The sequence below is a fragment of the Acartia tonsa genome, chromosome 2, assembly GCF_053477335.1.
Source record: "Acartia tonsa isolate MP-2025a chromosome 2, ASM5347733v1, whole genome shotgun sequence".
Classification (NCBI taxonomy): Eukaryota; Metazoa; Arthropoda; class Copepoda; order Calanoida; family Acartiidae; genus Acartia; species Acartia tonsa.
Genome location: NC_137261.1, coordinates 48,499,114 through 48,560,061, shown reverse-complemented (window position 1 = coordinate 48,560,061; position 60,948 = coordinate 48,499,114). Strand labels below are relative to the sequence as shown.

Below are 60,948 nucleotides of genomic sequence, written 5' to 3'. Positions count from 1 at the left end.
GATATCATTGATGCAAAAATTTATAACCTTCATATAAAACAGAAATATTTTTTCTCAATACTTTGGATTTTAATACTTGACTACTGAACTTATTGATCTTTCTTGTTTTACATTGGTCCTAGGATGGTTTAGACTATTTTCCTTTTAATTTTAAGCCTTTGGATTGTTTTAGTCTATTTTTAAGCCCCTGTTTATGCATTCCCTTTGAATACAGAGCCCTTAGATGATGATATTTGAGTCGATATAGTTTCCAATGTATATGTATATTCTTATAATGATATAGGATTTTTATCATTTATAATTGTCAAAGTTGGTTTGTGTTTTTAACTCCTTGAAATCCATGAATACTCTTTCCTCTTCCTAAAATGTACTTCGTAAGTTAAGTTATATTTAGCAATTAAAGTAAAAGAATAGAGGGGGCAGGGGTTAAATAACAGTATTTTCAAGGGGTGGGGACCCGGTGCCGACTTTTTCTTGGGCCTTTGAATATCAGTAAATAGCGTCGGAAATATTTACACTTCCAAGTCGCTAGAAATGAGCAGAAAGCAATTTGCTAGCAGACGAAAAATGTCCCCGCTATTGGAACCAGGTTGTTGTTTGGGCTATACATCTATACATTTATTGTTTAGCCACTAAAAGAGGTGGTACTTTTCATAACAGATAATGCATGCAGGTTTAAAAAACACGGTCAAATAACCACTGAAATACTGCGCCTAAAAGTTTACTAGATATTTGGTTTTAAAATCTTGTTTTGTACATTTAATAGATAAACCTTTTATAAATATTTGTAAACCTAGAAATATAAACAAAACATGTACTGTAGAAAATCGGATCCTGAATTTGTCTGTCAATGTACATTATGGTGTAAAGCTTATCCAAAGTGTATCTCAAATATTACCCATATGCTTATAGCGTATTTTGTTTTGCACCAACGACACAGCTTTAAATTTATTAGGAAAGGGCTAAGGAATGAAAAGACAATTCTATAAAAGAAATCAGGGAGGTAGGGGATTATTACACTAGGCCCCAATGTTTTATAATAAGGCTCTCTGATTCGTTGGCTTTGGGTACTTCATCAATTGGACTGTCCGAACGTTTTAACCACTTATTGTAATATACAGAAAAGGTTATTTGTGTATCATCATTGGGGATGTATATAATTTTAGTGGTCATTGTCTTATCCCGTTAGATCCCTAAATAGAATTAGCAAAAAAATCAAAATAATTATAAAATGTCTTTATACCCTTTTATTACAAATAATAAAATAATATGGGATAATTGCTTTATATAAACTTGTAGATTGGTTTCCGAACATTTATGTTGACTTCAAAGGGTTGGGGAAATCCCATATTTTCTAGGGACCATATATACCACCTCCCTTAATAATGATAATGAAATAAAAACGTACAGCTAATACTCCATAATTCATTTTTTAGGTGAGAAAGCCCAAATAATATGAAATGTAGTAAATTTCAACGAACAATTGTATGATTTATGTTTATTTTGTTTTGATTGATGGTGATACCTTATTCCTGATAAGTTCTCAATTACCTGATATTTACATCTACAATATACCGAACAATAGGTATCTATTATTCAAAGTAGAACAATGTCTGTCCGTCTGAAGCTTAAGATCTCAGTAACCGCTGAACCGATTGGGCTCTACTTTTCAGGGATTATACCTACTGGTCCTGTGATGGTTTTAAGCTATTTTCTTGGGGGGTGGGACTCCCCCAACTCCCAAGAAACAAAAAATCCCCCCCATTTTTTTTTTTGCAGGAGATTTCCTTGGTCCTTTTACGAATTTCACCTTAATTTTTTTTTGAACACCTCTTGAGGCACAGCCCCTAGAGGCTAGGGGCGAAGCCGCTAGCGATTCTACAAAGTAATACGATTTTGAAGACCTGTAGTGTGCAGGGTTAAAGCATCTGAAATGGATCGAAATACATGTTTTTAAGATTGAGAGTAATGGGTACTTCACTTTCAAAATAAGATGTTATACCAAATGTTTTTCCAGATAACAAAAACCTTTCAATGATTCAATTAGATCCCATTAATTCAATGAAGGAAAATTTGTATGAAATAAAAATAAATTGTTATTAGAACAAAGTGGTTCGAGGAAATAAACCTTTTAGTCTTATCCGTTTAATTAGTAAAAGAATTTAAAGCCATATGTTTTTTTTAATCTTGTTTTAATGAGAAGCAGCTTATAGTGTCTCCAAAAAAGTAGACAAATGTTGCAACTCTTGGCCGAACTATCCTGATTGACGAATATTAGAAGGGAATATGGCGCCAATCGACAAAGTTCGGCCAAACGCTGGACATTTGTCCACATATTTTAGAGACACTGTAAACTTCAATAAATTAAATCTTCTTTTAACTTCTAGAAAAACAAATCAAATTAAAGCGAATATAAATATATCTATAATAGTTATTTCTCGCCTTCGGCACCTCGGGGCTAAACAAAAACTAGTTTTAATCTTATAATTGTACATTTTTATATTCGTAGAAAGCTGGATATGATACGATGCTAGACATAGTTTTTTCGTATGGATGAGAACCGGTTCCTATCCACCGGATTCGAATGAATACGAGAAAAAATTTATATCTCATAAAAAAAATTATTGCGCCTGTTTCTAGAGCAAAACATTCCACCTTCTATGTAAATACATTCATCTTTCATCTTTTGTATGACGCGTTGTGTGACACGTTTTTTTCTAACAATTTGAAGGCGTTTTTAGTTCAGTGTGGTTTGTCATTTATTTATTTACTAGCGGCTGCGCCATTAGCATCTAAGGTATCTGTATTCATAGAGGTAGGAAGAAGTCAGAAAAATAGCCTAAAACCATTACAAGGCTTGAATTAAGGAATAAAATAAAATAAACGTATGTTAGCATCCCTAAAATAAACTCAATCGGTTTAAGAGTTATTTAAATCTTAAGCTGCAGACAGAAAAATACTTATCCTGATACTAAAGTAACAGGATGTTTGTCTGTGTGTCTGTACCGAAGGATCTCGCTAACCGCTGAACCGATCGGGTTCTCCTTAACAGGGTAGATTCCCATAGGTCCTGGGAAGGTTTATAACTATTTTGGGGGAGGGTACCACCACCCTCCCAAGAGAAATCACATTAAGATTGAAAAAAATTGAAATATTCTCGCCGCATAGTGTCGATAGCATAGTGGTGCTGCGTAGAGACATGAATTTTCAGCTGAATGACCATAGACAAATTATTTCTCAAATTAAATATTTAAAATAAAAAAAATTAAATGCTACTAGGGCCTCGAGGGGCGTAGCCGCTAGTTACTTTATAAAATGCGACCAGCTTCTTAACACCTAGACCAAAAACCTTACTAGTTTATGTTATAGGATAATCAAAATTTATTTTAAGCTATTATCCATTTTATATTTTAAAATTTTTAGTAAATGGTTTTTTTTTATCTATCCATTGAATAAAATTATGTATAAGGGTTTTTCCATAAATTAGAAAAACTTTTTATTTTAGTTAAATTATAAAAAAATAAGATTATACCAATCTTAATATAAGAAGCGCAGCAAAAGCAAGCTACGAAATTTTAATTAACAAGTATTGCAATATCCATAAAAGCGATGCTCTACAGAAGAATGAACAATCGAACCAAAATTCTTGTAGAGTGTCAGAACTTAATAAGCCTGACATTAATTTGTAAGTCTAAATAAAATTGTACATTAATTTGCTGCAAAATTGCGTAAATACAGGATACAACGTAAAAGGACATACTTTAATTTTTAGAATTTGATTTTAAGATTTGCCTTGCTTATTATATTGTACCTTGTTATCCAGGAATCATTATTCCAAAAATCAGATTAATAGGATAATAAGATAATGCTAACATGTATAAATTAAAGAAATGAGCTATCCGTTCCGGACGGAGCGACCAACCCTAATTATAGAAGAGCTTCGCTTTTAAAAAATCTTTGCATTTAAGAAATCTTATTAGACCTATCATTGCAAATCCAAGAAATTTTATCAGGGAAAGGTGTAGTAAAGGATTGTTGAGTAAACCCTTATTATAAAGTAACAGGATGTCTGTTTGTATGTTTGTCTGTGTGTTTGTACCGAAGTATCTCAATAACCGCTGAATCGATCGGTTTCTCCTTGACAGGGTAGCTTCTCATAGGTCACGGGAAGGTTTATAACTTTTTGGGGGTAGGGTACCACCACCCTCCCCAGAGAAATCGACAAAATTTAAAGAAATAAAAAACGCCGCCCTGCGGACATTTTTGCAATTAGCTTAAAACATAACTAACACCGTCTATTGGCGAAAAAAACATTTTTGGTAAATAGCTGATTTTAAAATAGTTTGAAAAAAACGATTTACGTGTCCCTAGAGGCCAATAGGGGCGTAGCCGCTGGTATTATAGAAAGGACAAGATATATGATTTTTTTACCTGGCAAGCCTTAACAAAATCTAACTATATTGGTATTTTAATATGGATCTAAATTAGATTAAAGTTTGTAATTTTATCATATCATTTAGTTTTATTCGTATGATTAATAATTAATTTATTAGTGAATTTATGCAAATCATTAAAAAAATACAATATTTTCGAGGAATTGTTGTATCCTTTAAGTCCCTGTGTTTGCAATATAGTTGTTTGAATGGATTTAAGATATAGGTAGATATTTTGACAGGGGAAAATTTTGTTGTGAATTTAGCTTGCTAATATTGACCTCATTTATTAGTCAGTACGTTTATCATGTAGGAGGGGAGAGAATGGGATGAGGTTTTGGATGGGTGAATCGTTGTTTAGCAAGCTGTTAGTATTACTCAATCAGAGAACATGAAAAACTGGTGCAACATCCAATAATAACATATCAATTGTTATTTAGTTTCATTGTTTAATCAATAAACTTGTAGAGTGTGGATCTTTCATTATCCGTAAGAAAACATATATTGTACTACAAGTTTAGTATTACAATTATTTTTAATTTATTAAAAATCTTTTATTTTTATAAAAAAAAATATTTATTATAAAAATAAGGTATTTTATTTATTTATTCCCGCAAAGTATGAAGAAAGCTAACTTTAGTGTGCATACATTTTATCAACATTTACATCACAAAAAAAAACATAAAAATAAGCAATGTATATTACTTGGATAATGCACCAGATTTTCATGTGCTATGATAAAGTGATACTCGTAGCTGGCTAAAATAATAATACCCCCATTCCACCTCCTTCTGGATGAACGAACTGAACAATAAATGAGTTCCAGATTAGCAAGCTAAACTTACGACAAACGTATATCCTATATCCATTTTATTAATGTAATGCAAAAAAGTTGCGGTAAGCTTTTTAAACCTGGTGATTTTTTCTTGACATACAATATCCATGTTCTCTGTCGACTGTATAGGCTGTAACGAAAGGGGACATTAGTCACAAAATATTTATGGTAATTAAATGGATTAAAACCTGCCCAAGACCTTAATGGAGAAATCTATCGGTTTAATGGTAGGCAAGATCTTAAGAGAGATACAAAAAAACACTACTTTTTAAATAGAATATTTCATTCATTAAAATAACATTTTTGTAATTGATATATTCCCTGCTGATTTACAACATATATTTTGTGTTAATGATTGCACACCAATTGTAACTAGGGCTTTATAGATAAAACTTTTTATTTTCTGGAGGTTAGTTTTCAAGCCAGGGGGAAACATATAATATTATCATACTTCAATTTATAGCTTACTTTTTCGTGTAACAAGTTATTCATTATAGTTAAATATTTATACTAATATCTATTTTATTTTTCCGCTGGAATAGAACCGGTTCTAAGCCACACTGATAAAATCACGTACCGTAATCAGACAAAACTCGACGAATCATATAATAAAAATTAATATAATCCATCAGGACTGACAAAATTGGTTAATCTTTTAGACTTTCATTTTAATAACTACGGAAAGCTGATTATAATACGATGCATTGAATAACTATAATAGTGATTATGCTTCATATAAGTCTTCTCAGGTTCTGAAAGTTGTGAACCGATCAGTCTAACTGTATAATATTGTATTGACATAAGATTCTTTTGATTAAAATTTTAACGACATAAGATGACCTATAAATAGACATTAATAACTAACAATGATCTGCAGCGAACATAAATGCGCGAAAAGATTTATTTTACGACAATTTTCTTCAGTCAATCTTTCCCTATCTGTACGTGTTTCATTAGATCTTGGCTATAACATATTATCTCATGCAGCTCATAACGATGTCCGGGAACAAAATGTATTTCTAGCCATTTGGCAGCTAGCAGCCTTTAAAGTTCATAGATTTTAAGAGATAATCGTTCCCAAGAACTTTTTACTGTGAACTGCACTAGATTCATATTTTCAGTATTAGATATTCCTTCCTGTTTCAAAATATTTTGTATTATTCATGTTTGAACAAAAGTTTATTCAAAATATGATCAGAGATTTTGAGAGAGTCAATAAGGAATTTTAGTCCAAGTTTTAAAATTTCAAACACGTTTAAAGTTCTAAATATTTATCTGTATATATAATCTAAATAATGATCATATCAAGATGATTGTCTGTCAGTCTGTACCGCAAGATCTCGCTAACCACTGAACCGATGTGGTTCTCCTTCACAGGGTAGCTTCTCATAGGTCCTGGGAATAATCTATAATGCAATTAAAGTTTTGTTTTAAATGCAAATTAGTATTAAGTACAACAAAAAGAATAAAAAAGTTGAGAAAAATTAAACATCATAACACAAAAGGTTTAACAAATATATAAAAAGTAAAAACGATAGATGAAAGTTAAAAGAATAAAAAAAGAAAAAAAATAACATGACCTTAATATAATATATTACATACATGTTTTTATTTGCTTTTCTTAACCAAATTACATGAATATATAAAACCCAGTCATCGATAGCCGCAACTTGAGGATTTATGAAGAAAGAAGTCCTATAAATATTAAATTGTAAAATGCGGAATATTGGAATGCGGTAAGCAGATGGGGAAATTGTAGTTGCGGTTTTTTGTTGAATTTTTGATGATAATTGTACAAAAAAATACGAAAAATACATGGATAGCCCTATCCACGGACCTATTTTATCCCTGTTCCTTTCCTCTTTCTCTTATCCTAGGAAAATAGCTTAAAACCACCATTAAGCCATTAGGCATATTCACAAAAAAAGTAGAGGCCAATCGGTTTAGCGGTTACCGAGATCTTAAGATTCAGACAGACAGGCATCATTCTATTTTGTATTATCAAACATAAAGTCGGTTATCAAGCCGAGCAGTGTATTAAAAACATAAACACATACAAGAAAAATGCATAAATTATGCAATATTTATTCATTTACTCTTTCTTCCTTATTCTATACGAGATCCTTCGGTACATACAGACGTAGACTTTATAAGATGGAAAGAATTTTAATGTTAGAGGTACAGTTGAAATCTGCATCAAATTTTAAGGATTTTGTATAAAATTTGTTTTTTGTATGATTCTTTATTTAAAAGCGCAAATACAATTTCAGTAAATTAATTTTGACACCTGTGATTGGTGGATTAAAAACTACCTGCGCTCTGATTGATTGAATGATGTACGACACTTAAGCTCTCCTATCACAGAAGTCAGAGTTAATTACCTAAAACTGTATTTGCGCTATTAAATAAAGAATTTCTTTCCATCTTATATAGTCTAAGACAGACAGACAGACAGACAGATATCGTTCTACTTTGTATTATATATTGACAAGATTTATTAAGAAGTCTCTTAGATGTCTCAAGTTGGTTTCTTATGGATACAATATCACAATTATAAACCATGAAATACCAAAATATTTCAAATGAAATATTAAACATGTTTTATCAATTTTTTTGTATTCTAACTTTTTTACAGCTTTTTAACTCAACCGCCCCTCCCCCCTGGACGTCCTTTTGTAGTTTATATTGAGATGAAGTACTAAAAGTAATTATTTATTTAGGTGGATGGGAAATGTTAAATGTTAATTCCTATTAATATTATTAAATTTTATCTCTTTCCAAACTTTTTCTTCATTGTCTTATCCATCCCTACATTGCTAAAATTATTTTTTAAAAGAGATTTTCTGAAAGTAAGAAGAGTTTTCTAAATGTTGTGTTCATATAAAAAAAGATCGGTTTCCAGAAGTAGAATGGCAGACTACGAGGCATTCACTGTGGCCAAAGAAAATATAGAGGATGAAAGGTCACTCATTTCTAAAGGTAAACAATACATAAATACAGGGCTCGGCAGCTGTGTATAATCCTTGATGAATTCGACATAATACACCTTTAAAATTTAATAATTCTCCCACCCTTTTTTCTAAGATTTTTTTGAACTTTTGGGAAAACATGATGTCCTGTACATTAGTATTTCCTTTGGGCTTGAAGCATCCATTCTTAATTTATTCTTCCTAAACATGGATTACTCTATTTTAACCTAGGTTACAGCTGCACTAAAATTAAGTCATTTATATAATCATATATTGATTTATTACTTAACTAGAGGCTGCGCCTCTAAAATCTAGGGTTCTCTATTAGCAGGGTAGGGACGGACAGAAAGAAGGTTTAAAATTCAGCAAAAAATCAGCATATTTGAATGAACAAACCGTAAAAGTTTTTTACTTTTCATAGCTAAACTTATTATGGACTACGATTCTTAGTACTTATCCATGATAGTTTAAAATGAGAAATAACCCTCTACATATAATATAGTACTACTTATTAGACTATAAAAGTTTTTTAATCAATATAATAGATTTGAAATCTGCATAAAATTTTAAGGATTTTTTATAAAATTAGTTTTTTATATAATTCTTTATTTAAAGGCGCAAATACAAATTAAGTTAAATAATTTTGAGATCTGTGATTGGTGGATTGAAAACTATCTGCGCTCTGATTGGAGAAGCTTAAGTGACGTACATCATTCAACCAATTAGAGCGTAGGTAGTTTCCAATCCAGCTATCCTATTGGTCAAAATTTATTAACTTAAATCGTATTTGCGCCTTTAAATAAAGAATTATATAAAAAACGAATTTTATAAAAAAATCCTTAAAATTTTATGCAGATTTCAAATCTATTATATTGATTAAAAATCTTTAAAACTTTTATAGTCTACTACTTATACCTCACTTAACTTTTTATTGAAATAAGAGCCCTTTACACCAAATGATATTTAAATTCCAATAAAAACAAGGATGACAACATCTATAAAAGCAAAACTAAACAAATCAGACAAATAAACGAAAAGGGAACAAGGATGACAACATCCATAAAAGCGAAGCACTGAAACGATAAGACAAGAACATTAACAGTTAACACTTGTATACAAAATAATCAAAATATATAGAGTCGAAGCAAAATTGTAAGTAAATTTGTTGAAAAACTGATCGATACAGAATAATGTTTATGGACATACTTACATTTTTAGGACTTGATAATAGAGTTCCTTCGCTTATGATATTGTATTTTGTTGTCCCATGAATCAGTATACCTGCAAAGATTAGATCAATCAAATAATTAGATCAAATAAAAATTTGTTGTTAAAAAAGTAAAAAAAATCAACATGTTTAAAATGGACGTACGGACATTCTAGTAATGATTATAGAGTTGCTACGCTTTCAAAGTTGTACCTAACCATTACAGGCACGATACAAACTATCCGTTATGGGCGTAAGGACGGACGGACCGAACTTTATTATAGAAAAGCAATCTTTTTTAACATATTAACGTACACATTCTGAACAATAGATTTACGTGATAAGCATTTTAAAAAATCAAATCGAAATAGTTTTCTATTATCTTATTTAGACAACTAAATTTTATTTTTAGGTGTAATCGGAACTGCCACTGCCATTGAGAAGCAGCCTATTCTGGACAGGTATGCAAACAGGGGTAAACATAATATTTTACCTATTCAGGGTTAGTCTGGTAGTTTAAGTTAAGTCAGGAAGTTTAATATGAATATTATACGCCAGTAATGGTTGGAAACTATGATATCATTTAAATTTCCAACTTATTTTTATTTCTAGTTATACCTCAAGGCCAAGCCGTGGATAGGTACACTTTTATTAAGTGATACCAAATGTTTTTTTTTAAATGCAATTTAATTTTAGGTGTATTTTAGTCCACCAATTGGATAGGTACACTTTTAATATGTGGTACTCCATGACTTTATGTAAATTACAATCTTATTTTAAGATATATATCCCAGCCCGCCTAGTGGATAGGTACACCTTTAATATGTGATACTCCATGATTTTATGTAAATTACAATCTTATTTTTAGGTATATCATAGCCCATCTAGTGGATAGGTACACTTTTAACATGTGGTACACCATGATTTTATGAAAATTACAATCTTATTTTAAGATATATATCCCAGCCCGCCCAGTGGATAGGTACACCTTTAATATGTGGTACACATTTTATGTAAATTTCAATCTTATTTTTAGGTATATTCCAGCCCACCCAGTAGATAGGTACACCTTTAAGAAATGGGACACCAACGACTGGGCGAGACACAATGAAAATAAATATTTCCAGGTATAACATTCATTTATTTGACGAAGCCAAATCTGCACCACTTTGTACCACTTTTGATTTATGTGACGCCATAAAAATGAGGGAAATGAGATGAGAAGTGGGAAAGAAAACCCCTGAAAAAGATGTGGAGAATTCCTAATTTCTATGACGTCACAGGAATCAAAAGTGGTGCAGATTGGGCTTCGTCATTTATTTTTTAGATTAACAAGGATCACAACATCCATAAAAGCGAAGCTCTAAATTAAACTGCTGAACAAACCAACATGAACGCTTGTAGAGTGTCCAAACTTAATAAAAAGAATATTAATAAAGGTATACACAGTATCCTTATGATAATGTAAAAGGATCTGTGAGATTCTGTCCTTCTGTACTGAAGGATCTCGTCATGGTTTTCTTTTACATTTTACTTACTCTTAAGAAATTAATTGTAGTTCATTAATCAAATGATTTAGGGTTTGAATCCCTTTAAAATACTAGTTTTGTTTGCACGGGCCTGCGGCTCCTCTGTTTTTAATCTTATAGATTTTCATTTAAAATGCGTGGAAAGCGGTTAATAATACGATGCGATAAATAACTATTATCGATTAGCATTGCTACAAATAGTATCATTTATTATTAAATACCTAACATTCATTTTTCTCATTGTTTTTTCCTCATTTTTTTCTATAGCAGTAGCAATGGATATAGAACATATGTGGATATTAAGACAGGGGAAAACTTGACTTCAATTTAGTTTGCTAACATGGAATTCATTTATTTGTCTTATCTTTCATCCAATAAGAGGAAAGGGGATGGGATAAATTATTGAATTGGAGTCATCGTTATTTTACTTTGTTACTTTGTTAGAAAACATGAAAATCTGGTGTAACATCCTTGTAATAATATATCCATTAAAGTGTAACAAAGATATAGGAAAGAATCTACTAAGACAATGAATATTGCGAATTAAATAATTTCAACAAAACAAGTAAAATTATACCCATAAGCAGCACAGTAATAATAAGATTTAACGCTTGGCATAAAAAAGAACAGTAAACCGTTATACAGTAGTTAATTACTTAGTATATTAACGTCTGGTCCATCAACAAAGGATAACTAAGGGAAGAAATTTGAAAGACAACCAATCCTTTAATTGAACGACCCTTGCCTGGAGGTCTTACTACATGTGGATAGTATTGAGTTGCGTCTGTTTATGGTCCAATGCATTCCCCTACTCTTACTAAATCAATGACACGTTACCGACATAGCAGCAGTATGTACAACGTCTCTAGCATGTTGCTATGTGACCCAGACTTAACCCTTACAGATCGCGCCCCTATTCCCACCTTAATAGATCGGGGGGGGGGGGGGGGGTCATATTGACCCCCCCCTCTATCTCGGCTTCTGTTACAGATAAAGACGTAAAATTTTTTTCTGGTGGTTCATGTGTATTTTTAGAGAAAATTACTTTTTTTAGTCATAGCGGTCAGGCCGCTTTTTAGCGGCCAGCCGCTAAATTTTAAAACAGCTGTAGAGCGGCCAATTTTGCAGCTAGGATGACCAAATTTTAGGACGAACTTTTATTTTTCATAACAAAAAAATTACTTTTTCTGATCATCGCCAAAAAACGGCAAATAACGGAAACCGCCATTTTCGGCGGTTACGGCGGTAAAAAGGCGGTTGGCGGCGCCAATTAATATTTTTATCTGTTTATTATTGCTTAAGGATTTACCAAAAAAAATTATAGTTCTCTAGCTGTAATAGAAGCCACGATATTCATGATATATGTCTGTAGTAAAAGCCGGACAAAAATCGGTCATAAAGTCGGTCAGGGTGCGGTCAAACGGTCATAACACCACTTTTCTCATAAGGTCATTGATATCTCAGTATTCACAAAAAAAATTTTAGGGTTCTACCTTATATACAAAGTCATAATGAAGAAATTAAGATTTATTTAGAATTTTTTTTTTATTTTGGTGCTACCCAACCGACTTTGACCGGACACCACGACCGACACAGACCAGATATCCTAATAAAATCAACTCTTGCCGATGTATAATTACTAAACTTAAAAAGTCATGAAGTCACAACTCTCTATCTTACCTACAAAAAAAATGACATTAAAAAATAGAGGGTGGGGGGTCAATATGACCCCCCCCCCCCCCCGATCTGTAAGGGTTAAACCTGACACAACTCCAACAGAAAGTGTAGTTGGACATCCCCAATTTATAAAGTAGCTGTGCTTGAAGAGAGAAAATTTGAACCAGAAGAAACTAAATTTTCTCTATATTTTCATTAAATACTTTAGTTACAAAACTCATTATTATATTATAGTTATTATTTATTTATAGACTAATTGTTTTTTCAAATAAATGATTTTATTATTATGATATATTATATTTTAAACTAAAAGATAAAGATATTTTTTACAAAACCATATTTATTCTATTTATCCTTATACTAAAGTAACAGAATGTCTGTCTGTCTGTTTGTCTGTGTGTTTGTATGTTAGTACCGAAGGATCTCGCTAACCGCTGAACCGTTCTGATTTTCCTTTACAGGGTAGCTTCTCATAGGTCCCGGGAAGGTTTATAACTATTTTGGGGGAGGGTACCACCAACCACCCTTCCAAGAGAAATCACAAAAAATTAAATATTTTTTTACCTAAATTGACTAAAACGCAACATTGCAAGGTATCGAAAGACTTAAAAGCAACATAGTTAGGTATCGTAATATTTTTTTAAAAACCTTTAAAGTGCCACTAGAGGCCTCTAGGGGCGTAGCCGCTAGTAATACAATATAGAACCATCCCTAGCGATCTTTGCTTGGCTTAGCCGATAGTTTTCAGGGAATATATCTTACATTATATTCATTAATCAATTAATGTTTGATTGCTAATGTAACAAAAGTCTAACAAGATGCTGTTCATAATGCTTCTCATCATATTTTAAATCGTAATTAAAGCGCATCCAGTCGTTTGAATGGTGACGAGTTCGAATCTTCAAAAAATTCATATCATAACCAAAGAAATAAGGGTTGTACCTCTTGCTGTTAAGTCAGATGCGTGATGTTGATTATAGAGTAAAGGGAGAATGCCTTGGCTAAAAAGAATGTATCCCATTGTAAATTAAGTTAGGACTAAAAGTTTTAAAATCAAATGGTAGGTTGTCTACATCAGTTGGAACGATAGTGCCGTTGGACTAGCTATACTTTATGATAATGGATTTATTATTACATGGATTATTCATGCACTAGGTTATCATGTACTCTCACAAACTGAAACTTGCAGCAGGCTAAAATAACGATTCCACGATTCCACTCCCTTTACTCCACCCCTTCCCCCCCCCTCCTACTGCAAAACCGAACTGACCAATACGTGATGTTTATGATAGCAACCTAAATTGACAACAATTTACCCCTTGTCATAATATCCACGTATATTCCATATCCATTATTATGATTTAGAGTGAAAGAGACCGGGATGCTGCCACAACAACTAGAGAAGAGGCTAAACAGCTGATGCAAGCAACACAGACAAGAACAAATCAAACTCAGGCTGAGGTAGGTTGTAACCCCCCCCCCCCCCCTTAATTCAAAATATCTATATTTTTGCAAGGAGGGAGGGTACATTGGGCTGTTTATTACACTAGTCCTCAAAGTTTTTAAACTTTGGGAACTTTTAATGAATTTTGATTGATGCTTCATTAAGTTGAGTGTCCAAACGTTTCAACCACTAATTGTAATCTACAGAAGTGATAATTTTGTAATTATTATTATTGGGGATGCACATCAATTTATCGGCCATTGTCTTATCGCCTAAGATTCTTGATATTTTGCAAAATAAGACTCTTTTACTTACTATTATCTTTAACTAAGGATTGTGCATAAATGTATAAAAATTTTATAAAAAAATTAGTTTTAACAACGCTTTTACACAGAGTTATCTGATAAGCACTGAACCCCCCCACCCCCCCATCCTTATTTTAAAATAAATTGAAAATTGGGGGAGTAATTTTTCATTTTTTTTATTGATTTCGTTCTCTCAGGGGTTAGCCATAAGAAATAAACTATTCCAGGTCCACTTATGTACATTAATGGCCTGTGTTATAAATCTTTCAAATGACATTGAAATGCACTGCTGAACTATCCTAGCTTAGTTTATTAATGTTCAGGTTACAGAAAGACTTGGTGAAAGGTTGCAGAATGTTAATCTTTGGAAGTTTGAGCTTGAAAAGACCATCAGGTGAAAAAAATTTCAATTTAATATCTTTAATTTTATTAAATATTGATTGGTTGGTTCAAACTAGCAGTGTCCAAACTTGCCATATTTCAATCAATAATTTAAATCTACAGAAGGGATAATTGGTGTATCATCATTGTCTTATTACTAAAAGATTTGCATTATAAAGTGGGGAAAATAGATGCAAGTAGGAAAGAAAAGACTGAAACATATCCTATTATGTAAAGTAATAAGCTTTTTTCTGTCTGTAGCGAAGGATCTCGCCAACTAACGAACAGATATGGTTCTCCTTTACAGTGAAACTTCTTAAAGGTCCTAAGGTGGTTTTAGGCTGTTTTTTGCCCATCCATATCCCTTTGATTATTGAGGCCCTAGATGCTAGGGGCGCAGCCACTAGTAATATAATATAATGGTGATCTCGCTAATGGAAAATATCTACATCCAATGCGATCCTTTAACTTTAACTCTAATTAAAAATCTCTCCAAACGTGAAGCCTCATACTACGCTATTATTGTACGTAAACGTCCTTGTTCATAAATAATATTTTAGGGACTTGACAGCTGAGATAGAGTTGATGGTTGGAGAGAAGCGTAGAATTGAATATGCTATCCAGGCAACCGAGGGTCCCCTCCATATTGCCAGAGATTGCCTGGCAAACAGGTAAACTGAGTATGGCATTAAGGCAACGAAAAATGGATGTAGAATACACTTGGATATCATGACAGGGGGAAAATTGTCGTCAATTTAAGTTGCATGGACATGGACATAATTTATAGGTCAGTTCATTCACCAAATAGGATGGGAGGAGATAGAAAAAAGGGGGTGGCGAGGGGAGATAGTTAAATAAGTTTTAATTTATTAGAGTACATGATAATCTGATGTAAGTTCAAAATTGCTTGAGTATAAATGTAAACTATCTAAATTTGATATACACATGAAATCAAAAGACAAAATAAGAACACCAGAGACGTGCACAGGGTTCTACCAGGGTGGTTAACTTGACATGCCCCTTGGTGGATTTAGAGAGGTGTAGAGTGGTAGAGCCTTATCAAGGTGGTGTAAAGTGGTGGGGCGTGTGATGGATAACCATAGAGATACCAGAAATTGTCTTTAATACAGGTTTTTTCTTATCCACATGGCGAACTGTTGAGTTCAAGTATTTGTAATTGATATAGGAAGGACTTCTGGCATATTGAGGCCCAAAATATTGTAACAAAAAAAACATTATGCTTTAAAGTAGTTCATCAATAATTTAAAAATGTAGATCAAAAATTCAAAACAAACAAAAAATATATAAGTGTATATGCATAACTAAAACAGACTACCTGGTTCAAGTGGTAGGTCCCTATTCCGTGACCCGTCTGCTACCAAATTAGCTACCAAAGTGAAGATACAGTTAATTAACCCGTGCCCCCTCTATTCTTTTAACAAACAATACCTATTTCTCATATCCTAATATTTTTTAGGCAAAGAAGAATTGACTATGATCTTGTTCAAGATTTAGCTGAAAAGGAGCTACTCAAAGAGATTGAACTTATCTCTCAAATTCAGGTAGATATGGTTATTCATTGCATCGTATTATAGACAAATTTCCGTGGATATTAGAATTTAGAAATAATAAGATTAAAACTAGTTTTGATAGCGCTGAGGGGCTTGGACTAGTTTTATGATTTTCATTCTAATATTAGTGTGGAAATTGTCTGTAATACGATGCAATACATAGTTTTTAGTATGGCTGAAAACCGGATATTAATCGGTTTCGAAGCCATACTGGAAAATGGTTTACCGTCAAAAACAGTTTTGGTTGTAGCAAACCGTCATATAAAGCTTATTCTAATGGGATATTTAGTTTTGTTGCTTAGAAACTGTATTGATGGAGCTTGTATGTATAAATAAAGGTACTAAGAAAGAGAGGGAATGTCTGATTGAGCCAATAGGAGAATCGCATCGGAATTTACATTGGATCTCATTGGTTGAAATTATGTACACATTTTCCTACGAAGGCATGTTTTTTTTCATTTCATACATACATAAAAGTCAGCTGTTAACAGTATATTTTCTTAGTAGAAAGCTTTGCGGAATCAGAATTAATTGCCCAAAAATTTCGTTTCCAATTTGAAAGCTTGAAACAAAGTTGGATTCTTAAAAAAAAAGTTAGGCTGGCAACTCGCTGGTGAGGCAAAATTATTTTTGTGAAAAATCCTCCAAAATCGAATAAAAAAATTTACAAAAATGAAATAAAATCTTAAGAGGGTTATTAACATATGATTTTGTTTAATTTTTGTAGATTTTTAATGTGCTTTTGGATGATTTTTCACAAAAATAATTTTGCCTCACTATCGAATAGCGAGTCTATCATTTTTTAAGAATCCACATCAGCTTGAGTCGAAAGTAAACAATACTTTTGTCTGCTAGGAATGTTCTCTCTTAGATTTGACGAAAAAAGGGTTCAGAATATTCTTCTACTCTTCTATTTCTATTTATGTATATTATAAAATAGAATATACATAGCAACATGAACAAATAATCAAAATTAATCAATATATATATTTTCGAAGATTAAATTGAAATTTAAACCATTTTTTCTAACTTATAATTAAAATAATGATGCTCTTCAAAATTTCAAAATTTAAACGATTTTCTTTAAGGGATAAACGATGATTATTTTTTAAAAATTCCTAAAGAGAGTTTGGATCATGGAAAGAAAACGAAGTAGCGGGTTTAATCGTATTTTCACAGAAGCTTTTGATAGTTTATTTTAGGTCAGGTTAGGTTAGGTATATGTTAATGATTTCCCCGCATGGTTGGGAAATGGGCCCCGCGGGGTTAGAGCCCCTCACAGAGGCTAGAAATAGGAGAAAAACTACTGTAAAAATACGACGAAACCCGCTACTTCGTTTTTTTCCATGATCCGAGAGTTTGATCAATTTTGTACATTAAAAATAAGTTTAAGCGATTTTCTCTAAGTGATTAACTTAATTATAGCTATTATGATTTCAGTTTAAATTTAGAATTTAAATATCTTCTTTAAGGGATAATTATACTGATGATGCTTATCAAAAATATATTTTCACTAGAATTATTAAAAATAGTCGACAAGAGAGTTTAATTTTTCTCAAATCTCTAGGCAAAAGTTTATTCACATTGTTTTTCATGATATCTTATTCTCCTCTAATCTCCCTCATTTTTATGACGTCACGTTGCTGAATTTTGAGTGACTTCCTCCCCATACCGCCTCACGCAAATTTACAAAGTCAGGAACACTTTTTTTACTTTTAAGTGAGTGGTTGTACAAGCGTGAGAGGTAACAATAAAATACACCCCTCTTGTTAATTGTAATACAACACTCTTGAATTTGATTTAAGGGGCTGTCAAAATTTTCGGGTGAGCTATGCGCAACCCACTAGCACAACCCTTTGCATTCCCAATAATGATAAACAAAATTAACCCTTATGTATAAGGAGAAAGTCATAAAACTTTGAGTACCAATGTAATTTAAAGTCCAGTGTCTCTTCTCTCCTTGTCTGAACCATTATTATTTTAAGGTCTTTATCTCAAACTAGTAAACTTCTTTTCAAAGAACCCTAATATTCAAAAGCCTTTTACCATTATAAATAAGAAATTTAATAGCTATTTACTCATAAATTCAATGTCTTAATGTGCCTCTTTAGGAAAAGATAAATGTTAAAATTTGATTATATTCAAAATTAAAAAAAACATGTTAAAATCCAAACTATTAATAGATTTATTAGGAAAGTTAATAGATTTTATGTGAAATATTGTTATTTTCCATAAACTTTAATAAATTTTAAAAACTTAATCCAATGAAATTCAGTTTGCTCCCACGAGTCAATGATTGGACAATCCACATTTTCCTTATTTTTAGTTGCTCTATCTCTGAGGAGTATTTTGTGATCCTTTTTTTCTATATATTTGTATAAATCCGGGCTCGGCAACCGCGCATCAGCTGCATGAAAGCCATAGGGGAATCAACCTTTTACAATTTAAAAAATAAGCTTGAAGTATGAAATATGGCAATCAAAAGAACTTCAAAGCATTCAAACGGGTTGAAATCTGGGGCTTATTCGCGACTGCCGAGCCCTGGTATAAGTTGATATACTAAATATGAAAGTTTAATCCTTGTTGTATTTTTCAGGATACTCTGGCCAAGCTTCTCCAACAAGCAAAGGTAAATATGATTAATCTTTTCAGAAGCAAAACTACTCTATAATTCACTATGTCTGTCCGTCCGCTCGTCAGTCCATAACAACATGGGGGAAATGTGAATTTCTCTGCTGCTTTTTTGGTCCGATTTTCAAATTTTTTGTAGATAATGGTATCAAAATTGAAACTACTGTCGTTCTAGGGTATTTTTGGTTCTGAAGATGTAAGGTCAAGTAACTTTTTGTTTTAGTTTTAAAAATCTCTTTCATATAATGTGGATGGTTTAAAAATTGAATTTACTGATTTTCTGAGCTTTCAGCATGTAATTTACTTTGACGGGTTCAGTCAGTAATCATACAAAATATTCTTATCCATGATCTGTTGTACTACGCTTCTTATGAATAATAAATTTTAGGGAAAAAATCAATTTATTTGCCTTTGAGTAATCTCTGATATTGATAACGCTGAACCGTTATATTTAAACATTTAAAATAAAGATTCATATAGGTACATGAAAGGTTTATAACAATTTTGGGGAAGATATTTCTACCGTCCCAAATGAAATCGACACTAGAAAAAATTCAACCCCGGGCCAACCCCCCCATATTTTTATACTTTGTCTGCTTTAAATTGAAATTGAAAAATCCCATTTACTTAGAAATCTTTCTCAACCCAATTTAAAAAGAAAAAAGCATACTTTATCATTCCGAAATTTATTTCAAGTAAAAAATACTCATTATCAATCACATCTGGAAAAAAAATCCAACAAAATCAGTATATGATAAATGATAATACATTCTTCATAGGTAAAACATTTAAACTTAACTTTAATAACAAAAAATTATGATAAAAAGCATTAAATAAGTACTAACAAAATTGAAATTAAAGCTCACCCCCCCCCCCCCCCACACTAAGTAAACCAAATAGTCTGCAACATTTTTTAATCTTTTAAAATACTTAATGTTAGGATGTTTAATGTTTAGTGCAAGATAAAATATTAATGTAGAACAATATTTTATCAAAGAAATATGATGACGTATTTTTTACGTCATGTCATATGTAGCAAAAACATGCTGTGAAATAAATATCAGAAAATGTATGAATTGTTTTTGTGTGCCCCCCAAAAAAAACAAGTTATTTTTTAACATAATAAGTTTATTTTACAGTAATTAGTATATTTTACAATTTTAGTACAACACTCTAAGGAGTAAGGTTTTGTGTCCGATAATTTTTGATAGATTTATTTCCCCACAAAACTTATAATTTTCTAAAAGAAATGTTTTTCTTTATGATTAGGATCGGTAACATTTCTATAAACATTACCAGAAAGTCTATATGTTCATTTAAAACATGCTGATTTTTTTTGTTTTTTTTAAGCAACATTTTTTTTTATAAAAATTCTACTCATTTGATTTTTAGAATAATGATTCCTAGGTACAATATTATAAGCGAAGCATCTCTTTAATCAAATCCTAGAAATATAAGTTTTAACTTAAACAGAATCCTGTAATTATGCAATTTTGCAACAAATTTATATAAAATTTTATTTAGAATTATAAATTCTGACACTCTAGAGAAATGTTTGTTTGTCCTACCATCCGCTTTAAGAGCTTCGCTTTTATTGGTGTTGTCATTCTTGTTTTAAGGTTATTTGTCATTCATAACTTATTTTTGTTTGCTTTTTTTCGGACACAAATAACATTCATAAATATATTACATATTACTACTTTTTTTTATTCATCGTTTTTTATGATTTGTACTCTTTAATCAACATTCATAAATACTAATCAATAGCATCAGGGCTCGGCAGTCGCGCGTCAGCCACCTGTAATTATCAGAGAAATAACCTTTTTAAATATTAAAAACTTGCTGGAAGACTAAACCTTACCCAAATATGGCTATCCCTCTTTCCAAACAATTTTCAAATTTCAATGTATAAAAACAGGTTTAAATTTGATGCTTCGTCACGGCTGAGGCGCGGCTGCAGAGCCCTGAAGAATGTTTAATAGAAGCAAAGCATTTAAAATTTAACCTGCCTGAAATTTAAACTATTTTCTAAAACAATTCAAAAGTATTGGTTTTTTTTAGTGGAAAGGTGTATAGGTATAATTTCAAATGATTATTATCATATTAATGGATATATTATTACTTGGATATTATGTGGTAATACGGCAGCAGACGGACGGGTAGTTTACAGAGTTGCTACGCAGTGGCTTATCAAGTCAAGCCTTCTGCACTAATCCTATTATATCACCATTCACCTCATGACCGCAGATGACCCCGTCGCGCAGCGGTCAGATTGGACTGGCTAAATAGGGGAGGGGCACGGACACTTAGCAACCCCGCGCCCCTCAGGCAACTATACAACCGGGAGATGGTGCCTTCCCTTTTACTACAGCTTACCCCACAGATGTCTACCGCCACGGGCTACGCCCTTGTCTCCCACACCCCCTTCAAACCTAACCTATTGTTATAATCTATTTTGTATATATCTAATAACCACCCATTGTAAATGTATTCAGTTAAATATAATTTCTGTATGAGTAAATCCTGCTAGTTTGTTTTGGTAGAATACTTCAAGGCTAGGGGCTCGTTGGATTCGAACTCGCAACCGGTGAGCTGAAACGCTTCGGCTTACCACAATTACACCACATTTTTACTTCTCTACAATTTCCGCCATCCAACCCATTTACCCCATCTTCACCCCTACTGGATGAACGAACAGGCAAATAAGTGAGTTCCATGTTAGGAATTTTACCTTGTCATTATAAACATTCTATTCTATATCCATTATTATATTATACTTTTTGTTAAAACAAGGATGAGCTTGAAGCCTGCAGAGAAGCGAAGCATAGACTTGAAATGGATTGGAGTGACAAATACTCAGCACAACATCTTGGTAAGGTGGATAAGAGCTCAGCTCCTCTAGAATTCTCTCTTTACAACAGATCTAAATAATTTATCTTTTTATAAGATTAATGCTACTCTATGAGACTACTTGAATTGTTATTTATATCCTATCCTATTATATAAAGTAGTAAGCTTTTATCTATTTGTAGCGAAGGATCTCGCTAACCGCTGAACCGATATGGTTCTCCGTTAAAGCAAACCTTCTAATAGGTCCTGAAATGGTTTTAGGCTATTTTTCTACCCTTCTATATCCGACGAATATAAAGCCCCTACATGCTAGGGGCGCAGCCGCTAGTTTTATATATTTCATTTATGCAGGGAGGGAGTGGTCCTGACAGTAGACTGTAAATTATGCTAATACCTAAAGTTTTATAAACGTGTTCTCTCATTCGTTGGGTTGTTTGTTTGGTAACTTTGAATGGTTGGCATAAACTTGTGGTGTTCCAACTCTTTAACCATTATTTGATATTCAGAAAAGGTGTTTTGTTTAATATTAATTTCTCGTCCATTGTCTTATCACTTAAGATTCCTGCGAATATACTATTCTTATCTTTCATAAATCCCGTATATTACTTATAGTTAACACTCATGGATGAACATACCCTTGTTTAAACAATTATTTCATTATAAGACAATAGTTATTTATCTCATCGTATTATAGACAGCTTTCCGTGGATATTAAAATGAAAAATTATTAGATTATAGCTAGTTTTGTTAGTCCCGAGCGGCGAAAGTCCTGAGCTGATAAAACTGGTAATAGTTTTATGATTGACGATGCTATACATGACATTTCAGTACGGCTGAGAACCGATTCTAATCCAGCGGATATTAATCAGCTTCGAAGCCAGACTGGAAAAATAATAGTGAAACAGCCAAACTCTCTTTGTCATTATGGGAAATAAAATTGTATTTGTCTTTTAAAAAAATGTGAATAAAATTAATAAAAAATCTATGAAACATTAAACTGTGGGTGAAAATGAAGAAAATGAAATACTTATTAATTTTCTAACAAAAGTTCTTTTGTTCTAGAGGCTATTATATTAATTTACAATGATTTGTTGTTGTTTAAAAGAGCATAATGAAATTAATTGTTCATTTCTAAAGACGTGTTAATTAGGTTTTCTTCACGGGTCAGGGAAAGGACACACCAAGATTTTTTTTCATGCATCTTATTGTGATGGTATTGTCATTAAAAAGAACCTAATGACAGATAAAATTAATTTCTTGTATAGAAAATTGGTGGAATTTTTTAAATTCTTTATCTATTCTTTTTTATCTGATTTTTCTCTGTTTTGGAGAATTGATCACAGAGCAAGAGAAAAAATTTATTAGAATTTAGAGTTTATAATTTCGGATTACGATAATTTTGAACTTAATGGAAATTATTGATAGAAGGAAACTTGCAATAGTAGGAATTAGCCCACAAAATCATAATGTTACTTTCTCTCATTAATACATATAAATATACTATTGAAACCTTTTTAAAAAAAAAACTAGCCCCAACTTAATTTAACTTACCTAAGAATTATTATCAAAAATATGATATTATCAAAAAATTCTTTTTGGTCAAAACCGCCAATTTAATTGTGGATTATATATCAAATAAACTTTTCCCTTAAAGTACCGATTGAGTCACTCAGGGCCACCAAATACCGAATATAACTTAATTTAATCTAAACAAAGAAACAAAAGAAAAATTATCCAGGGATATAAAGTGAAAAGACAATGAACGATGAGATAATGTGCATTCCCAATGATGATATAAAAAAGTACTTTTTCTTTAGATTACAATTAGTGGTTGAAACGTTAGGACACCTAACTGAATGAACCAAGCCAATCAAAATTCAATAAAAGTCCCCCAATTTGTTAGGCCAACTAAAGAGAAAACGTTACTATAAAACTTTGGGGACTATAATAATAAATATCCCAATGTCTTTTCCCTGCCTGAAGATAATCCCTTCCCTTATTTTCAAATTCTTTCATCTTATTGGGTTCAGTGCTCAACAGATATTCTAACGGAAACCTCCATATTTTCTTTTAGATTCTCGTAGTGTGCAGCTGAAGAACACTCGCGGTAATATCCAGCGCAAGGCCGGTACTGCGCTGTATAACCTTCATGAAAGTGTCCCTGGAGACTGGCAGACATTCAGTGATAATAACATCCGTCTCGCAGAACAGGTAGAGATAGTTGAGAAGATAGATAAATAGATAGTCAAATCAAAACAATATTTGAATAGATAAATAGAAAGATGAGATGTATGCTTGATAGATATACATCCATGAAAGTGCTCATGTCGACCTGCTGACGTTTAGTGATAATAACATCTGTCTCGCAGTACAGATATATATAGATAAATAGATAGTCAGAACAAAATTATATAGATAGATAGACAGAAAAAAAGAATGAAGATTTATAACTAGATAGATCTATATATAGATAGAATGATAGTTTAATAAACGTTAGATAGCCAGAAATAAAGTTAGATAGAAAGATAGACAGATGAATAGTACGTCGATGGATAGATAAATTATGGTATTTTACCAGATTTAAAAAAAATATCTATTACGGCCTATTTTAATTAATTCCATTTATCAGGAGAGAGAAGCGAGCATCAGACTAAGAGGAATAATTGGGAGCACTCTCTCTAATACTAGCCAAGATATGAGGTTACATTTATATCTATAATTGAGAGTACTCTCTCTAATACTAGCCAAGATATGAGGTTACATTTATATCTACATATAATTGGGAGCACTCTCTCTAATACTAGCCAAGATATGAGGTTACATTTATATCTATAATTGGGAGCACTCTCTCTAATACTAGCCAAGATATGAGGTTACATTTATATCTATAATTGGGAGTACTCTCTCTAATACTAGCCAAGATATGAGGTTACATTTATATCTATAATTGGGAGCACTCTCTCTAATACTAGCCAAGATATGAGGTTACATTTATATCTATAATTGGGAGTACTCTCTCTAATACTAGCCAAGATATGAGGTTACATTTATACAGGGAGTAAGGGAGGGGACAATGGATCGAATATTCAATTTTTAGGAGTCTCAGACTTTGGGGACTGGCTTAAAGGGAATGTGCAAGAATTTAGCAGTTTCTGACTGAGTTTGGGGACTTGCCCATAGAATGCCGCTACTCGTTATGTATGTTTTGAATATTGCAGACGGGGAGAAGGGATAAGGGAAGTGGGGGGAAGGGAAATAAACACTCGTTGTGTTAGTTTGGAATGTAGCAGACGAGGAGAAGGGAGAAGGGTGGTGGGGGCAAGGGGCAAGGGAAATAAACAGAATAAAAAGGGGCAGTCATATTCTTGCTAGCAGCTGGCCGGGTCCAATAATCTTTTAATATAAAAATCACACCAAAAAACCTCAATATATTTCATCAAAAACAAGTTGTGATTTCACTTTACATGACGCTATGGAAATTTATTATTTAATTAACAATCCCTTTATAATTTCCTACAAATTTATTGGATTAAACTGGATTTCATCCCTTTCTTTAATAACTCTTATATTGAATTAATTGCCCATTGTCCCCTCCCTTACTCCCTGACATTTATATCTATAATTGGGAGCACTCTCTCTAATACTAGCCAAGATATGAGGTTACATTTATATCTATAATTGGGAGCACTCTCTCTAATACTAGCCAAGATATGAGGTTACATTTATATCTATAATTGGGAGCACTCTCTCTAATACTAGCCAAGATATGAGGTTACATTTATATCTATAATTGGGAGCACTCTCTCTAATACTAGCCAAGATATGAGGTTACATTTATATCTATAATTGGGAGCACTCTCTCTAATACTAGCCAAGATATGAGGTTACATTTATATCTATAATTGGGAGCACTCTCTCTAATACTAACCAAGATATGAGGTTATATTTATATATATAATTGGGAGCACTCTCTCTAATACTAACCAAGATATGAGGTTATATTTATATCTATAATTGGGAGCACTCTCTCTAATACTAGCCAAGATATGAGGTTACATTTATATCTATAATTGGGAGCACTCTCTTCTCTCTAATACTAGCCAAGATATGAGGTTACATTTATATCTATAATTGGGAGCACTCTCTCTAATACTAGCCAAGATATGAGGTTACATTTATATCTAATATCTATAATACAAAGTAGATCAAGGTCTGTCCGTCTCTCTGCCTGGATGAAGCTTAAGAGCTGTTAACTGCTAGACTCTGCTTTTTATCGCTATACCCACTAGTCAAACTAAGGTTTTAGGCTATATTTTCAAAGATGATACATCCCCCCACCCTCATAAAAAAATGAGAATGCTTGATGGGCTGTTTAAAAATGTTTAAAAGTGTGGAGGTTTAACCACCTCCCCCCTCCATAACAGTATAAAAAGTATTGATCATTCTTTGCAAGTTTGAATATATATACATAAACATCTTTTAATTTTTTGTGGTTTATTTATTAACAGTAGGGGGAGAAAGTCACTCAAAAATCAGCCACATGACGTCATAAAAATGAGGAATTATCCATCTCTTTTTAAGGGTTATCTTTCCCACATCTCTACTCATCTCCCTCATTTGTATGACTTCACCTGGCTGATTTTTGAGTGACTTTCTCCCCCTACGTAATTTGAAAATTTTCCAATGATTATTTTAGGGAGCAGGCTGATCGTGTGTCTCAGGCCACGTCTGACAGAGTAGCAGAAACCGAGGAGGCTTGCAAGTAATATAAATAGATAGATAGATAGATACTCAGAACAATAGTTAGATAGAAAAATACACAGATCGTGTGTCTCATGCCACGTCTGACATAGTAGCAAAAACTAAGGAGGCTTGCAAGTAATATAAATAAATGGATAGATACTCAGAACAATAGTTAGATAGAAAGATACACAGATCGTGTGTCCCAGGCCACGTTTGACAGGGTAGCAGAAACTGAGGAAGCTTGCAAGTAATATAAATAGATAGATAGATACTCAGAACAATAGTAAGATAGAAAGATACATAGATCGTGTGTCTCAGGCAACTTCTGACAGAGTAGCAGAAACTGAGGAGGCTTGCAAGTAATAAATATAGAATATTTGGTGCTTTCCCTTAAAGTGATTTTCGAACACTGAAACTCCTTACCTGATTTTTAAAATAAATCTAAAATAAGGTGGAGGGTGGGTATAGTTAGTTTTTTCTCTATGCCTGACCCCTGCGGGGAGCCTTAACCAACCAGGGCTATAGTTAGTTTTTTCTCTATGCCTGACCCCTGCGGGGAGCCTTAACCAACCAGGGCTACCCAGTTTTTTTTACAACATAACCTGGCCTACTTAGGTAATGAAAAATAAACGAAAACTTTCAATTTAATATTTTCAATTTATTTAAAATAAGAGAAAAGGGTGTTCTAAGGTCGACTAGGCACTTTTAGGAAAACTCCCTACCCCTCCAATTTTTTTTAAATTGCCTATGACACCACAAACGTGGGGTCAAATCAGTTAATTGGGGTCAAATTCAATATATTTTTGTTAGCTCCTTTTATACAACCCTCCCCCCTTGTATCCTTAATTACAATCCAAGTGATAATCTCTGTTTTTTGCAGGAGGCTTGAAACTAACTTGAAGAAGACAGTTGATGAAATAGCAGCTGTTGAGAATACTATTCGTCAGCTCAAGGATGCTATCTGGGAGAAAGATGCTCCCAATAAGGTACAAATAGATAGATATGTTACTCTAGATGACCTGTCAGAAACAAGAGGTAATCTGTTAAAAACTAAAAGGAATTCTAAACAGACAAAGTCTTTTTATATTATTTTTAGTAGCGAAGCTACTCTCTAATTCGAAATGTCCGTCCGTCTGAGACAAAGGGGGGAAACGTGATTTTCTCGGCTCCTATAAAAGATAGATGAAATTTTTAGTGAAGATTCTTATAACATATGCCCATCTAATCTATACATTGTTTATTCCATCCGTCTGTTATTTGGGGTGCTAGATCTATTCCTACATTTTCATGTTTTCCTGATTTTCTCAACTTCTTTTTTAGATAATGGGCTGAAATTTTTAGGAATTGCTTAAATTTACATTCTACATATTTTCCTTAAGTTTTATTACGATTTTTCTATTAATAAGGTTGCTAGATCAATTCCTAGATTTTTAGGTTTTCTATTGTTTTCTCGAATACTATTCAGGATTTGCGGCTGAAATTATCAGGGATTGAATATGCTCATATTCTACATTTTTATCAAGTTTCATTAAGATTTGTCTATAAATTGCGGTGCTAGATTGATTCCTAGATTTTTAAATTTTCATGATTTTTAAGGTTGCGTGATTTTTAAGGTTTTCTGATTTCAATATTTTATCAAGATTAATGTTTATTGTATGACATATCTTTTTAAGACTTTAAAAATTTAAGATTAGCTTATAAAAGTTTTCCAATACAGTTTGACCTTGATTATTATTTAAAACTATAACTCAGGGAGGGAGAGAACATTGGTCTTTTTATTACAGTAGTCAGTTTTATAATAATGTTTTATTATTCGTTAGCTCTACAACTTTGGGGACTTTTATTTAATTTTTTGGTTAGTTTATTAAGGTGATTGTCCAAACGTTTCAACCACTAGTTGTAATCTACAGAAGGGGGATATTTTGTGCATCATTATTTAGGGATGTAAATCAATTTATCGTTTATTGTCTTAACCCTTAACATCCCTGACTAGAACAAGTAACTTATTCATACAACTTATACAACTATCTGCTGTATATTTACTCTATTGTCTAGGTTGCACAAGCAAAGCTGATCAACCGCTACAAGAGGCTCAATATTGAGTTGTACTGATCTGAACCTCTATTATATTTACTCTATTGTCTAGGTTGCACAATCAAAGTTAAATGACCACCATCAGAAGCCCAAAATTGAGTTGTACTTAACCTATATTATATCTACTCTATTGTCTAGGTTGCACACACAAGGTTGACTAGCCGCCACCAGAGACCAAACAAAGAGTTATACTGAGGGGGGGGGGGGGGTTAGACCTCTATTATATCTACTCTATTGTCTAGGTTGCGCAAACAAGGTTGACCAACCGGCACCAGAGTCCCAACATTGAGTTGTACTAAACTGAACCTCTATTATATCCAGGGATCGGAAGCCTCACGTAAGCCGCGCATAAGCCTCAGTTTTAAACCTGCTTGTGAGCAGAAAAAAAAAATTTAAGAAAGAAGGATTGTCTGCTAAAGAGCCGTTTTATACATACAGCTGAATTTTATAGTGATAAAATCACGATTTCACTGAGGCTTACACGCGGCTTACGTGAGGCTTCCGATCCCTGATTATATCCACTCTATTGTCTACGTTGCCCAAACAAGGTTGACTAACCGCCACCAGAGACCAAACAAAGAGTTATACTGAGGGGGGGGGGGGGGTTAAACCTCTATTATATCTACTCTATTGTCTAGGTTGCCCAAACAAGGTTGACTAACCGTCACCAGAGGCCCAATATTGAGCTGTGCCGGGACGAGCCTGCCCATAGGCTGATTGAGGAAGTCACTGAAATTGAGGACTCTATCCGTAAGCTAGAACAAAAGGTGAGCTCAAACTTAGTACCTGGCTTTAATAATAATAGATGTATAACCCATACAACTACCTAGCCCAAGTGGTGGGGACCTTTTTCGTTCGCTAGCAACTTGCTTTCTGCTCTTTTGTGTAGACTTGGCTGTGTATATCTTTCCGACGCCATTAGCTGCTATTGAAAGTCAGCATCCCCTCTATTATTTAATTTTAATGCTTTAAATACCACTTACTTTCTTGAAAGTTGAAGACAGATAGGTCTTGGAGGTTTGGGGTGTCCCACGCCCCAAGAAAATAGCCTAAAACCATCACACAGGAGGTATATTCCATGAAGAGTAGAATCCGATCGGTTCAGTGGTTACCGAGATCTTAAAGGACATACAGACAGACGGACGGGCAGACAGACGGACAGACAGACGGACAGACAGACGGACAGACAGACGGACAGACATAAATCATTCTACTTTGTATTATACATACATACACAACACACATTATTTTAGCAAATCAAAAGGTTAATAGGTTTGTGACTCATATACATATAACTTTGATCATTTGATCATTAATGTTTCCTTTTGACAAAAAATATTTATTCTCTTTGCTCCTCTGCTAACCATTGATGTTATCATCCTTGTATTTAACTTTGACCAACTAAACCTTAATGTAATGATTCAAAAAGAATATTTTAAGTTGGAGATTAGCGAGGGCAACCATAGAGACTTGAAGGCGACTAGACTTGCTCTGGAAAAGGAAATTACAGTCAAGAAAAATTCTATTGCTATCGACAGAGACAGATGTCTGAGGTACAATTTTTTATCTAAAAATAAATAATTTATTTCTAAAAAAATTTTAAAGTGTTGTTGGGCCCATTTATATATACTTTTTAACTATTTGCAAAAACTACGCTTTGCTTTTTTTGTTGTTGCTATCTTTACTTTTAAATTAGTTTTTCGGATCAATTTTACAAATTATTAATGATTTTAAGGAATGTTTAAAATACAAATTATATTTTTTTCCATAATGATAATCAATATATCACTTGGATGTTACACCATTCCTTTTACCCCATCCCCTCCCTTCCTACTAGATGAACGAACTGACCAATAAATGGGGTCCATATTAGTAAGATAAGTTGACGTCAAAAAAATTTCCCAATGTCGATATATCCATGTATAATATATCCATATCCATTAAAATGGTTTTAATATTCAGAATCCGTGGATGTTTCCCATCAGGCAACCATCTCTGTGGATATAGAAACAATACTTTTGGAATTGATCAATAAGCACGTACAGACATGCCTTGATTATAGAGTAGTTGCGCTACTAATTATTTATTTGGAATGACAGACAGAAAAGTTCTAGTATGGCTCCTAATCAAAAACATTACCGACGGAGCAAAACCGGTTGAGAGCCATACTGAAACAAAATAAGTATTGCACTGTATTCTACACATTTTTCTAAGGAAATTAATTTATAATATATTCCAGTATGGCCTTAAAACCTATTAGTATCCGCTGGATTAAACCGGTTCTTAGCCATAATGAAAAATAATGTATAGCATCGTATTACAGACAATTTTCTACAAATAATAGCATAAAAATCTTAAAAACAACACTTAATCTTATACATTTTAATTTTAATATCCGCGGAAAGCTGTCTGTAATAATATTGTATTCGCTTGTCCAGAAAAATTGTGCATAATACAATGCAATAAATATGCATTATTTCTTTTTCTTTCCACTTAAAAATTGTTTTAATTTTATGTTTAAATTGTATTGTTTTCAAACCACTCAAATATTTAATTGCACTGAAGATAAAATCTTTTTTTTTAATGCAAAAAATGGTAGGGGCGTGCCATAGGACCTTGAAGACAAAAAGGGTTGGTTTACAAAACCTATGGGGCAGAGCATCTTCTACATATTCTGCACATCGATTTACACGTTAGGTTTTTTTTAAGCGTCCATAGCCTTAAAACATCCTTTAAGTAAATTTTTTTTGTGTAAGAAATTATTAAAGGAATTTAAGAAATCCAGAATGTTTAGGACAACCTTATGAAAACCTTTTCTAAACATCTTGATAAGAGATTTGCATTTTTAATGCTAAATTTATAACGATTTTTTTCCTGTTTGTTTTGATGTTCTAATTTAATTTAAAATCTAGTAAAATACTACTGAGGGATAGGACGAAGGAAGATATATTAATCTACAACTAAATCCCTATTAAATGAGATATAATATGGGGGGAAGATTAATAAATTGTCCATTGCCCTATCCCTTTATCTTTGAGTAAGATAAATCTACTGCCGAAAAAAATATTGTACAACATTTTGCATAACTTTGTGATGAATCAAAATACACTTCATTTTTAATATTTTCTATTTATTTTGGTAATCTACTCTATCATTTATTTTGTCTGTCCATCCTAAAAAGGGTTTAAATTAGCCGTTTGCTACTAGAAATAGATAGCCAATATATTTGAAAATGTTTCCATGCTTAATCTACAAATACTCTCAAGCTCCCCTATCAGTCTGTTGCTCTGTAATGTTCTATTTTAATTAGTTTTACATCCCAATAAATAATTAAAACATTGATTAAATACATTATTGCAAACAGAGTCGTGCAGAATGGTGTTGGGGGGTATACACCCCCTGAAAAAATTATGGGGGATGGTCACGCTCCTTAGGACTTCACCCCCCTTCTTCCCTCGACACTCCCCTTGACAAGGATCTACACTCCCCCCCCCCCCCCACCGATACAGCCAATGGAGGTGTCAATTTGACATGCCACACCATGAGGAGTGTTGACAAGAAAATTTAACGCTTCGCGCGTTAATTTACCGATTTGGGGACTTTTTTTCATATCTCAGGGTCAGTGTTCCCTGCTCTTTATATACACACCTTCATTCTGTGTTTAATAAAAGTTGTGAATCACTTTTTTGGTATACAAAGATAAAAGTTTCTTTTGGGAACGTTGCAGACAAAAAATCCTGAGGTAATCTTGTCTCTTGTAATAGAGTTATAAACTTAAATTTAAGATTGCATAAGATATATTTTGTGCTGAATTTTTTCAGAGAATATCCCAAATTCAAGTGACTAAGAAGAATGAAAAAAAAAGAAATGGTATTCAAACAAAACTGTATATAAATAGTTCTAGCCAATATAACCCTCCCCCCACCTCCCCTATTTTAAAACTTCTTTAAAAAATAAGGGTGAAGGGATTATGAGTGCTCAATTGGCACTTTGTGGTATAGCACCGTTAGAGTGTTCTAGCCAACTCCTGAACCGAATTTGTTCTTACTTTCCAGGTACGCTTCATGTAGAGGTTTGGTTCGTGGGTTTTCCATGTTAAAGGAAGGTAGTTTGTTGTTCCAGGTATAAGGTATAACCTACAAGTTAAATAAATCTTAAATAATATTTGGGGTTAAAATGGTGGGGTCGGCAATTATACTATAAGTTTCCCTCCAACGACAGCTGAAGACCACGTATAGGTTTCGTGATTTTTTTCCGAATTAATTTCTTTATTGGTATAAGCTTAGTTTGTTCACAGCCGCTATATAGTGTTTTAATGTATTGGTATCAAGTCCTTTAGCAATAATGATTTGACAAACGTCAGAGTAAATCTGTTTTGAAACATTTTACCTGGAACACGAATAGAAATTCGGGGATTTTTTTTATCTTTTTGAATCGTGAAGTTATTTCTATACATTTTGCTTATAAATAATATAGTTTATCGGAAAAAGAAAACAAAAAAATGACAAAAAATCAAAACTATCTTCCTTTTACTATTCAAATAATGTCAAAATGATCATTATGAAGACAAAAAGTATTGCTTCCCTATAATTGGAAATGCAGTGGTTGTCATAAAATATTTTTATCCATTATATAAAAAAATTGATGGAATATTTGTCGTCATTTTAGGTTCTTATTCCCCCCTTTCATTAATTGGTCAGTTCGTTCATCCAGTAGGAAGCGAGTGGATGGGGGTAAAGGGTTCTGATTTGGGGGGATTGTTATTTTAGCACGCTAAAAGTTTCACATGAAAATGTGGTGTAAGATCCAAGTAATAAAAAATCCATTTATATGGATCCCTATCTCAGGATTTTACTATTTGCTAAGACGGTATTAACTTCTTTCAAAACTAGATGGGATATTCACAAGAAAATAACAGATTTATCTTCAAGTGATCAACTTATACAATAATTGTATAACCATTTTCATTACAAAAGAGTTTTATTTTAAAGCGAAGCTTTTCTATAATTAGGATCGGTCCGTACGTCCGAGATGGAAAGCTTTTTTCGTTAATTTTGGCATGTTAGAATTGTCCTATCGATTTCAAACTTTGCATGGTGATTCCTGTAGTAGTTAGGTACGATTTAGAAAGCGTAGCAACTCTATAATCATTACCAGAATGTTCGTACGTCCATTTTAAATATGTTGATTTTTTACTTTTTTAACAACAAATTTTTATGTGATCTCATTATACGATTGTTCTGATTTTTGGTATACTGTTTCCTGGGACAACAAAGTACAATATTATAAGCAAAGCAACTCTATAATCAAGTCCTAAAAATGTAAGTATGTCTATAAACATAATCCTGTATTAAGAAGGTTTTTTTCAACAAATTTACTCACAATTTTGCTTCGACTCTTATACATTTTTATTCTGATTATTCAGTTCTGACACTATACAAGTGTTAATATCCGTTTGTCTTACCGTTAAGGTGCTTCGCTTTTATGAATGTTGTCATCCTTGTTATATAAAAATTTATTGGCCCCCAGACTCTAGCTTTCAGCGGATATTAAATGAAAAATCATAAGATTAAGATCAGTTTTGTTAGCCCCAATGGACCGAAGGTCCGCGTTAATAAAACTGGTTTTGATTTTAGGACTTTTATTCAATATTGTTGGGAAATGTCCGTAATACGATGCTATACAAGATTTTTCGGTATGTCTGAGATCTGGTTCTAATCCAGCGGATATTAATTGGTTTCGTAGACATATACTGGAAATTTGTTGAGAATCTCTTGGTGTTTTAACATACCCCCGTGCAAATTTTTTTTAAAAATAGAAAGGACTTGTACAATAATTCCCTAAAACTATAGACAAACCATTCACAATCACAAAACCTTTATTGTGCAATTTTACATAACACATCTATATATTAATTATTAATCTCTTAATTGGACCAATGGAAAATAGTAACAACCTGATAAGTCATTGTTTAAAAATGTACTCATTTTTGAAAAAGGCATTATTTCATTCATATTACAAGTAGGCTATAAACAGTTAAATGTCTGATTATCCAGTAATTTCATCGCTCGTATTATGGGGTATTATCATATGTGACTAACAGGGGCGTCCAAGCTTTTTTATTTGGGGGGGGGGGGGTAAAATTTTTAACATAAATTTTTTTTTTTTTGGGGGGGGGGGTAATCTTTATTTCATAGAGGCATTTTTTTTTTATTTGGGGGGGTAATCACCCCTTTACCCCCCCCCCCTTGGACGTCTATGGTGACTAAAAAAAACATTCGTCTGATAGATATTTCCTTCTAAGTTTAACGGGTATGTATGTCTGATTGACCATCTAGGGTTATAAATCTGTTGCCTCTAGATTTCAAACGTACAAAGAGTTCTATGATTTTAAAATGCCTCATTGCATTTTAAAAAGAAAATGCAATTAGAAATGATTATCAAAAGCGATTAATAAAAATTTCGCGTTAAAAATATCAGTTACATAAATGATTTTAATAGCAATTTAATTTCAGAGATCCTTTTATAGATTATTTATAATTAATTACATAATTTCCAAAACAAATTCTTTACTTTTTTGTTTAAGATAGTAAGGTATTCAATGAATGTCATAAACTTTTTTTTTAAAAGAATACTTTTATTTTTGTTATTAACATCAAATGGATAAATTAATTATTAGATTGGTAAACTTAGATAAAAGAGAAAAAGTCAGCTTTTGCTTGAAAAAAATTCTTGATAGAAAAAAGTCAGTTACTTGTACAAACTAGTTGATTAGTACATGCGGTTCAAGAAGTACGTCTTTAACTTTAGTGATTCAAATAGATTTGGTGATTATTTAATAATTTGTGAAAAGATGCATTTTTACATGAATAACTTATGTTATTATTATCTGATATTTAGTAGCGAAGCTACTCTATAATTCACTGTGTCCGTCAGTACGTAACGCTATGGGAGAAACGGGATTTTCTCGGCTTCTAATCAAGATAGACAGCTGAAATTTTTAGTGAAGATTCCTATGACATATGCAGCATATCTAATCTATGTATTGTTTTGTCCATCTGTCAGTTACTTCGGGTGCTAGAGCGATTCCTAGATTTTTAAGTTTTTGTGATTTGCTCAATTACTATTAAAGATAAAAGGCTGAAACTTTCAGAGATGATTAAGGGAAAGGTAGGTTGCGAGTAAAATCCGTAAAAGTGTGTTTTTTAAGGCTTAAAAATAGTAGAACAATAATATTCACTAAATATGTATATTTCTAATTGAAAAGAGCTATAGACAAAAATTTTTAAAACACACAACCTTATGGATTTACCCGCAACCTACCTTTCCCTATATTTTACATTCAAAACATTTTCACCAAGTTTTATTAAGATTTGTTTATTAATTGGGATGCTAGATCGATTCCTAGATTTTCAGGTTTTCTTGATATTCTCTATTTCATTCAGGATTGACGGCTGAAATTATCATGGATTGAATATACAGTTTTGTTTATACCTCTATTAATTATTATTCTGATTATTAAGTCTTGACACTTTACAAGTTTTAAAGTTCGTTTGTTCTACCGTTTGGTATTAGAACTTCGGGTACACCGACAAACGTCCTAATACGACAAACGTCCTAATGCGACAAACCTCCTAAACGACAAACATCCTAAACGACAAACGTCCTAATGCGACATCTCTTAAGTAAAACGTCCTAATTTTTTTTTCAAAAATTAAATCTTCCAAATTTAACTTAAAAATGTTCCCAAATAAAAGGAAATAGATATATATTTTTAAATTTAGAAATTTAAAGGTTTATTTTTGTAATGCACGCAGTGGCGTGCGAACCGAAGGGGGCATTTGGGGCAATCGCCCCCCCCTAGCGACCAAAACGCCCCCCCCCCCCTGCCCCCCCCCTAGCAATCGCCCCCCCCTGCCCCCCCCCTAAATGTTAAAAAATGCCCCATTTTGCCCCCCCCTGGTCAACAAAAATGCCCCTTTTTGCCCCCTACCCTACAAAAAGCAAAACTATCCCAGTTTCCAAAAAAAGATCAAGAAATACTCCAAAAAAAAAATTTTGGCGCTTTGCGCCAAACCGACAGTTACTATTCATTTAACCTTACCAAATTTTTAAATTAGTGTAGAAATTAGGTTATAATCTTTTTTCACTGAACATAACAAACCAAGTTATAGGAAGTATTTTATTTTGTATAATATAAACTTTTTACCAAAGAAATTTTGTACATCCCCAATGATGATACACAAAATTACCCCTTATATAGATTACAATTAGTGGATGAAATGTATGGAAACTCGACTTAATTAACCAACCAATCAAAATTCCATTAAAGTCCCCAAAGTTGTTGAGCCAGCCATAGACGTCCAAGGGGGGGGGTGATGGGGCGATTACCCCCCCATTTAAAATTTACCCCTACCCTGGGGGTGCTGTAGGCACCCCCAACCTTTTAGGAGGGAGTATTTACCCCCCCCCAAAAAAATATAAAAATCTCTAATGAAAAAATTTTTTGCGCGCTTCGCCCCGGGGTAAATTTTGGGGGGGGGGTAAACTAAATTTACCCCTGCCAACAGATTTCAGGGGGGGTAATTACCCCCCCCCAAGCAAATTTTACCCCTGGGGTAAAAATTTTGGGGGGGGTAAAAAAAATTTGCGGCGCGCTTCGCGCGCCATTTCCCCCCCCCCAAAAAAAAAGCTTGGACGCCCCTGGAGCCAACGAATAAGAAAATTTTATATGAAATATTGGGGACTAGTGTAATAAATAGGTTAATTTATCTTCTGTACTATTTTTTTGAAGATGCTTTCTAGCTCCCTTCCCTTCGGTCATTGCAGGGTGGGGAGAAGGGATGGGGGAGAAGAGATGGGGGGGGGGGAAGAGGTGGAGGATATAAATGGGAAATAGGGATGGGGGAAGGGATGGAGAAGAAGGGAAAAGGACTAGGAGGCCCATAATCAAATAATCCCATCCCTTAAAACGCCCTTATTTAAAATTAGTATATATAATCAAAATGCCCCCCCCTAAAGCAAAGTGCCCCCCCGGGGCACTTTGATTTAGGGGGGGGCAAAATTTTACAAAATCTTCAAAATGCCCCCCCCTAGACAAAGTGCTTCGCACGCCACTGAATGCACGGTTGTATTGGGTTCGAAACCATTTCGTTTGTGATAGCCAACACAGACTTTGGGAAAACTGTCTGACAGATTTGTAAAATTTAGCCTATGGTAAAGTTATTCGATTTAAAAAGTATTTTTTCCTGTGTTTTATCGCCATTTTGAATTTTATATTGTTAAATATTTTTATAATTTGAGGATTTTGTCCTTAAATTTGGAAGATTTTTTTATTTCATAATTTTTGAAAATTTTTAGGACGTTTTACTAAAGAGATGTCGCATTAGGACGTTTGTCACTTTAGGACGTTTGTCGTTTAGGAGGTTTGTCGTTTATGAGGTTTATCGCATTAGGACGTTTGTCGCGGTAGGACGTTTGTCGGTGTACCGAACTTCGCCCTAAGAATGTTGTTATCTTTATTGAATTATAAAATAACTAGCGGCTACGCCCCTAGAGGCCACTAGTGGCACTTTGAATGTTTTTTTTATTTAAAATATCTAATTACAGAAATAATTGGTTTATGTTTCGTTGGAGTCTCTTTTTCGAGAGGGGTAATTTTTTTCTAGGGGCGATTTCTCCTGATAGGGTGGTGGTACCCTCCCCCAAAATAGTTATAAACCTTCCCGGGACTTATGAGAAGCTACCCTGTTAAGGAGAACCCGATCGGTTCAGCGGTTAGCGAGATCCTTCGCTACAAACAGACAAACACACAAACACACAAACACACAAACACACAAACACACAGACAGACATCGTTCTACTTTGTATTATAGATGTTTAGCAGTTTATATGTATACTAGCGGCTACGCCCCTAAAGGCCTCTAGTGACACTTTAAATGTTTTTGTTTGTTAAAGTTAATTTTTTATGTACGATACCACCTTATTTGACGTTGAAGTCTCGATTTTTTGTCATTTCTCTTGGGAGGGTGGTGGTACCCTCCCCAAAAATAGTTATAAACCTTCCCGGGACTTATGAGAAGCTACCCTGTTAAGGAGAACCCGATCGGTTCAGCGGTTAGCGAGATCCTTCGGTACAGACACACAGACAGACACACAGACAGACAAACATCCTGTTACTTTAGTATAAGGATAATTGGATATATTATTACTTGGATGATACACCAGATTTATATATTCTCAAACAAAGTGAAACTCACTGCGGGATAGAATAACGATACCCTCACGTCCATCCCCTTTACTCAAACCATCCACTCTTACTCATACCCTCCCATTTACTGGATGAACACGAACTGACCAATAAATGAGTTCTATGTTAGCAACCTAAATTAAAGACAATAATTTCCCTGTCATGCATAAAATCCACGTATTTTCTATATCCATTTATCATTAGTTTATCTTACATAAAATTCCCATTTTCATTCAAACAAATATGTATCATCAAATTATTTTTAATCACCATAAATGTCCGAAATTCTATGCATCGTCATTGCATGAATATTTGAACGTACTTTACTGAGCGCAGCGTCTATGACCCATTTATACAATGAGAAGAAAAAAAGGGCGTTGGTACTCATTTTGACCTTTATACCAACCATGCACTACAGACGCACAAACTGACGCACAGACCCACCAAACTGACGCATACACGTACACATAAACTGACGCAAAGACACATACAAAATGACGCAAAGACACACACAAAATGACGCACAGACCCACACAAAATGACGCACAGACCCACACAAACTGACGCACAGAAACACACAAACTGACGCACAGAAACACACACTGACGCACAGATCCACATAAACTGACGCGCAAACGTACAAAAACCTATAACAGACAATCTTGCCCTTTGATTTCCATTATCAAATTCTTGCCTTAAAAATAAAAACAATCCTTTGTGGTTTAATAATGTTTTATTATACAAGCAGCTTCGCACCTAGCATCTAGGGTCTTCGGTTTCGAAGGGTTATGAAAAGACAAAAAATGACTTAAAACTACCCTGAGACTTAAAAGCAATTATAAAATATATAACCTACAACTTTCCCGGAACCTATGGGAGGATACTCTAATATGGAGAACTTTATCGGTTTAGTAAAATCTTAATTATAGAAAATTTACTTTCTTTATATTTTTGTTAGATGTATGCAATTTAAAAATCATATACTGGATTAAAAATTGATGACACACTATTAGAAAGTCTAAAAATGTATCAGTTAAATTCTGTTATGATCGATAGTTTCATTCTTTTTAAGGAAGTTTTGCATTGGTTAATGGAATTATTTGGCTATTTTATTTCTTGTAATTTTCCTCATAAAATTTTTTACCTTCGCTTTCATGTGAAGTCTTTCTTATTTTTCTTTTAAATAAAACAATTTTTTTTAAACAAGACTTAATAACAACTTTAAACAAAACAATTTTATGTGTTAAATTTTATCATAAAGATATTCCAACTGATAAAATATGCATTTACAAGAGCCTACAAAGGGGTCGAACTGGTACAATCTTGTTAATGGATGGCCTCCTCTATATTTGGTTTTGATAAATAATTCTTAAGTTTAACAATGACATAATCAAGCTCCATAAGTTGATACCAAATCTAGCATTACAAATATTTACTCCTTTAATATTTCTTCGCTCAAAATAAAGAGGACACTAAAACAATATTTTGATCAATGGCGTGCACAGGTTTTTGGTAGGGGTGTGTATGAAGGGTAAACCCAAAAATTATGACCCACCTTTAACTCAAATAGTTCAATAATAAGGGTTGCATTACAAAAGTTACAAGTGTTTGTTTAGACAGAGAGCGAGAGAAGCAATGGCGAGTTTTAGTTCCCAAAGTTTTATTATAATAACGTTTTATTATTGGTTGGCTTAACAACTTTGGTGACTTCATTGAATTTTATTTGGTTGGTTTAAGTTGAGTGTTCAATCATTTCAACATCTTTTTTTTAAGCTTCGAAGTGGTAATTTTGTGTATAATCATTGGGAAGGTTCAATTCAAGGTCATCAATTTATCGACCATTCTCTTATCCCTTTAGATCCCTGGTATTTAATAAATAATATGATCGTCAGACAGGGGTTCTCTAACATCTCATTGTATAAAAGCTTTGCTTTTAAGAGTTGTGAGACGATAGCTATAAGTAAGAAATTTAAAATAATAACCTATAAAAGCTAGGTGGGGATAATGAGTTGATTACTTAAGCATATAAGTGTTTGGGAATTGTTGATTTATTGTAATAAAAGGACAGTTTGAACTTCTTAATAAACCCTCCAGTTTTGAAAAAAAACATAGATCTCATAACTATAATTAACTATTAGAATATACACTAAAGTAAATTATAATACACTCAAACTCCACACTGCATTGGTATATATAGGAGTGTATTACTATTGTCTAATAATGACCCAAAACAAAAATAGCATAAGAGACCAGTTCTAAGGATTTCACAAAGGAAAGTCGTGAAAAATTGAGATTTCTAGAGCTCTCTTTCTTTCTCTTTCATTCTTTCACCTTTTTTCTTCTCTCTCGTTTTTTGGCAACAAAGCTTCATTCCGCGGCCTGTTGTCAAATCAAAATGATCTGTAGCTACTTTTGTTCTTTTTAGAGCGAATCTACTCTAACAGTTTGGCAACTAAACATTTACTAGTAATTTACTTGCGTAGCAGTAGTTGCGAGATTGACTTTATTAATCCTACTTAGAGTTTGTGTGTTTCAATCTGTTTTCTAAATTTTCTTCATTCATGTATGTTTTTAGGCCTTCTTTTACAACTTTTTCCCCTTTCCCCATTTTCATAAAATTTCGCTTACAATTTATGTTTTAACTTGAATGTTTTTTTTGTAAGTATATGTTCTTAAAATAAAAGTGTAACTGATGAAAAAACGCCACTAGCAACATGTTATATATGTGTTTTTTTTTAAATGAGAAATGTTTAAGATGTTTTGATCATCCTTGTTTTTATGTAGGCCTAAATCTATGGCATAGCTTTACAGCATAACAGCTTTCGTGAATTCCAGTTCAGGGAATTAAGGTAAGTGATAATGGCAGATAAATTAGTTTTCTCTTATATATTCAAAGAATTTTACACTTAAAAAATTAAGGAAAGATTAATTTATCCTCCAATGTGTTATCCCCCAATCCCTGTAAAATTGAATTTGATGTCATTCACCTACCTAGTTCTTATTTCTTTTGTTATGTATAAATAAAATAAATAAAGGGTGGAGGAGAAATTTAGAAAGAAAGAAAACATGTTTTCTCTTGTAAACAAACAAGGATGAATATGTTTATTAGTGAATGGCGCTAGTTGCTTAACTAAACATAAATTATAACTTAGAATCTTGTAATATGAAGTAGTTATTAGTTAGGTTATTTTTTTCATTAAAGTTTTAGATTTTACTTGTCTAGATATATAGTAAAGAATTTTATTAAACGAAAAATTTTAGTTTTTTATTTCAATTTCTATATTATTTAAATACTATCTTAGGAAAAAATGAAGGGGGGGGGGGCTTTAGGTCGACCATTAGTTATTTTTTCCAGGGGTGATATTCTTTGGAAGGTATAGGTAACCCCCTACCCAAATAAAGTAAAAAAACACTTTATAAGAAGCTTTACTATAAAGGAGAACCTTATCATTCAAGTGGTTAGCAAGATTTTAAGGTACAAAAAGAAAGATATCCTAGTAAAATACACATATATGCACTAAAAATGGAGAAAATAGAGGGCGAATAAATACTGTGCGGGAAAGACAGACATGAAACATAATTAAAGCAACTTCGCAACCATAAAACTGAAAACAATAAACTATCTAAAATTTTGATTATATTTAGTTAACCAAATAGTGTGACAGCTTAATTGTATGGACTTCATATGATTCTACAAAAAAAAAATTCATTAATAATTCATTAATTAGCAAAACGCAGCCTTAAAAAGGTATCAAGACCGCAGATATTTTGATTTTAAAGTATTTTAAAAACAAAAATTCAGGGGTGGGTGCCAAAAGGCGACTTTTTTCCATGAGTACAACGGTCAAATCCAGGGATTTAAAAGGAAAATACAATAGCCGATAAATTGATGTATATCTTCTATGATGATACACAAAATTACCCTCTTCTAAAGATTACAGTTATTTGTTGAAACGTTTGGTCACTCGACTAAATGAACCAATTAATCAAAATTCAATAAAAGTCCCAAAGGTGGAGTAGCAAACTAATAAGAAAAAGTTATTATTAGACTTTGGGGACTAGTGTAATAAATAGCCAAATATCTACTCCCTCCCTGGCAGGGATAGGGCAGGGGTAGAGAATTGTGTAACATTAATTAAACACCATTCTAAATAGTTTTAAAAGAAAGAAAATATTGAAATGTAATTAACACAATCATCTCAGAGTTGTGGCATTTACAATTTAATTAAACGCTCCATAATTTTGTTTTCGTGTTTTTTATTGTGTTAAAAACAAAACAGAATTCGCTAGATTCACGCATTTTGCATGTAGAGCAGCAATATTTCACCTTCTCACTTTTTGCATTTAATACTAAGCTAATTGGACAGTTTTATCATCCACTAGGAGAGGGGTCGATGCGGCAACGGGGGTGGAGGGGGGGATAGTTATTTTAGCCCGCTACAATTTTCACTGTATTAGAGAACATGAACATGGTGTAAGATCCAAGTAATAAGATATCCATTGCCGCGGATATTTTTATACTGGCGGCTAATGGTTCTCTAAATCGAAAGGATAGCTGCTGTATGGATATATTTTTCCTCAATTCTTTTTTCTGATAGTCTGTAATGTGATACAAAACAAACATCCAATATCTTCTGACAAGCCAAATGACCAACACTTGAGGAAAGTAGCAATGCATATTCGTGGATATTATGTCGGAGGAAAACTTTTTGTCGTTTTAGTTTGCTATCATGGAACTCATTTATTGGTCAGTTCGTTTATCCAGTAGGAGGAATGGAGTAATAATGGGTAGAAGGGCGGAATCGTTATTTTAGCCCGCTGCATGTTTCACTTTATTGCAATACATGAAAATCTGGTGCAAGATCCAAGTAACAATATATCCATTGTCGCTGATTGTCTGATTGTCATTAATATGATACAAAACGGACATTTAGTATTTTCTGACAAACAAAAACTTGTGAATAGTAGCTGCGCCACTTAAGAATAATCTGATTAACTTTTACAGCATTGCTCCAGGCCCCAGGGGTTATTTTTTTGTCTACATGACTGGTGCAATTTATATGGTCTGGTAAATGTCATCCTGTTGCTTCGCTTCTATGGATGACCTCTTTGTTCGGTGTGTACATAAAGACGCCTGTATAGTAGTCAGTACAAAGCTCAAAATAGATTTAGGATATGGAAAAACATGCATAAACATGATAATACGGAATGATTTCTTTAATTTTAGCTTCAAAGCCAAAGTTTATGTAGGTTTAGTAAAAGAAACCTCGTACTTTTAAGCCTTTACTTTGTATTAAAGATATTCTAGCTTTTTATGATTTAGAATACACTAGTCGCAGTTCCCACAGCATCTAAGGGCTCTGCTTTGGATTAAAAAGGAGGGTCAGAAAATAGCCTACCATCCAAAGACTTTAATTTTAAAATAAAAACTTTTACAACCATCCCGGTACCTCTGTAAAGCTTCTCTAAAAGGGATATCTCGATCGATTCGGTAGTTATTGAAATCTTAAGCTTCAGACAAAAAACCTTATTTCTTAATATGATAGCACTTGCAGATACTTTCCTTACTTTGACTCCTATACCTACTTACAGCAGAGAATATCTTGTGGGATGAACAGTAAGAGATATAAGTTTTCCGGAATTTTAATGTAGGGAGTAGATTTGAAATCTGCATCAAAGGGGGGAGGCGGATGTGCCACTTTTTGAAACCAAAACTAAAAGTCAAAGGAACTCAACTAAAAAAAGAGTTACAGGTCTGAGATTTTGCATGGCAGTTGCTTAATAGGGGTACGATATGGAACTGTGAAGAAACGGCAGCGCAACCGCCAAGAAAAGGCAAAAAAATTCGGCGGGAAACGCCGGTTTTCGGCGGTTGCGCCACCGTTTCTTCACAGTTCCATATTGTACCCCTATAAAGCAACTGCCATGCAAAATCTCAGACCTGTAACTCTTTTTTTTAGATGAGTTCCTTTGTTGACTTTTGGTTTTGGTTTCAAAAAGTGGCACATCCGCCTCCCCCCTTTTAAGGATTTTTTATAAAATTCGTTTTTTGTATAATTCTTTATCTAAAAGCGAAAATACATTTTAAGTTAATTAATTTTGACCAATAGGATAGGTGGATTTTAAACTACCTGCGCTCTAATTGGTTGAATGATGTACGACATCCAATCAGAGCGCAGATTTTTTAAATCCACCAATCACAGATGCCAAAATTAATTAACTTAATTTGTATTTCCGCTTTTAGATAAAGAATTATACCAAAAACGAATTTTATAAAAAATCCTTAAAATTTGATGCAGATTTCAAATCTACTCCCTACATTACAATTCCGGAAAACTTATATCTCTTAATGAACAGTTTTAGGATGAACAAATTGTTTTACATATTATATTACTCTTTCTGTGAAATCTGCAACAATTTTAACACTTTAATTTTACCATTTTAAACCCAGTTCTAGCAGCTTTACAAGTTTGACATCTCTGCTGCCAGCGGCTAACAATGGTCGTGGCTTTCTCCGGCTTTCCATGACCTTAAACTTAAACCACCTCCACCCTAAAATTTTAACTTGGTTGCCATTGGCGTCGGTCCTTCTTGGGCTGCAGTTGCTTTGAAAGGGTGTTGTAAAGAGGTGGAGGAGGAGGTTAGGGAGATTTTTAAAAGGGTGCTCCTCTGGTTATGGGGTGATAATCAGGTCTTACTAATTTAACCCCAAGTATTAGACTAATGAGTCATAGATATATAGAACAGCCTTTTGTTAATGCTTTTCATGAAAAGAAATCAGCTTAAAGGACTAATGAAGATTGTTTCCATATCTTAAATTAATAGAAAATTTGATGTGTGTTCGATGAAAAGAAAAGTCAATAACGACCAAAAAACTTTTTATAATCTAATAAAACATTGGTTCTCGTCAATAAAGTTATGCTCTAAAATTTAAAAATTTGTTTTTCTTACATACTTTCTTTCACCAGAAGAAAATATTACATTATGAATTTGATTATTTAGTTTGTATTTAAAAACTGCACAACTAAGATGATAATATTGCTAATTTTTGAGATATCATAATTTTAATTAAGAACTACGTGATAGAAGTTGTAAAATCACAGGAAGGGGTGTAATGTCAACAAGTTTAGATAAGACATTAAGACATTCTAATTTAGCTCTAATACTTCTAGCACTGCACCTTTAAAGTATCTTACTCACCTTCTTTGACTTTTAACTATCACACACACTCACACACACACACAATTATGAGGTGTGCGGGCACACCTACAATGTCTTAACTCACCAACTCTTGGTTTACCTACATTATATATATTACATACAATCACAACTGAAATAGAGGTAAATATTCTAAATTTTAAATGGTATAACTATAAGTGGGCATACAAAGAATCTTCTTATTAAATTACATATCTTTGTACAACTCAAATATCTAGTGTTGACAGATTTTTGGGACAATTATCATTAAAGAAGCTTTTACTAATACTCCTTAAAATAGCCTAAACCCAAGCAACCCCCATGATTAAATTCCCAGCTGTTTTTGTGATCTTACTGGACACACCTACAGACATCTTATTACTTTATTTTTTTTATATTGTTATACCTTTCCCTTCTCACAACTTTTTAAGATCAGAATTTAGAATGTGGAAAAAAATAATGAACTGGTTCATCTAAAAGAATGGGGTAGGATGTTGTGGTAAGGGGGGGGGGGTAATATCCCCCTCCCCGCTTATGAAGACACCTTAAGAAGGGGTCTAGCTAGGTGGGTGACTAGTTAAATCTGGAGGAAGAGTGTAGGTGTAAAAGGGAAATGAGGGAGTTGGGGGGATGCTGAAATTTATAGAAGTTCTTAACCATACCCCTAAATTATTTTTCTCGCAGTAAAAGAAATGAAATAAAAAAAAACGAAATCAGTATCACCGTGATTTCAGCATTCCTTGACGTTTTTCAAATATATTATTTAATTGTATTAACTGTAGTCTAGGTTTAAGAACCCAAATAGTTTTTAAACACTGCACAAATTTTACGCATTTTGTACGCCCAAGGGTTAAGGACGTTCACAAACTAAATTAACCATCTGAATTTAACACTGTATGACGTCACTTAACACTGCTAAAATTTAACCATGGGTACGATCGTTTTACATCATTAAACGCTCTGTAAACACACTTGATTTGGGTCACGTGACCATTAAAATACACTGAATTTTGATTTTGAAGATAATATTAAATGTCTTCTTTTCTATAAAAAGAAGGAATTCGATTCTTAATACATAACTATTATTTTTAAAAATTATTATATTTTAATACAAAGATTAATATTTATTCTATTTAATAATTTTTCTATAGACATTTAGGTAATATAGATATGTTCTTGAATTTTTTTTCTCTTATTAATAAATTAAATTTACAAAGAGTGTAGGTAATTTATATAAGAAAAATACAAAGAGGAAATCCTTATACATAAGTAACAGGATGTCTATCCTGTATGTCCGTCTGTACCAAATGATAATTGAAAAAATCTCTTTTGTTAGGACAATGTTTGTCTCTGTACTATGTATGTATCTCAGAGAAACTGTTGCAGCCGCGCCGTTGCTGCAGAAAACGCCGCCGCCGGCGGAATTTTTTTTTTAACATTTCTCGCCGAATCAGACAATATTGTATTATTTGAGTACATGTTATTTTTTTTCCAAAAATTTTCCACTGCGGTAGGACTTAGTCATTTTTATGTTGAATTTTTATTTACTTAGGCTAAATCCTAATTTAAGGCTTTCAAAGTTTGGTTAAGGCCTACATAATAAAGCAGTTACATCCCCCTTAAAAAGAAATCAATTAAACTCGGTATTATTCCTATATGAAACGACGACATTAGAAATATTAATGCAAAAACATATGATTTTTCTATGGCAACCCTGAGCAAGCGATGTTTACAGAGTTTAAAATTTAACTTTGCTAAACGTTCATTAACACTGACGTATGTAAACAAATGAAATGTCCTTAACCCCTCGATGGTTAATTTGAAGAGTGTTAAGATTTAGCACTGCTAAACATTGTTAAAAAAAACGATCTAAAACACTCAAAGTTCTTAAACCTAGGCTTGTATTTCTAAATTGTTAAAAGTCCCAAGTTGTACAAAAGTAAAACTTTAATTGAATATATTTAGGGAGGGAGGGGACAATACCCTTATAAATAATATTAACCTCATTTCCCCTCGTAACTACGTTTTAAAACTTTAAATTCGGTATTATTATTAAAATCAATTTCATGTTCTTCAAGATAAGATATAAATATTATCAGTCTTTTGTAAATATATACAAAAATGTCTGGAAACTCTTAGGAAGTGGTGTGGTAAAGAAGGGGTAAGGATAGAAGGGAACGGGAGGGAGAAGTTGAGCTGTGGTGTTGCGACCCTCTAAGCTGTGGTTGCACCATGGTGTGTCACTGTCAAGATAATAATTTTTTTTTTGTTGAGTTTGTATCTATTAACAATTTAAACTATCTAACTTTCTTATTTGTTTGCAATATTTGTTTAATACCATTGAATTGAATATAAAATCTGCATTTTATTAATGAATTACCTATACTTTTATTTTAAAAGTTAGGGGGAAATATCATATTTTTTGTACAATTCTATGCCACTGTGTTTTGGTGGCATATTCGACTCGACGCACACACACACACCCGCACTTACATAGCTATCAACATCTTTTTTGTATGATGGTAGCTCTTAGTTATGGTTGAAGCGTGGTTGTGGCTCTACAGGCACGCGTGCGCTCTCACTGAGTGTCCACCCGCAGGGCTAGGGGGTTTACCCTGCAGTACCGTGGGAATTATCTAATTTTAGCTGATGACAGTTACTATGTGTGTATCTGTCTGATGCTATGGAAAAGTGATATTTCAAACTATATTTTTCTAGTGATTATATACTGTTAATTATTTTATAGTTCTCTGTATTATAATTGTGTTGCTTGACATTTCATAATTCTTGACATATTTAGTTTTATTACTCTAAGATAAATGTACAGGGTGTTCAAAAAATTGGATTCTATAATCCCAAAGATTTGATCGTTAGGGGGATTTTTTCTGAATATTTATCAAATGGTGGCCAATAAATAATGAATTTTTTCTTATAGCCAACTTAAAGTAACTTTATATTATCAAGATATAAATAATAATTAATAATAGGGACACCCTGTAAATTATTGTCTTATATATTGTAATCAACTTCATTTTTTTTACAATTTTAGTATAAATGAAAAGACATTTCCTGAATTAATGACTAGCACAATTAGATAATATAATATCAATTAAGTGTGAAATTAAATATTTTAATTATCATTTTAAAATCGGAAAGAAGGCCATTCTAAAATTTATATTTTTTATACATCATTATAAGATTTGTGTTTTAATATCATAAATTAAGTGATGCAATCAAATTTTCGATATTTCTTTAACCTTTTTAATATAAATAAATGCTTATTATTTATTATTGCATCATTGGAAGGGGTCATACATATATATATAAATAGAAGTGTTAGTAGCTTATTTTCAGCTATAGGGACAAATTTTAATCAATTTCAATCCTGTAATGTTAGGTTCTGTTTACTCGGTTACTAAACTTTCATGCTTGCAGCCCTTAGAAAGATATAAGATTTACACCACCTAGACTTTCATTATTAACTTTTCTAATAAGTACCAGAATAGGTGAAGATTTATTTATCTTCTATTTATAGTCCCTACTTCTCTATATGTTTCCAAGAAAAATTTACTACTCATATTATTGAGTTTAATTCACTGAAAAAAAGGATTTCAATCAATTGAAATCCGCGAATATTTACCCCTTTTCCTGGTTAAATCTTGTTTTAAATGTTAGTGCAAAGAGGTATTATAATGGATGTATAAACACTTGGATCTTACACCAGAGTTTTATGTTCTATAATAAAGTGAACTCTGTAGCGGGCTAAAATAACTATCTCCTACCAACCCCATCCTCTTTCCTACTACTTGACAAACGGCCCGACCTATAAATGAAGGAAGGAAATTACAATCTAAATTGACGATAATATTTCTCCTGATATATCATCCAAGTATATTGTTCATCCAATGGTATTATATAGATTGTATGTGTAGTGTACTTGTAAAATCTATTCTCAACATATGGTCAATACTTAGCTTAGCTTACCAGAGGTTTCCTAACACAAATCTTAACAATACTGAGATGTTGAATTTTGACCTTGCAACTAACTGAGATAAGATATTTAATTGTAATAATTCTTGTATGATTGTGGAGAGGGTTAGTGATAGTGTGAAGTGGATTTTTAACCTTGCAACTAACTGAGATAAGATTATTTAACATAACAGTTTTTAATTTTTTTATGATTGTGGAGAGGGTAGTGATAATGAGAAGTTGATTTTTGACCTTGCAACTAACAAAGATCAAGATTTTATTCGAATAGCAGTTTATATTTTTTGGTAATTTTTTTTTGTCTAATATGCATTTATAACTAATGATATTTTCCTTTAAATATGTAATTTTTCAACATAAGATCCAAATTTATCTTTAGTACCTAGAAAATTATCCAAATCCTATTTACAAAAGAGTGGATCATTTTCAACCCATAAAATTGTCTAATATGTTGACCTTTTATAGTTAGGTAATCTAGTGTTATCCCTTAAAGTGCCTTCTTGAGCACAGAACCCACAAAACTATGGGGGGGTGGGTAGTTATGTTTATTACTTTAGGTCAGGTTAGGTTAGTTTTTATTGGGTTCTAGGTTATAGTACCGCAGGTATAAGTCCCGCTTGGTAAAAGGCTTCCGTAGATGTTTTATGATTAGGATGTAAAAACTACGCCCTCTTTTTTTAAGATTAATTTGAGAACAAGGGAAGGGTTCCAGTGCTCTATAGGCACTTAGTGTTAATGAACCAGTATATTTTTTTTGCTGCCTAAAGATCTGATTTTTTATTAGAAAGTTTAAATGCTTTTAATTTTTTTCTATATTTTCCTATTTACCCAAGAAAAATATTGTTTTTTCTTTGTTAATTCCTAGGAGGAAATACTTAAATGCAAAATAACAATCTACCAATTTTTCTAGTTTTTACAAGCACTTAATTTGCATTTTAAAAACCAATTTATTTGCAATGCTGAGAAAATTTGGTGCTAATTGTAAATGATCGAGGCGGACAATTACTATTTTTTATATCTGCAGATATATTTGTGAGATTTTCCTTTGTCAAATATTTTAAATGGATGAAAAGTAAATGAAAGTGCCACATTATAAATGATAATCATTATAGCACTATAAAAAAAAGTATTTATATTTAATTTTATTGCAGATTTTATATGTATTTTAATCATTTTCTTTACAATGCATTAATCATTTAATCATTTTTCGGTAAAAATTCAACATTGTTGAATGTAATTGTTATAAATCATCCATTCAAGACCATGAGCCATTTGTTAAGGACTGAAGTACAGACTAACTGATTCTAATTGTAGAAAAGCTTTTCTTTTAGAAATTTTCTTCGTGAGTGCAGTGTAAGACTTATGATTGTTTAATTGTAGAGAAATTATGTTTCTCTGTTCAGATCAAGGACAACACCACAACATAATTGGACAGATAAAGAGAAAGTTAAAATATAATCTTTACATTATTTCTATCTATTTTTATCATGGTGTGTTTTTGTAGAATTTGTCCCTTTTATTAAATTAATTATAAGTGGAATATAAGAAAAAGGAGAATTATAAAAAATTACATATAAAGATAATAAATAAATTAACCTATTTTTAAATCATTTTATGTTGGTATAGATATAGGGTTGAACTCAATTTCATTCAATAACAAATTTTCCTCTAAAGATATTGTTTCCAAACAAACTTTAGTTGACTTGGGTCTATGACACGTGTCTTTTCCCCTGATATTATGGGCTTAGGGGCAAATTGTGTAATAATTCTGTCACTTCATCAATAGAGATGACAGTTAGGAAAAGTGTAATTCTTTTAAGGGATAAGGCAATCGGTGAAAAGTTGTTGATCCTCTAGTTATGATAAACTATTAACACTTCTATAGATTGGTTTTATTGTCATAAAAGTTGGTTTGTACCACGCAATAAAGAAATAATACAACTCATCAAAATTTTCATTCTACGAATAAGAGAACGTCTTAATAAAACTTGTAGGACTAGTGTAATTTAGGGAATGGCTCAAAACCAGTTTAATCCAGTGGAAATTAATCCTATTGGGAGCCATACTGCTTGAGTATTGTGAAATCCACGAACAAATAAATCAAAATGATTGTTTGTACTTCAAGTTGTTTTTTTTAAACAAAATAAGACAATTTTATTTAAGGAAATTTAAAGCTTCTTTATTAACATTCCCTAAAAAGATATATAAAGACCTATTCTAGATGTAGAAATTGAGAATATCTAATACATTATATTAAACTTATAGCTTTTATAATAAATGGGGAGGTAGGTTGTGCTAAAATTCCGTAGAGGTGTAAGTTTTAAAACTTAAAAACAGTAGTAGAACAATAATATTCACTAAATATTAATATATAAAAATTTTGACATTTTTGACAGTAGCTGAAAATCGCTTGTAATATTTACTTTTCTATTTTTCGTTAAAATCTCTTAGTTTCATATCGGTCAAACAAATTTCGAATTAGACTTCCCATAAAAGATATTAGGATGGATTAATGTTTTATTTTTAGTAGTTAATTCTATTATCCTCAATATACGATACTTTTCATTTTTGTATATACCCAAAAAGATGAAAGTTTCATGAAAGATTTAGTACAATTTTACAAATTTAACTTTGGATAAGCTATTTCTTGATCAATTTTATGCAATAATCTTATCTTATTGAATACCAGCAATTTAGAATTAATACCTAATCCAATTATATTGAACAAAAAAAGACATAGATGTCTAACTAGTATTTGTAGATTAGAAAAGAACAGTGAATAGTTGCACAGTAACAATATCGAAAATAATAAAAGAATTTGTGTTAGTTTATCCGTCGATCATAATAACTTTGTTGCACTGTCTTAAAGTGACGAACCGTCTGTATGCCATTGTCATAGAGTAGCTTCGTAACGAACAAGAATATAGAATGAAAGCTTGTAAGAATTATTATATGCATATTTGATATTGAATAGGGCCTGCTATCTAATTCTCACAATGCAGTTAAAATATTTATGATATGATTAGATTGTTCAGAGTTATTTTAGACTAGCTGAAAAACTCTTTTGTTCTTGTAATGTGACGTTGTAACTTGAAATTTTTATGTATACATATGTGCCAATGCATTTCCCTTACTCTTATTAATAATTATAATTCTTTCCGCCATTTTTGTGTGAGGGGGGGGGGGAGGGTTTTATTTTTCAACCAAATGATCAAAATCAATAGTATTTAAGGATCTAAAATCTAAATTAATTGGTCTTGTATTGAAACAAACCGTTGAAGCATATGCTTCATACAAAAGTGAATGTGTGTGTGTGTGTGTAATTATCACTTTAGAATGTTGATTGTATGAACATTGGACATTCTACTGCCATGCATGTCCTATTCTCTTTCTGATAATAAAAGTACACACAAGCCTTTCCTCTATTAATTATCTGCTACCAAAGACAGAATAATACATATTAAATTTGATAAAGTGACTAGATAATCCTTTTTCCTACTTTAAAAAATTTATGTTTGTATGAAAACCTAAGATTTTTTAGATTTCAAGATAACTGCATTATTAATGTTTTTGTTTATTTATAAAAACTTGCCTCATTATTAAATAGATTTTCAGCGTTTTTTATCCTAAAAAAAACTTGTTTTAATAAGTATTTGTCTATATTTAGATGAATCTACAAGTCGATAAAATATGTTTAGCTTTATTCTTAGATTTTTGAGAATTTACGGGGCTTACTAATTCTGTTTCTAGAAAGCTAGCTTTTATCTCACATTTTTCAGAGATCGTCTATATTATTTAATTACGAGATGTTTACAGTGAGCTTTGTCATTATTAAATCTTTTTTATACGGCTTTATATGTCTGTCTATTGCATTCTATTGTCCATTTATTTCTGTGAGCATATTACTACTCATTTATTTCACATATCAAATGACATTTGTATAAACTTATTGTACGTTTATCTTTATCCTGGTCAGTATAAAGACATTACATTTTTCAAATATTGCACCGTCTTAAATATATACCTAGGATCTAGAGGGATAAGTCAATGGCTGATAAATAGATGTATATCCTCATTGATGATACCCAAAATTACCCCCTTTTGTAGACAGAGATGGGAAAAAACCAGGTTTTTTTAAAAAAGATCAAACCAGTGTGGTTTATTTGGTTTAAACCGGTTTTTAATGGTTTTTATTAATAAAAACCAGGTTTTTTTGTTTTTTTTAATAATTTTTTTGTTTTTTTTTTAATAATATCCAAATTAAAGTATTCTAATTTAGTATAAAGGGGTAGTTTTACGAAATGCATTTGAACTTAATTTAGTGAACCGCATATTTTATCCTGGTTAAATGGTTAAACTACATTTATATGGCATATATTTGAAAAAATTTCAATTTTCTACCACATAGTTTTTGAAATATCAAGACTTAAAAATCGTATTTTTAAATTGCATATATCACAAAAAGACAATTTTCAGGTCTTGATATTTTAAAAACTACGTGGTAGAAAATTGAATTTATTTCAAATATATGCTATTTAAATGTAGTTTACCCCATTAACTAAGAAAAAATATGCGGTTCACTAAATTAAGTTCAAATGCATTTCGTGAAACTACCCATTTAGTATAAAGATTTAAACTATTAAAAGAATTTTGAATTAGGTATTTATGTTTTTGACTGTATTTTTTTCATTATAAAAAGACTAGCGGCTAGGCCCCTAGAGGCCTCTAGGGGCACTTGAGGAGGAGAGAGTCGAATTTAATAATTGAATTTTTTATTTTATATTTTGTAAGAAAAAGTAAAAAAAAAAATTTTTTGGGGGGGCGAACATTTTTTTTTTGAAGAAGGGGGGGGGGAGTTTCCCCCCCCCTTCCTCATTTTTAAATTTAGTTAAATAGTTTTTTAAAAAAAATTTCGGAGGGGGGGTTGGGGGTGTCCCACCCCCAAAGAAAATAGTTATAAACCTTCCCGGGCCCTATGAGAAGCTACCCTGTTAAGGAGAACCCAATCGGTTCAGCGGTTAGCGAGATCCTTTGGTACAAACAAACAAACACACAAACACACATACAAACATCCTGTTACTTTATTATAAGGATATAACTGGAAAGATAGGGCTTTGTATTAAAAAAAACCATTTAAACCATCCCACCTTGTTTTTTTTGTTTTTTTTAGCTTTTTTTTTTTTTGGTTTAAACCACTTGATTAAAACCACGTGGTTTTTATTTTGCCATCCCTGTTTGTAGAATATTAGTAGAGGTTGAAACGATTTGAAACTTAATAAAACAACCAAACAAAATTCAATAAAAGTCCTCAAAGTTGTTAAGCCAACGAATTAGAAAACGTTATTATAAAACTTTGGGAACTAGTGTAATAAACTACCCAATGTCCCCTCCCTCCCTGTTTTAGAACACAATGCAGCTAAACGACTTTATCAGTTTACAACTTCTTTTATCATTATTGCAGGGAAAAGGGATTCATATAACTTTTACTAACTTAATCCTGTTGAATCTTCGTATTCTTGTCAGTTTTCCACGAATAAAAAAAAATGTAAAATTATATGATTTAATAGTTTTGTTGGCCCCGAGGGGCCAAAGGCTCGAGGAAACTGGTACTAATTTTATGATTTTTATTTTACTATTCTTATGAAATTGTCTTAAATACGATACAGCGTGGCTCTGGAACGAATTTTGTCCAACTCTAGCGAATATTTATCGGTTTGGAAGCCTTACTGGAAACATATATAAACGTAATATAATCCATAAAAGTCGCTGATAAGTAACACCTATCCCTGAAACGAACATACTTGTTTTATATTGACTGCCCAGGTTTTCCCTAATTCATTCTCATGTTGTTGCCGCAACTTTTGTTTTTCACCATCCAATAATTTTGCAACATTTTTTTGCTTTGGGGATGAGTGTTCAAACAATAATGTTTCAAGAAATTAGTAAGAGATCAGTAAACCTGCCATTTTCTTCAAACTTGACCTAAAAAGTTACAAAATTCTATCTTGGAAGAATATAGGTATAAAGGGGGGAGGCGGATGTGCCACTTTTTGAAACCAAAACAAAAAGTCAAAGGAACTCAACTAAAAAAAGAGTTACAGGTCTGAGATTTTGCATGGCAGTTGCTTAATAGGGGTACAATATGGAACTGTAGAGAAACGGCGGCGCAATCGCCGAAAACCGCCGAGAAAAGGCAAAAAACAATTCGGCAGGAAACGCCGGTTTTCGGCGGTTGCGCCGCCGTTTCTTCACAGTTCCATATTGTACCCCTATAAAGCAACTGCCATGCAAAATCTCTGACCTGTAACTCTTTTTTTAGATGAGTTCCTTTGTTGACTTTTGGTTTTGGTTTCAAAAAGTGGCACATCCGCCTCCCCCCTTTTTGCTTTGATCTCACACCAGATTTTCATGTTCTCAAAAAAAGTGAAACACACAATTGGCTAAAATAACGATTGCCCTCTTCGACCCCCTATACCCAATCCCTTCCCCTCCTACTGGATGAACGAACTGACCAATAGAGAGTTCAAAGCTAGCAAGCTCAATTGACGATTTTTCACCTGTCATAATATCCACGTTTTTCTACTTTTCTTCTTATTAAAGAAAAATAAAGTTTTAATTTAGATTAGCTCTCAATGGTTACTTAAAAACTTCTGAAAAAACTTTTTATTTTCATTAAATTTGTTGTTATGTTGTAACATCACTTGTGAACGGGGTTATATGACTGAGTGTAGTGAACCAGGCAGGGAATGGAAAATGGCCTGTTTATAACACTAGTCCCAAAAGTTTTAATATTCGTTAGCTTAATAACTTTGGGGCCTTTTAAAATTTAGTTTGGTTGGTGCATTAAGTTAAGTGTCCAAACATTTCAATCACTTATTATAATCCACTTAAAGGGTATTTTTGTATATTATCACAGGGGATTTACATTAATTTATCGGCCATTATCTCATCCCTTTGAATCCCTGGTCGTGAACCGCTATGTTTTGGGTCTCAAGTCCAGGAAATATTTGGAAAGCAGTGCACACAAAAAATCAACTTTTTTTCTCTAAAACGTTTATGGATTTTTTAAAGTACTAAAAAGAGAGGGGTAGGTTTCTGGTAGAATCCGTAAAGGTGTGTGTTTTAAGGCTTAAAAATAGTAGTAGAACGATAAGATTCACTAAATATGTTTGTTTCTTATTGAAAAGAACTATAGAAAAAAAATTTTAAGTTAACATAAATTTTATCGTTCTTCTACTGTTTTTAACTTATAACACATAAATGTACGGATTTTACCAGAAACCTACCCCTCTCTTATTTATATTACAGTTTAAAATTTGGTATTTTTTTATTTATCATTTCTTTACTTTTTACTAGCGGCTACGCCCCTAGAAGCTTCATTGTAAAGGAGAACCATATTGTTTCAGCGGTTAGCAAGGTCCTTCGGAACAGACAGAGATATATAGACATCTTGTTACCTATACCTAGACAAGTCCTATTAACTATAAAGGAGTTAGAAAGGAATTTGTTAAACTTTTTATTTTAATATCTTTGCAAAGATATTTTAATAAGGGACTTTAATTGAAATCTAAACTTTTTTTAATAATCCTAATACGAAAACATTCTATTCTATTAAAGATTTAAAATGTCATATAAGCCTTACACTTCTGTCAAAGCAGTCGATACAAGCATAAGCAATAATAAAGAAGTAAAACTTTAATAAATATAATTTAAGAATATAAAATATTATAAACCAAATAAAGCACCTTCCTTATTGCATTTATTAAAATAGAATGCTGGGTATAGAAATAAAATTCATCCATGGTTAATTATCAGATAACGTTATGTTAAAATTATAGGAAGAAAGATATTAATTTAAATAGTTGAGAATATGAATGGATATCTAATTGAATTTTAGATCTTATGATCAACCAACCTTTGGTTTTTATGAAAAGTAGGTAAAAAAAGTATAATTGTTGCACTTATATAATATTTTTTTTTATTTTGAAATGAACTTTACTTTTTGTTAAGGCCTTGAAGCTATTTTCAGTTTTCACCAAACAAAGATCTATTATTAATTAGGGATCTAAAGGGATAACAAAAATGGCCTATGAATTGATATACATCTCCAATGATACACAAATTTACCCCTTCTGTAGATTAGGATTAGTGGTTGGAACATTTGGACACGTAGTGAACCAACTGATTACCATTCAATGAAAGTCCCCAAAGTAGTTAAGTCAACGAATAAGAAAATATTATTATAAAATTTTGGGGACTAGTATAATAAACAGAAAATGTCTCCTCTCTCCCTTCTTATTAATAGCTGCTTAAGTAAAAGGCAATGAACTCAGCTACCCTACTGTTAGAATTAATTCTAAGTTGTATGACCCGGAAACCTCGCCCTTTTATCGGTTGTTGGGATAGCGGACACTAGACTCATAATTAGAGTTTTAGACTAATAGAAAAGTCTAAAATTAAGTTTTCCTATATTAAAAAGGCTATGCCCCAAGAGGCACTTTAGGTAGAGGAGAGAGTTCCCCCCCCCCCCACTTTTAATTTAAGTTTTAAAAAGAAATTTTGGGGTTCATTTTTTTCTGGAGAGGGTGGTGGTATACTCTCCCAGAATAGTTTAAACCTTCCCAAGACCTATAAGATGCAATACTGTAAAGGAGAGCCATATTGGTTCAACGGTTAGCAAGATCCTTTGGTACAGACATACACAGATCCTGTTACTTCTATAAAGGATTAAAAATAAACATGGCCTTTATTTTTTACTAAAATAAATGTTATTACAGAATTAATTCTCTGCAGAATTTTAAGATATTATGCCTAGATTTTTTACATAATTATAATATTTGCAGTAATATTTTTGATTAAAAAATCTAATTGGTTACTCTAATAGGTTTTGTCTATTGCTAAGATGCTCCCACTGGCTTAGACTTAATTTATTTGGCTGCTACTTGGCACAACACACAGTTATAGATAACAATTTTAATATTATACCAGGTGTAACAGAGATAGGGCACTTCAGGAATAAATAGTTTACTTATCTTTTGCTTATTTATATAATTAAGATATAAATATTTTTAAAAGCGAAGCTTTTCTATAATTAGGGTCGGTCCGTCCGTACGTCCGTACGTCCGTCCGTACGTCCGTAACGGATAGCTTTTTTCGTTAATTTAGACATGTTAGAATTGTCCTATCGATTTCAAATTTTGCATGGTGATTCCTTTAGTAGTTAGGTACGATTTAGAAAGCGTAGCAACTCTATAATCATTACCAAAATGTCCGTACGTCCATTTTTAACATATTGATTTTTTTACTTTTTTAAATAGCTTTTTTCGTTAATTAAGGCATGTTAGAATTGTCCTATCGATTTCAAATTTTGCATGATGATTCCTGTAATAGTTAGGTACGAGTTAGAAAGCGTAGCAACTCTATAATCATTACCAGAATGTCCGTACGTCCATTTTAAACATGTTGATTTTTTTACATTTTTAACAACAAATTTGTATGTGACCTAATTATCCGATTGGTCTGATTTTTGGTATACTGATTCCTGGGACAACAAAGTACAATTTTATATGCGTAGCAACTCTATAATCAAGTACTAAAAATGTAAGTATGTCCATAAACATTATCCTGTATCAAGCAGTTTTTCAACAAACTTACTTACAATTTTGCTTTGACTCTTATACATTCGCATTCTGATTATTCAGTTCTGACATTATACAAGTGTTAATGTCCGTTTGTCCTACAGTTTCAGAGCTTCGCTTTTATGGATGTTGTCATCCTTGTTTATTGACAACTTTTAGAGTATGAATTATGTTACTAAGAAAAATAATGACTAACAATAGCCTTTTTAGATTTATTCAATTTTATTGTTGAAAAAAGTTAAAGGCTTGATTGTTTTTCTTCAGTTACTAAATCCCTGTCTTTTTATTAACTCACAAGTTAGACCAATATAAAAACTGATCTAAAAACTGAAGTTGGCCATATAATCATGCAATTTATGGAGGTAAATTAAAATTATCGGTTTTTTTGCTAATTTAATTTTGTTCGCCAGCCTGTAATACTCTTAAAGTTGTTATTTAAAAACTAAATTTGCTGCTAAATTAAATCTCAAATAGAGTTTGTTGTTCAATTAGTTGTATCACTCTATGTTAGCTCAATTAGAAATAGTAAAACACATGTAGATAAATACATATTATGTGTGTGTTTACATTCTAGGAAGAACCATATTTTCCAGCTGTGAATCACAGTGGGCCAGTAAAGTGCATTTTTCAACTACTTTTTTGTGTTTTCATTTAACTCTGAACGTGAAAAACTTCAGTTGTTTGTTATGTATAGATTTTGTACCTTTTTGCTTCCCTTAAACTATTTATCGAGCCCGCATTTTAAAAATGATTTGGAATTTAGGAGGGTTATTTAGTTTTTTTTGCCTTTCCCTTACCCTTGCGATACTAAAACTACGGTACCCTAACACGGCTGGACCCTCAGATGTCAAAACTTTATTTTAGTGTTTGGCCAAAATGACTTTGCAATTGTATCTGTAAGTACGTCTAATAACACCCTTTGCTATTTTTAAAATCCTAGAAAATTTTTTTTGCAAGAAAATTGCATAAATTCGCAACCTTTTTTAGAACCACTACATAACTCGAGTTTTAAAACTTTTTATATAAAATCCTTTTTACAAAAAATATCAATAATTACTTAAAATTAAACCTGAAAGAAAAAAAATCTCATTACACGTGTTAATTTGCATGTTTTAGGTCTTTTTTTGAGGAAAGTATAACTTCCACATTTTTGACAATAATTATATTTTTTTAACATTTCAAAGTAAAATATAATAAAACTTAAACGA

General features: G+C 32.4%; 1 protein-coding gene across 1 annotated transcript; it reads left to right on the top strand.

Moving 5' to 3' along the window:
* Positions 1–8,174: 8,174 nt before the first annotated feature.
* LOC145312834 (tektin-4-like) lies at positions 8,175–31,791 on the top strand. Its single transcript, XM_080152069.1, has 16 exons — positions 8,175–8,247; positions 9,857–9,905; positions 10,481–10,571; positions 14,016–14,111; positions 14,723–14,793; positions 15,341–15,451; positions 16,258–16,342; positions 18,948–18,980; positions 21,776–21,854; positions 23,907–24,043; positions 24,462–24,532; positions 26,529–26,594; positions 27,456–27,561; positions 29,308–29,436; positions 30,110–30,222; positions 30,632–31,791. Exons 1-16 carry the CDS (start codon positions 8,178–8,180, stop codon positions 30,702–30,704), a joined length of 1,380 nt encoding a protein of 459 aa, XP_080008195.1. The 5' UTR covers positions 8,175–8,177; the 3' UTR covers positions 30,705–31,791.
* Positions 31,792–60,948: the final 29,157 nt, after the last annotated feature.

Coding starts and splice junctions, on each gene's coding strand:
- LOC145312834 (XM_080152069.1), top strand. CDS start 8,178: ATGGCAGACTACGAGGCATTCACTGTGGCCAAAGAAAATATAGAGGAT. Junction 14,112..14,722: donor CAAATCAAACTCAGGCTGAG/GTAGGTTGTAAC, acceptor ATTAATGTTCAG/GTTACAGAAAGACTTGGTGA. Junction 29,437..30,109: donor TCCGTAAGCTAGAACAAAAG/GTGAGCTCAAAC, acceptor GAATATTTTAAG/TTGGAGATTAGCGAGGGCAA.